The sequence below is a fragment of the Chelon labrosus genome, assembly GCF_963514085.1.
Source record: "Chelon labrosus genome assembly, chromosome: 20".
NCBI lineage: Eukaryota > Metazoa > Chordata > Actinopteri > Mugiliformes > Mugilidae > Chelon > Chelon labrosus.
In genome coordinates this window covers 10,411,597-10,483,685 of record NC_140353.1, presented here as the reverse complement: position 1 = coordinate 10,483,685, position 72,089 = coordinate 10,411,597, and the positions used below count along the sequence as shown (strand labels likewise).

Below are 72,089 nucleotides of genomic sequence, written 5' to 3'. Positions count from 1 at the left end.
GCCCGGAGGATGATCTGATGGGTTTAGCCTCGGGTCCGTGGGGGGTTGAATACAGGCTGTTGGCTCTTTGTTCGGCCACGGCGGTGTTGCAGATCTGGGTGAAATAGCCGGCCGGTACCGTGTGCATAGGCGGGCTGGACAGTCCGGAGCTGAAGAAGTCGGTCTTGACTGCCCCGGCAGGCAAAACCTTTAGCTTCTGCTGAGAGCAAGGCAGACCCACTGCGGGCCGACCCGAAGCCGGCGAGACGCCTTTAGGCAGCCGCATCATTTTCCCTGAGTAAACTAAAATTAACCGGATCGGTCAAGCGAAGGGAGAAGTGTGCTGTTAGCTGGAAGCACACTTATAATCGCTGTCTTACTGACAAGCTGCTGCTGCTGCTGCTGCAGCCCCTCTATGAAAATACAGACTTTACTATAACAAAAAACAAATGATCAATATATATATTGATATAAGTTAACCTATTAAATCCAAGATGAACTCGTTGCACGAGCAAAAAAAGCGTATTTTCTAATAATATTTGTTAACACATTCAGCAGATTGCTCCGTGTCGTTACCCTTTGTCTGGTAACAAAGTGCAGAGGAAACTTGTCTTACCAGTTATAAAGAATGACTTCCTAAATAAAATTCAAACATCCAGCTTTTTTTTTTTAAAGTCCAACACTAGAAGGCTTCCAGGTCTGATTGAGATCAGGCTCCCCCCGTCTGGAGATTTACAACTTATTGTGAGTCCCCCTCTGATGCGGAATCCGACCCGGTCTGCGACTCCTGTCCGTCCACCTCAGAGCTCCTCTCTCCATACAAGAGGACAAGAGCTGGAGAAGAACAGTCTTTTTAGCGCCAAACTCGGTCCCGCGAAATTTAGATCTCCCGCGGTTAGAACCCGCGTCTGATTGGCCCGCGGCACGTTCGGCTTGTCATATTTGCATAAAGCAGTTGTCCGGGAACGGGGCTGGGTTTCTTAAAGGGACAGTAGCACCATTTCTGAACATAATGTTCTTTTATTTGCAGGCTGAAGCTGGGGACAATGGCCAGTCCAGGCCTTATGATCACAAGCATATATTACACAAGTGTAACGTTGCTGTTACCAAACTTTTTCTGGATATTTTAGGGCATGATAAGGAGACGTTTTAACCTTGCATCATACAGTAAATTCAGTTCCTTGCATGTCAACTAATACAAAATTCTTTGTTTGGGCATGTTGTTCAATTTAAGAGATCTTTACTAAAAGTTACACGAGTGCTGGAGAATGTTAAATATAATCTTTCTTTTTTTATTATAAAAGAACATGAAACATAATATTCACTTAAATTATTGTATTAATAATGGACTAGATATAGTTTCAGATAGAAAGTGGAAGTATCAGGCAGAAGTTAAACATTAAAAATACAAGTTGGGGGAAATAGTGCTTTAGTAGTTAAATAAATATAAATATTGTAATATCTCGTCATCCAGCTTGGGCAGCTCTACTCACAAAGAAAGTGAGGTGTTTTATTGTCTACTTGGGAATCCATATCCCATGTAATGAAAGTGTACTGGGGCCTGTTACAAGGTGTTGCTGGGCATATAGTTTGTAGATGATAATTGGATTCACTCAGTACCACTCTTGCTTATTGGCTCAGAGGAGATATTGAATGAAAACAGCCCCTCCCCCATCCGCAGCAACCAAACCCAAGCCATATGACTTGACCCCCATTGGCCAAGACAAAGTAGATCACCAGCCTATTGTCTTGCCTCGATTTGAACTACATTTCAAGTGAAATTGTCGATTTTAAGTATGTACTGAATGCATGAATCATACTTAACTTAAGACTGTGGTTGTGAATTCAAAATAAAGTGAAGGACTTGGGTTGAGGGGGAAAGCTGACACAGCGGTTTGCTTATTACAGTAGAACCAAGACAGTAAGTTAAGAAATTTGATACCATATAGCACATAGTGCAACTTAAATTTTTCCCACCCTCTATTTCTTCCTCTTTCATGCTAAACTGCAAAATGCTGTTTACATTATGTGAACCATTCTTGTAGTTTCCCAGGTTGCGTCACTGATGAAAGTTAGCCAAATTAAGAAAAAAACATGAGTTAACTCACCATTTTCTTTATGTGTTAATGTTTAACTTATCTTCACCCGTAGAGGGCATGTGCTCGGTCAGGAACCAGCCCTGATACCAACAGTGAAAGCCAGATATTATACTGGGTTATAAAAATGAAACTGACCTGATTCAAAATTATGAAACCTTGAATACAAAATACTGTATCAGTAAATTAATAGAGCTACGAATGTGATCATTATATATATCATGTAATATTTTATTCAACACTATTTTTGAAACTGAAATTTTTTGGACATAAGCGAATAAAAAGGGTCTTGTACTCAGGTCAGTTAACTTCAGACAAACAAATATTAGCAACGGGAAAAGGAACGGATGTTTTGGCTCTTTATTGTTCAATACATGCACACTTTATTTTTATAACCACCTTACTGAATATAATGCGAGTTTAAAATTCTTGCAATGAGTGTGAAATGTCACTGGCTTAACTCTGGCGCCAGACAAACACAAAACACTGTCACGCTATAATCCTCATGTAATAATGTGGTTTTCTTTGGCATATGCTAAAACATGTTCACGATCTTCAACTCTGATTGTTTGGTGCAACTCACGTGAAAAAAGAAAACACTGGATTATATCCTGGCTTGAGTTTTCTCACTTTATACACAGTATTCTCTGTCTTATATTTACACCGATCAGACATAACATAATGGTCTATTATTGTGTAGCTCTCCCTTGTGCCTCCAAAACAGTTGTGACTCATCAGAGAATAGACATGGGCCTTCTGAGAGTGTCCTGTGGTGTCTAGCAACAGAATATTGTTAGTGGGGGCCTTTGTGTCCTATGGGTTGAGGGGAGGGGCCTCTGTGGATCAGGCTTGTTCCAGTTCATCCCACAGATGCTTGATCAGTTACAGGAACTAGGGAAATTGAAGACCATGTCAACACCTTGTGCTGTTCTTCATGTTTTTGTGTGTGTGTCTGTGTCAGGCTGCATCCTGCTGGGGATGGCTGCTGCCATCAAGGAGTGTCATTGCTATGGGGTGGGGGAGCCTGGTCTGGTGTGGTCCAGGTGGGTGCTACATGTCTAAGTAACATCCACATGACTGCCAGGTCCAAACATTTCACAGTAAAACATTGTATTGTCACAAGATGGTCAATGTTATTTACTTCACCTGTCATAATGTTGTGGCTGATCGGTGTATTTAAAAACACTATGTATTGATTTCAAGGGCCACATATTCCACTGTACTTCCCCTGCAGAAGACCTTTTGACCTTTAAGAAATTAGGTTATTTTGTGATTCCTTTCCTGGGACGTCAAGAGGCCTGCCAATTTGCTGCATCCTTATCCAACACCCCCATCTAGTGGTGTGGACTGGTACTTTACTTAGGCCTTCAGTAAAGGCCTAAGTAATTATCCTCAACAAATACATATGAAGCAAATACAGTATCGTGTTTAATACAGTCTAATATTGTAATGTTGCAAGAAGTTATTCTGTCAGTGATGGGGATTCTGCTCTGTGCTAATTTCCAAGTCACTGTATCACTGTAATGTTACGCATAAGGTGTTGATGGTGTACCGTTCCCTCAATTATATACAGCACTTGACATCTACAAATGACAACAATGGCTTACAATATAAAGTATAAACCTTATATAGTAGTACAACATGTGTGGAATTTTCAGTCTTAACATTACAGAGAACAAATGTAAAGTTATGCTGTATATAATGAAAAATAAAAATGAGTTCACAAATGTAGTTTTTATTGCAAATTAATATAGTCGGTACAGACTCACTCATTATTTCAGCCTTGTTTTACAATTACTGTTACAAATATAGTTTTATTTTTCTGGGCTATTAAGATTAATCGCAACAAAAACCTATGAGGTAAATCCTATATGAATCTAATACAGTAACACCACAACAAATGCTGTTAGTGAGGTGCTGATTTTACTGTATGCTAATTTCGAGACCGTTGCTTGCACTTTTAATACGCACTGAGGTGTTGATGGCTACCTCATTGCAGATTTCACGTAGGGCAATAAATGACAGCAATGCCTCACAGCACACTAAAACCTAACATAACGACATCCTTGAAATTTCAAGTTCAACACTAATTTCTCAAGTCTCAATGTCAAAATATGTCAATTTACAGACATATATTAAGACAAATATGAAGTTTGCAAACACAGTTCACTAATACAGTACATCAATAATTCCTTCTGGCCACTAGATGGAGCTGCACTCACATTATTTGCACCGGGCTGAACTTCAGAACTAGGTCAACTTGTTCAGGTCTTCAACATACTACTGTACTGCAGGGTAAAGTTTTTGTTTGCTGTAGCTGTTTCGGTTTTGTAGGCCTATAAATAAAAAAAATAAAAAATAAATAAAAAATGACGAGCAGTCATGACCACAGAGCCTCTTTTTAGGGTTTCATGAACAGTCCAGATGAAGAATTGGAAGTTTGTGCCAACTTCTGATTCCTGAAATTCCATGTGAATCCGCAAAGCAGTGGGGTTTGCTCAGATTTGAGAACTAGAAATATGTTCTCTTGAATGCTGTACCTGAGAGACAAGGCTCTTCAGCTTCCAAAGTCAAGACAATTACTTTCTACGCGGATCTTGCGTCATGAATGGTGATGATAATAATAGGCGAGAAGACTCATGAATGATCAGATGCTTTGGTTTCTGATCACGCAACATCCTCTCTTCTACACCATTTAGGAAGTTCAGCTGCTTTAAACTGGTGGTAACTACTCCTTCTCTGGAAAAATAGAAGCACTTGCAGGAAACTCCCTTCGTTTGATTTCCAACCACTCAACCTCAAGATTCATCAGAAAACATCCTGTTGTATCAGCACTTCATTGTCATCCAAAGCCAGAAAGTCACGTCAGTGTTGCTCGAGCCCTGTGAAGAGTCACTCTCATTCATTATTTCACACCAAACACAGCAGGCCGTTTTAAGTGTTTCACATCCATTTTTTTTTTATTTCATTACATAAGAACATACATACAAAGCAAACTTTATAATAAAGAGTTTATGAAACTCACGGCACATTGTCTGTAGAAATAACACAATCCCTACAAACATTTACAATTAACTCTAGTATAGAGTTCTGATTATACCTAAGAAAACCCAAACTCCCATTCAAAGAAACATCCAAGTTGACACATACCCACAGCAGATATGTACACATTCTCAAGAAGCTTTATCAGTCTGGAGATCATTAGATAATTATTTTTTTTGTTTGTTTGTTTGTTTTTGGAAGGGTGATAATTACATTATGTGAGGTGATACTTGGTGTAGATAGGGTTCAGGTGGAGCGCGGAGCCCACAAAAAGTTTGTTTGGAATGTGATACAAAAATTAAAAAAAAAAAAAAGGAAATAAAAGGACAATATTTCTACTTCTATCTATAAGGAATCCCAGGTTTGAGAGGAAGGCATACAACGCTGGTCGCTTTCAGTTTCCAATCCTGGCTTCTGCTTTGGTGTGCTGATTTGTCTGTCCAGGGGCCAAAGAATGAGTCTCTGTTTTCTTGCTCATGCACTACTGTTGATCCCCGCTCATCTAGGAAACAGTCCACTTTTTTCTCTCTCTTTCTTTAAAACCCTCCGCCTCCTCCTCCTCCTTCTTCTTCTCCTTCTATCCCAAATACCTATCCCACCCTTTCTGCCCCTCTTGTCCTCTTGCCCGGAGTGAAGTGGAGACATGTGTTTCCCTGCACCTGCATGGAGAGAAAGGAAGAAAAGTGAAGTCAGATCTCTCCCTCTCACCCCCCCTCCCTCCCTCCCTGCAGAGGGGAGCAGACAGACTGGCGCCTAGCATGGAACTTTCATTAACCCCAGGCAGATAGCAATGAATCCGCTACACAATCACTGGCCTGTCTAATTGGCAACCGTGGTGAATGTGGAGGGCTGAGAGACCTTCATATCCAGGCACATCAATGCTCACACTATCTTCTCTGGCATTTTAAGTTTCATTTTAGCTTTTATTTCATTTTTGAAAAGTCAAAACAACACGCTGGCGCAGCTTTCGAGAAAACGATCCGGCATTTAATACGTTTCTAAGCGCATTTGTCTTGGAGTTTTATGCAGTAGAGAAGATTGACTGGAGAATAAATACGTACCATTATCTGCCGTGCACATCCTAATGGCACAACCGCCCTTCTTCTTTGGAGAAATTGCGAGTAAGATCCGCAGTCTGAATGAGGAGCAGAAAAAAAAAACAGAGAAGCACTTTTAGACGCTTGCAATGACAGGATTATAATAACTATAAGAATGAGTGTGTCATTTTAAGAAAGAATCATGTTTTGCTGCAACATAGATTAATACAGGGTATACCGGAGCCATGCATGTAAGAGCAGATGTAATGTAGTGGCTATGTTGTTTTCGGAAGCGTAAGAACCTAAAGTACTTTTAAGAAGAGTGCGGTTTTGTGTTGTGCAGAGAGCCAGAGACAAATCGGTCAAAATCAATGTCTGAGGATGTTACATGGGTCCAATCCTGCAGCCCGCATCTCCCCTCACCTTTATTGACAAGACCATCTCCGGCGCGGCTGAGTCCTCCGCTTCCAGAGCGATCTGCAAGTCGAAGATGTAGTCAATAACGTGTTGCAGGATCTCCACCTGGCTGACCGACTTGTTCTGCGGGATGCTGGGAACCAGCTCCTTCAGCTTGGAGTAGCAGTCGTTCATGTCGCACAGCGCGCCCACCGGCTCGTCCAGACACGAGTGTTTATTCCGGCTGATGGCGAGGCTCTGCTCCGAGATGCAGCACACGGCCTTGTAGCAGCTCCTCACCGAGCGGACGGGACTGATGGCTTTCATGACGAAATCGCGACCGAAACCGTTAAAAAAAAAAAGCAAAAACGAGAACGGATGTTTGAATGTAAGCTGAACGGTAGTCGTCTCCCCGTTGAGGTGTCCCGATCACTGTCCTGAATAGCTACAGTGCTGTGACAGCGGCGTACAGTTAGGTTTTTATACACTACGCGCCCGCTGACGCCCCCTTCCTCGCATCGCGTTCTGATTGGCCAGTGTAGAAGCACAAGCCCGATCTGATTGGCTGACATCTCCCTGGGAAGAATGAGGAAATCAGGCTGGGATGCCTGAAGGGGATTGTCACTCAATTAGCTGTCTTTTTCAGGTGGTGGTATTTATTTGAAATAGATAAAGTAGCAGGACACTTAAGAACTGAAGATTGAAGCCTGCTTTTAGATTTAAACTGTTATTTACTGGGGGAGCACATGAATGAGAATGGCTGTTATTCATTTCATTTGTTTCTATCCCACTTTGGCTTTAGCTAATCACAGTATATCCCCCGGACGGTTTTATATATATATATTTCTTAATTCTTATGGGTTTCTTAAGGGTGGGACACACAGTCTCAAATCTTACAGTATATCATAGCCTACACAAATAAAATGTTGAATATATAGGTAAAAGGTCAGTGGAAACCGGGTTATCTCTACACATATCAGTTCCCAAGATCATGAATTACAGTGGTCAGGCTCATTATTTGGATTCTTTGACATTTGCAAGCTTATATACCTTAGTCTCATTATATGGCTGGAGTAATTAAAATGTCTCTCATATAACCTAATGGGCTGCCGAGGCTGCCTGCGCTTAAGCTGTCAAGTCGCTTTCTGCCAAAATCTAACCTCCTTCGCCTTAAACTGTTCCATAAAAGTTACTTTTTAACAATTCCAAATGTTTCTCCCTTTTAGTTTACATCAAAGCACGTCCCGTTCTGCTCCTATTTGGGTCTTATTTTCCCCTTTTCTCACAATCCTGTTTTGTGGAGGAATGCAGGCCTGAGCCAGCTGTGTGTCCTATCCCGGCCCAGCTGTGTTGATCTAACGCGCCAGTCCCAGACATGCTGGCGCCAGCCTCCCGACGTCATCCATTCACCCCGACGCGCACTCCCCTCTTTGGCAGACGGCCCGCCCTCCCCCGTGAACCATCGGAGGGGAGAGAAGCAGAGGCGCTCGGAGATCGGATTGGCTGAGAGGCTCTGTCTGTCACGGACAGAGCTCTACGCCCCCACGGTTCTCTACTTGGGTCTAAAGTTACAGAGAACTTAAGGACAAAATGTTTAACAATGATGAACGGTCCAACATGGCTCAACATGGGACGGGTCTGTACATAAAATGTGACACCACAATTCAGTCTCTTTGACGCGCAATTATTTGTAAAGCCAGGAAAAATCTAAATTTAACTTTAGGCCAACAGTTTGAGTGAAAAAAAGTTTCTATAGAGATCTTAGTGTGATTGCTCAATGGTGTCTTGGTGCCAGAATGGTAGCAGAACTGAGATATTTTTGAAAGTCTCACCAACAGAGGGTCTGAACTATTCATTTTTAACGATGTTCTAATTATAGCAGAGCTGGCAGACAATTTGACATTTTATTGCCTCATAGGTCACAAGAATGGATTAAATATGACACAATGTTAAAGCTGGATAAAGGGTGCAAGCACACCATATTCCCCTTATCTTCGCTCTGGACACATTTGTGCGTAAATGCACACTGGCTGGAGATATCCTCCCAATTACGCAGAAGTTTAACAGATGTTGGAGTCGCTGCCTTTTTCCGGGCATCCCTCCCTCCCTCCCTTATCCTCCGCCACCGCCGCAACATCTGACCCTGTATGACAAGTCACTCTGTTGACCTCACTTCAGAGCAAAACATAATATTGAACCGTGAGACAGGACTTCGATCCAGGGCTATTTTAAAGATATATTGTGTGAGTGGCTCCGAGTATCCAAACAAAACTTTGACCCTGAATATCTCTCTTAAATATGTCAGTGGGAGGAACAAAATTGCCTTTAATTTCCCAGGTCTGGTGGGAAAGTAACGCTGGCTGAACACTTGCGGGGCTGGGATTGGGTTGATATGTGGGATTATAGGCCTCCTTTCGGAGTCGAAGTAAGCAATCAGTAACGCATTTAAGCGAGATGATTTACAGAAAGCGCTGATTGCGAATCCATGGTCAACTTTAGGAACTATAAGCTACTGCTATAAGATGTCAAAAGTGTTTTTCCTCTGGTGCCCAGCGCCTGACTGCGGATTCCAGAGTCCTCAGTGCGAAAATCTGTGCGAAAATGCGCGCGCGCACACACACACACACACACACGCACACAAGCACGCACGAGTGGTCTGGGCAGGGATCAGGTGCTTGTCGGAAAGGCCCCGGACACAATCGGGTCTCTCTTTCAATGGATGGGAGAATTCCGAGCCCGGCGTCAGTGAGTCTGCCTCTCTCCCCGCCCTCCCTCTCCCTCTCCCTGCTCCTCAGTGCAGCTGGACGCAGACAATCAAGCCATCAACAATCGCCACGCATAATTAGCAGCACCCCACCCCTCCACCCCCCCACCTCTCTCTCCTTCTCTCTCTCTCTCAATTAAATATCCACTGTATTCTATTTACAGCCAGTTACCACAGCGGAAAAAAATACAACATTTTAATAATAATCCCGAACAGTACCACTCCTATGAATAAACGCGTTCGCATTTGAGTCAGAGCCTCACCTCCCCATTCATCTTTATCTCCCAAGCCAGCTTGCCTCGACAAAAACAAAGTGCCTCCTTTTACTTTTAACAACACTAAAGGGTAATGAGGGCCATCTTGTGACATGAGACAGGGGGAGGGAGCAAGACAGAAAGACAGAGGGGCTAAAAGCACCATACTGCTGTGTGAAGAGGCAGCGTTGTGTACAGAAGAGTATCTTTTTCCTCCACAAGTGTAGGGCCATCTGGGGGGGATAATGAAGTGGCAAGAAACACAGTGAAACTTAATTCCTTATATCCCCAGTGTCTGTGTGTGTGTATGCGTGTGTGTGCAGGATTCCTCCTCCTCTGCTCAGTGTTTTCACTCCGTCCTTCATCAAAGACGCTTCAGTCTTCCCCATCAGCTTTGAACAGCCTACAGATCCCGAGCGTTTGACCCGAGCAGTGACATGACATTTTATGCGAATTGTTGTTTCGTATCGGTCACTCGTCATTTATGTTAGGGTCTCTTGTTCCAGCTTGTACACAACGGCCGTGCTGGATCTGCAGATGAGAGGGTGTCCAGTGGACGAGGAAATAAACCAATGCGCTGATGTCTTCATTGTGCTCATTGGGGATTCTTGGCTAATACTTGCGTACACTGCATCTGGCTGTTACCAGCCGCCAGTGACTGCAACATAATTTGGACATATGGCAACTGGAAAGCTCCAGCAACAACCCACGGTGGCCAAAATCTAAATATAATAAACGCCTAAGTCTTGTAAAGGCTGGATATAGTCGAACATGAGTGCTGGACCACATCTGCATCTCTGTTTTGCAAGTGAACTGGAACCACTACAAGCAACACAATTGTTTAGGACAGCAGAATGCACTCTTATAAAGAAGAGATATATAATTACCCAGCAGTAATTTAAAAGTCAAAAATGTGGCTCTAACACCTTGTAAGTCATAATACTCGGCAGAAATCTGAAACATTGAGTTTAATGCTACTGGGCCTGCCCAGTCTGAGAACTGTTCGGCTGTTATTATCATGCAGTCAGGTGGCCCCGTCCATGTCCTTGGGCGTGAAGCTTTTACTGCTCTCGCCATGCAGGGATAAACCGAGGCGGTTGCACGGTACAGCAGACGGGGCACACGCCACAGAAGGCCGTAAAGCCCATGGCCACCACGTAGGGCCAAAACAAGCTGCAAGTTCACTGCGGGCGGAGAGGAGAGGAGGCCGCCAGGTGCCGGTCACACCATTGTTTTGTCGTTTTCATCAGCTGAATGGAACAGTTGGTTTATTCTGCAGCCATCCAGTGAGGATAAACATCTGGTTTCGTGTAAGCAAGGCCAGACTTGGTGGCTGTGGTTGTAGGCCTTTTGGTGTAGGCGAGTGTGATCTGATTAGTCACAACACCTTCAGTCATTCCTCTCATGCAAGTTGGAGCAGGCTTAGAATTTTATTATTAAAACATCTTTATCAATAAATTCAGTCATTAAGAAGATACACCCATGCATTCTTCAGCGTGCCCAGCACTCACTTTAGAGCTGACTTGTTGTTGATCACTAATCGAAACACTGCAGGTCCAACAATCTCCTTTAAAGCAAATCCTCTGTTTCAAAAAACACGATTGTCTGCAAAGAGACAAGCTGTCTGTGTCTGCTGGTTGTCTCCGCACGATTCCATTTGGTCTCACCCTTAATCTTTTACAAAAATCAAGACCCATTTTGTAGATTACTACCAGATGATGAACATATAATTATTTTTACAAAAGTGCTTGTGAAATTGCTGCTCCTGCTGCAGTTTTGCAAGGGGGGCATTTGTGGTAAATACACGTTAAACTCACTGGATCCGTGCTTTGTGAGATCCCACACAGTGTGGCCTGTGCACAAAAGAGACTTTAGCTGTTAAACTGCAGCCGAATCTTTTCGTGTAGACGCTCAAGCTGATTGGAGGAGAGGCCTGCAAGTAGGAGCGGCAGACTGAAATGGAACTGAACAAGTCCCAGCATTTTTGACCGGATACAATGGCGTATTAAGTGGCTGTGAAACGGGTCAGGTGAAGATTTCGTCAGAAAGCGCTTACTCACTGAGGTGATCAGGTATCGTTTTCTTCACAGACCCCCGCGCAAGTTCATGCACGTGTTTTTGCCAGGAGAGGACAAGGACTGGGGGAGCAAGATGGAGAGATACAAACAGGAAATTAGTTTGTGTGACCAGGAAACAAAGCCAATCGACGAGAACAAGCTGAGCTTGAAAATTAGCGTGGAAATTCACTGACGGACCGACTTGAGGGCGAGTAACAGAAAGGAGAAAGAAGAAGGGATTGACGGAAATGAAGAGGTAGAGGGGTCTGACTCCGGGGTGGATGCTGCAGGGGTTCAGCTGGTCAGGCTTCACAGAGCGACAGACAGAGGCCATTAGGTCCCTGGTGGGTATCTCTGCACCTGTGTGTGTGTGTGCCATGTGTTTCTAGGTCAAGTGGGTCCCTGAAATCTAAGATTGACCCCCCCCCCCCCCCCCAACACACACACACACACACAAATACACACACTTGCCACCCCTCCTTGTTTCTCTCATATGTTCCTTGAGCTGTTAATGAATTGAAACGGTGTGGACTGATACACAGCTGATCCCACCCCCCTACCCACCCACTCACACACACATACCCTCTTCCTAATCTGGGTCAGCAGTGCCCCTCTTGGTCACCCCTGGTGGAGCCCTCCAGACGGAGGGGGCAGAGTGGGAGCAGAGAGGTCTGGGATCTCAGTGACCTGATTAAAAGCTCTCTCACCGACTACCGAGCTCCGTAACCAATCAAACACAACACACACACCTCGGGTTTCTACTGGACTGTCTTTCACCCTGTCGGCCTGTCACACATTTATCTGCATACTGTATTTGCTTTTTCCATTTAGAGTGATTTATAGGTGACTGTGCGTTTTCTGCTTGCCCGCACCCCTCCCAAACGCTAACATATCATTTTCTTCCAGGGCAGCTTTAATCAGCGATGGGAACACCATCTTGAGGTGGACATCAGGGAAAATGGACACCCTGCCAGCTGGTCAGCATTGCCGCATTGCCATATTCAGGCATCTTGGAGCAAACGGGCTTTGTGTGTGAAACCATCATGAACACATCACTTTATAACGGCCCAGTGTGTTTTGCCACACTACCTACTGCTGTTATTGTGATGTCAGCGATCCATTTTAAACCCTGACCCAGAGATTGCGAGGCCAAGCTCCCGCTCTTTGACCCTTTGCGCCTCAGTTGCTGCCGTTGTTACAACCAACAAACAACACAAACCAAGATCTGCATCAAAATCTGCACAAAAGTCTTATTTCTGGGAATGGAGGCCAAAGCAACACAAGCGCAAGTCGCTCCCAGAGAGAGTAACACTACCAGGAAATTCCTATATCTGTTTAGCCATGTCTGGCCTGTGTGTATTGTATTATGCACACTTCCTGCTAACATTCTCTGGTTACTCTGTAATTACTGAAAATATCCTTGCACCACTAAGTTAAGAGTCTGGCCAAAGCGGAGGGTCAAAGCCACTCAAGATTTCTAAAAATGTTGCTTCCTCCAATCCTCCAGAATGTCCAAAAGAGGAATACAGCCTTTGGAAGCGAGTTCTCATAAACTTGATGCACTGGGGCTTAAAAAACACAGAGAAAAAGATAAAAAAACAACCCAAAAAAACCCACTCATACAATATAGGGATGTGTTGATAAAGAAAAAAAAACACATCGCCTCACTTACTTTATTTTATGGCATTTAGTCATGCAGACAGCGATAGCTCGCCCAGGGTTATAGCTCAGATATCTTCTTCCGCTCCAGGGAAGCTGAGATGAATGACATTTAATTTCAGTTGCTTGCAACAGTGTGTCTTTTCAGAAACAGCATTAGCTCAAGATAATTCACACTTCAAGCCTTACAGAGTCTATGACCGATAAATACTTTACTTTACACAACAGGGCCTGTGGATTATCCACAGTAATCTGGACGCTGCCTGGAGACAGACACCGTGCTGTTGATTTTTAAAAAAAAAGAAAGAAAGTGCAATGTATCACTGTTTCGTGTGTTTTCATTGTGAAATAATAATAAAAAAGATTTGAAACGAAAAAAAGAAAGAAAGAAAAAAAAAACCCTCTGACTTTTTGCCTCCGTGACGGTTGAGTGATCCAAGATTAAGAGTGAAAGTTCTGCTAAAAAAATACAGTCACATCATTAATTTCAATATACCACAGTGTTACTTAACCAGCAGAAAAAAAACTTAAAGAAAGGGAGAGCCGCAGTTTCGTCACAGCACACTGCCAGTCAACTCTAAGTACATATTCCTGATATTTTTTTTAACTGTGTAATTTGATGTTGTTTTTCGTGTGTTTGTCAAAGCTGAGAATTAAATCAACTTGGAAGTTAAAAGGGTGATAATCCTACGTCACTGTATTACTGCATTGCATCTAATAAGTCTTTAAACCTATTTATTCAAACTGGGCGTCCTGAATTATCGTCCATATTCTCATGGATGTTCTTTGTGAGCAACACACCCACATCAGTGCAGCTACTTGGATTTTTATCTGTTTATTTTGCTGTGTTATTTTCAGTCTGAACGCCGCCTTGAACACCTACAACTTTCATAGTTGGGCACGAGAACACCTACGCCGTTCTAAGTTAGGTTTGAGGCAGGAAACTTTGTCACACGTCATCTCTGTCTCTCTACGTATACTGGCTTACTACCAAAATAAAGGCAAAACTACCATAGAAACCCCAGAGTTGAGTGTAAATCGGACGAACCGACATTTTTGAAGCAGAAGGGGCAGATGCACAGTCCGGCACATGACCTCAACATAGTGATCTCAGATAAAGACCAAGACTTCAAACACCACGGATAAGCTTCGCTGCGAAGGACACTGAGCAGCTTCTTAGGTCAAAACAATAGGTCTGACACGGCCCAGTTAGGTGAATGTTAAACTAGCCACGTCTCTGCATTGTATTCACAAACGGCAAATGGTGCAGTGCCTCCTCTTCTATGTGGGTTTTATGCTGAATGTCAGCTGAGGATAAAGGTGTCAATGTTTCCGACAGATGGGGCGTCCCCTTTATCTCATCAGTGTCAATACAGTCAACAGTGGCATCTTGAAACTGAATAGGCCCCGGCCTAACGTGACAGACAAACTGTGACAAAGTTAGCTGGTCAATCAGATTTGTGTGCGTGTGTGTGTTCATTCGCACCACAACAGCCTTATAATGACTGTTTAACTACTCGAGCAGTGCTCACCTGTGTCAACGCGCTGAGTGACTTGAGTTAATTATTACCCTCCAGACGTCTGCAAGGCCTCAGAAAGACAGAGAGATTACAGAAGACAAACTGGAGATAAGATAAACAGAGAAGCTACCTTTCTTTTCAGCCCCGGGACAAATCGATCGCAAGATTACAGTGGCGTGTTACTGGTGAAGTATCACAGATAAGCAGGGGCATCGGTGCGGCGACTCATGCTCGCTTAAGATAATGCTCACAAATTCGTTTTCTGTTCACGCCAGATGTGTGCCCCTCTTGTTAGGGAGGCAGATGATTCCACCCTCCCCGACCAACAACAACACTCCAGTGTTAAGCTAACCTCCTGGTGACTTAACCGCAGCATCTGGCAAACGTTAGGCTTCACCTGAACCCACCGTTTATGCTGTAACCTGAGCAGCACTCTTACAGATGCGGCTTCAGAAGGCAAAGCTTGTGTGTGTGTGTGTGTGTTATCTTATGTGTACTCTTGCATCTGCGCGCTCTCTAGACGAAGCTCCGCTCGGAGGGTTTTAAAAAGACAATTGCTCGGTTCAGGATGGGAACCAAAGAACCCGGAGCAGGCACAGCAGGAAAGCCCTTTTCACACAGTGCACAATAACCACCCAGCCCCAGAGAACACAGTGCCTGGCTTGCTTAGTGAACGCACAGCATTGACAGTGTGTCGCACACGTGGTCGAGACGGGTCTATGTGTCCTTTTGTTAGCAGCGACTGATAAATGAGGGAAAAAAAAAAAAAAAAAAGCAAAAACAGACAAGACCTACAAGACAATAATACCACACTCCCTGCACAGCTGGCATATTTTCTGAGAAGCTATTTCCTGTTAAAATTCTGACACGGGAATAATGATGGCTTTGATTGGGCCCCAGTTAACGGGAGGCACTTCCTGTTCCTTTGTATTGGTTTCATTGTGAGGCGATGGGGTGGGAGGGGGAGGAGCGGGCGAGGCAGGGTTTGAGGGAAACAGCTGCTGGAGATGACACAGTCAAGAACATCCCTGTGACCTCCCACCCCTGTACACCAACACCAACACACACACACGATTTTTGCAACTGCTCACCAAGCTGTATCTCATCTAAACTACCAGTATGATTTGTGACCAATTAGTGATGATGGTAACTGTTGTCGACGGAAATACCAAGATGCATTGTGCACAAATATCTGAAGAGAGCAATCCTGAAAATCTGCCCGGTGAGCGTTTTCAAACCAATTGTTACCACTACAGACCACCCTTGCCTGTTGCGTGTACTTTCCTCTTGCTAGGCTAATGCAGCTGCAGCCTCATCCTCTCTCTGCTGGGTCGCTTCGTCCACTCTCTGCTGCATAAAATAAAAACATCGGCTGTCCAGCTGAGTCAGGCAAATGCACTGTAGAAAGTATCCTCGTCCGTGACACCCTCTGTACTAATTTCAGTTCAGAGGTTAGATGTCAGTAGTAGTAGAGAATAGAAACCCCAGCTGGGGCAGCTTGTAGTTCGTCCGAAAACCAATGACATTACTGGTTCCAGGAAAGGCAGCAGATTGCTCTTCCAGAGGCTGATCCCGAGGGAAATGGAATATTTAAAGAAGTGTTGTTGTTGTTGTTCAAACTGCAGTACAAGCCTTGCCTAATTTGGATGAACAGATATGGGTTGAAAACCAGCGAAGTGGTCTTTTAAGGCTTGTTACAAAGTTAAGTGAAGACTGTGAATCATTTTTTTACAATTGCACTCTCATGAGAAATGTTACTCAGAAAAAACTTCCAGGCCATCGAGGCATGGAAAGATCAAACACAAGACACTCAGATCAGTCACTGGTGCCTGTCATCTCTGGTCCAGCCAGTGAGAATATCAAGATTAGTAGATTGGCGTGGCTTTGTTCTAACAACAGAGGGATAATACCTTTTGCAGGCAATTTACAAGAAACTGATCAAAGTGAAATTTCAAATCGGCATTTCTTTTAAACTGCCAAAATGGATGGGCGAATATGGTTTCGTGCTGTTGGCGTATTTCTCTTTACTTATATTGTCTCATGTCACCAAATTGCCCCCAAAGAACTGCATGAATACCCATATTTGAATTAACTTTCACCACAATGACAGAATGGAGAACAACAAAAAAGGGGTTTCAACAGCTGTGATGATTTCCTATCTTATATAGAATCGATAAAATCAGCAATAGCTCAACTGTTGAAAACAGGGCGGTATTTTTTTTCTTTGTTGTTGTTAAAAAAAGCTGCTGTTCAATGATATTTAAAGGTTAGGGTTTGTGATCATGTCTGTTTTGTATCTAAGGGAAGTGTCGATTGTTATCTGTAAAGGAAAGTTAATCGCTGCAAAAGCAACCTTAGCGTCACATCTGTTCTTCCTTTAGAAAACACAGCACTGGTTTGTGTAGTATTGTGATTAATTATAACTTTTAAAAAACTGCAAGGCATCCCCCACTCACACGCAGACGGCACACACATCAACACACATCTGTGCTTGTATGCAGTCACACCGACGTTCTCTATCTGAGTGAGGTTTTCCATTAGTGTTTTTGCAGAGATCACAGGCTGTTCTGCTTCCTGCCGCACTGAGTGTTTCGCCACAGAAGCTAACCAGTGTTCATGTGCTCTCTGCTCTGCATTGAAGATGATCACTGGAAAATCATCAGCACAACACACTCACACCTGCCACAGACACAGATGCATGAACACAAACACAGTCACTGCTCAGCCCTTATTTGGGTATTAGACTACAATAGGAAAGCACCAACAAAACCCTGAAAATGAAGTTTCTCACACACCACTTTGTTGCTCCAATTTCTTTTGTTGACATTGCCGCTTTCCTATCTGACCTTTTATTGGTACAACAACTGTTTGTCTCTGCTCTTTCCTTTCCCTGCTCTCATCCTTTTTTTTTTTTTTTTTTGCAGCAGCAGCAGCAGCAGCAGCAGCAGCAGCAGCAGCAGCAGCAGCAGTACCAGTCTCTGCAGAGGGCTGATGTGAGCTCCAGATGTTGAAGCTGGTTCTTTTCTTCAAATTGTTGCCTGTTAATTTGCATCATTGTAGGAGGATACATACATTGGCATTTTGAAAAGAGTGTATGTGTGTCCAGGTTCTCACATCTGTACGCTGGATACAGAGCTAAACCGAGAGGTAGAATAGCGTAGTCTGAACAAAGCCAGTCGTATTCGTCTGCAGTTTTTAAGCTACATTTTCCCATTTCATTCATTTGAAATTGGTTCTTCTACACTGTGGTCTTCATGAGTCCAAAGACAAATACGATTTCCATTACAAAAAATACATCTATTAACTCATCAAAAACTTGCTGTAGAGATATCAAACTCCTCTTCTTCTTCTTCTTTTAGTTAAAAAAAAAGGTTGCACCAGTTCAAAAAAAAAAAAAGCTTAATCTAATATTCTAAAGTATCAACAGCATCGTAGAGATTCTGTTGCAGCGCCATTGCGACAAAGGCAAGAACTTAAGTACATAGGAGGAAAAAAAAGGACAAGGAGAGGAAGGAGTGGAGGGTTGAGGGCTCTCTTTCTTAGTTCCAAAACAACAAAAGAGGCTGTCGTCTTTACGTGAGGCTTTATTGGCTCGGGTAAGAGGTCATTTAGCCTCAAAAGATACTATCTCTGTATGTGAACATCCATCCATCACAGTGAATGCAACGTCACCTTCCTCACCTCTCTTCCCATACTGCACCGCTCCTCCTCCTCCTCCTCCTCCTCCTCCTTGCCCCGCTATCATCTATTTGGGTCCTGCAATTGCTCAGCCCTCCTTTGCTGGTGCCTCCTTCAAAGGACACATTGATCACCGGTTGAACACAGAGAGACAATTTAAGGGAGTTGCACTCGTTTCTCTGTGTGAGTGTGTCCGTGCAGCAGCAGGGGTCACACTGTGAAATTAGGCTGCATGCCAGGGCTAATTGAACTCAGGGGTCACTAACTCGCATCGCTGACCATGCACGTTAGTTAGCATATCTTAACGTACTGATAAGACTGCGTGCGTTGCAGATAATTTGAGGTAAGGTAAACTGAGGCGCAAGGCAGCGATTGGACCGCGAGAATCAAGTGTCACCGCTTCGCATTTGCGGGGAGCGGCAATTATTCGCAGGCTTTCTGAGGCGTTTTCACAGTTTGCTGCCGTCAAAATCAGTGAAACACGTTGATTTGATTTGAGCACAACAAAACCACAATTGTCTGGCTGCTGTTCGAGACAGAAACAGGATGCGTGAAATTGGATGCAGCTCGTCATTAGGCAAACCCTGCACACATGTCGCATGTGCAACGTACACAGATGCAAATACGTCCCCCGTCCACGTGACCCCGTCGGAGAAGGCGGCGAGGTCAAACTGCAAAATTGCACACAGATCTTAAAGCGGCTCTCAAGCACCTTTCCTCCTTCATGTCTTAGATGTCGAGTGAGATATGAAAGAGGAGTAATCCTCTGTAACTCAATTTAATATCCTCCCAGAAATAGACTGCCCACATTATCTTTAGAGGCACATGAAGAAACACCAATAAGTCACACATACAAATGTCTGGCTACTCAAAGGTCACATTATGCGGCGATTGGGTGATTTGGAGACAGCTTCTAAATCCACTTAGCTCTAATTAGAGCTCTTACTAGAGCATCAATTTGTAACGCATTAGTCCGGTCACCTCTATGTAATTAGGACAGTTCATTTCACCTGCTGTGACCCGGCTTCTCATGAATATTATTAAGAAGGAGCTATTTTTTTTCTTAGTCCTGCGAGAATTGGAAAAAAAAAATGACACAGTTAGTATTTAATTATCAAGAACTTGCACTAGATGATTCTTGCCGAACGGCGGCCAGTTACTCGTAAAAGATAGGTATAGCCGTATCACTGGCCTTATGTTGCCTTCAAATGGGGTCGTGTTTACTGTGCTAACGAGAATCCACGTGAACTCTAACGCTAAACACAAACTCATGAGTCTGCTGATGGTTTCAGATGTTAATATATTGTAATTTAGCCGTACAGTTATGCCACATGAGGTCATCCCGTCGTCAGCTTCCTACACTCTTGTGGCCTGACGCCAGCAGCCGCCTAGCGCCGTTGCCCTTTTGACTCAATGCCACGCATTTTGCGTACACGGCTCCTCATGTCATCTCATGTCATAACCACAAGCCCGCGAGTTCCAGCATCATTGTCAGCAAGCCAATTTAAGCAAGCCTGTAGCAGCAAAACAGTGGAGAATAACAGTGGTTACCTATTAGAATCTACTATGTTTTAAAGGAATAAAACCACAGATTTTACATATTAAAGAGACAACAACTAGATATGTGTTCACTTGTTTGAAACAGAAGAAAATCTAGGGGTGAGATTATAAACTCAAACACTGCAGCCTTAAAATTTCCGAAGATGTTTGATATTTTATGGCGAAACTGCAGTTTCGAGAGGAGAATAAAGTAAACCTCATCAGAGACTCATCTGCTCAGACACTGCTTTGATGTTGACCCACGCTGTCCTGCTTGGCTTCTCACCAAATCACCTCAACCCTGACCAACATACTGACAGAGGGGCGGAGGGGCAGAGTGTGTTAGTGTGAGCGTGTTTTCAGACTAACTGCAGACAGAAATCCTCTGCCTCCTTTGCCCATCTGGACCAAATGGTCAAGAGTTACAACAGTGGTGATGATGACTTTAATAAATGTCTGTGTGTGTGTGTGTGTGTGGAACCGAGTCACGTCTCAATGTGAGGCGTGCTCTGTTGCAGTTCTCTGCGGCTTGACCTTTGGCCCGGTCATTTGACCTTTCCAGTGCTGACTGCTCCTTGGTCGTCCAGCTGTGAAATCGACTCTGAGCACATCTGCACTCTTGTTACATCCTGAAAAAGATCTGTGTGCTTTGAATGAGAAAGCCTGGCAAAGACACTTGTTTCCTTAGAGTGCGGATTGTTAGATGGTTTCCTATCACTGGCCTATTTGCTCACACTCTGCTCCTAGCTATGGTCATCCTCACTTTTTCCCCGAGATTCCTTGCCCCCTCTGCAGAGGACCAGAGGAACTGCATTCTGGAAGAGGCTGACACAATTTCCAGTTATGCGTTTGGGACTGGGGAATAAAAAGGAGGAGACATAAGCGTTTAAACCCCAATACAATTAAGTTGTACACGCTCAATATTTTGAGATGCCAAACAACTAGATGAAGAACTGTGAAGGTAAGACTTGGTCTTTTGCTCTAGTTGCTTTTCATTTTCCTCCTTGTATGAGAGAAATAATGACATTTGGGAAGATCTTATTTATAAGACTCTTAAATATACACAGGAACAACGTCTTAGACTAAGTGGATTGTTTTAAGATGATTGTCAAACCTTTACCGGAGAGAAGAAACAGAGCACACTGATTTCCGTCCCGATCTCACGTGCCTGATGCAGAAAATTTAACAGACCGGTTCTCATAAACAGAATATCTCATCCTAAAGGGCCGTTCCAGAAAGTTTGAAGATTGTGACTACATCGTAAGCCTCGGTATATGCCTTAAGCCTTGAAAACATTTTTTTTAAATCCCTTTATTTCTCCCCACATCTTTCTATTTGAACTCGTCGGGTCCCCAGTACAGCACACAGGGCCTCCTTTTCGTCTCCTCCCATCCAACTCTCTCTCTCTTTCTCCCCTTCCTCTATCTCTCTTTTTCTCTGTCTCCCCCCTGCTAGGATCCCCACAGCTGCGCGGACCAGGTGCGTTCCGCCCCGACACACACACGCACACTGTCACACACACACACACACACTCTTACACCCGCCAACGGACGCAGCAGGAAATGCCTAATACCAGTTTTAGAATGATGCCACTATGCCAGCTTGACAGGGAGGCTGCAGGATCTGTCACAAGAAAAGGCAACAGAGGCCGAGGGAGAAAGTGACACAGAGGGAGAGAGTAGTATGTTGCAGAGAAGCGAGGAAACTCAAAGGATGAAACTGCTTTGTTTGTGAATGCCACTTTCTGCTTCAAAACCCTTGACAAAACTTTAAACCACGACACCTCATAGCATCTACACATATCCGGTTTGACTCCCCGTGGAGGTCCGTGTCCAGAACATCACTACCCATGTGGCCAAAATGTATCCAGAGACAACTCTCTCCAGGTATTTTCAAACAAAAGGGACCTCTGTGCATGTGTGTGTGTGCGTGTGCGTGAGTGTGTGCGGGACAGTGCACGCATGTGTGACTTTATGTGTGGGTGGATGCACATGTGTTTTTATAAAAAAAAAAGAAAAAGTACCAGTTTATTTTGGTCTGTGGCTCACCACAGCTCACACTCTCCCCTGTCTTGTACTCATCTCGCATAGCCCCAAGAGAAGAAGAGGCGAAAGCGTTTGACAGACGGAGAAGACAGCCGGCAAGAGAAAGACAGACAGACTAGAAAATGATGGAGAGCTTGAGGAGGAAGGAGGCATATTCGTCTTCAAAGGGTTTTGCAAAAATAACCAGATAATTCTGAATTCACCGCTAGATTCTGCATTTACTGGTCAACCCGTTTGTTTTCCATCTCTTCCTTTTGTGCTGGATTATTGAGCTTCTCTAATTGACTGCAACTTTGCACAAAAGATGAGCTGATTCCCGGAGAAAGCAGCTAATGCATAATGTTTCGTATAAATAGCTATAACGCAGCAAAAATCACATAATATGTTGAAAATAATGCAAATATGTACATGCCGATGAATAGTTTCAACAAGTGCTCGATTTGTTACGGTGTCAATTTAACATTTTCTTGGATTGTTCCGTCAGGAAATGGTTAAAAATGCCAGCCACTATACCCTAAAACCCAAACTGATGTCTTCAAGCAATTTGCTAGTGTGACCAACAGCTTAAAGCCCCCTAATATACTGTTTATTATCACATACAGGAAAATGAACCGCACATTCTCACAACTGGAAGAAAGTGATGTTGGGATAAAATCATTAATTTTACTTTATGAACTAGGATTACAATAAAACCATAATATTTACATACATACATAACTGAAAAGTAGATTTTACTTTCGGAAACTAACCACACACTGTGCAACTTAAATCCAAAAATTTGGTGGAAATTCGGTTCTATAATTTCCCCAAACTCTTGACTTCCTTGAGTAATAGCCAGTTGGAACTGGCACGTGCTGTATCCCCCCCATCATTACGGAGCGTGAAGCAGATGTACTATACCCTGCTCAGTGCCCAGCGTCAGCAGCATGTGAGGGAAAATACAAAGGACAAGCCTCCCATCATCACACTATCCCGATCCAATTAAATATCTCAATTGCTGGGCAGCTATTGATCGGATGACAAGCAAGGCCACGCTCGATGTATTTGGACACCAACAGCTGCACTGCACTGTTGTCTTCGCGACAGCATGCGTGTCGAGTAAAATGTGTGTCTCCTTTTAAGAGCCTGGCCTTTTGACTTCACTAATAAAACTTCTACGTTGAAGGGCGCCTCTTTCGCTCACCTGGTCAAGCAGGCGCCCCATTAACTTCCATTGAAAAATAAAAGTAGATTATAATTTAATACTGGTAGCATGCGTGTCGAGTTAAATATGCGTCTCCATTTGGAGCCTGGCCTTCTGACTTCACTAATAAAACTTCTACATTGAGGGGCGCCTCTTTCGCTCACCTGGTCAAACAGGTGCCCCGTTAACTTCCATTGAAAAATAAAAGTAGATTTTAATTTGATATTGGTAGCATGCGTGTCGAGTTAAATATGCGTCTCCATTTGGAGCCTGGCCTTCTGACCTCACTAATAAAACTTCTACATTGAGGGGCGCCTCTTTCGCTCACCTGGTCAAACAGGTGTCCCGTTAACTTCCATTGAAAAATAAAAGTAGATTTTAATTTGATATTGGTAGCATGCATGTTGAGTTAAATATGCGTCTCCATTTGGAGCCTGGCCTTCTGACTTCACTAATAAAACTTCTACGTTGAGGGACGCCTCTTTCACTCACCTGGTCGAGCAGGTTCCCCATTAACTTCCATTGAAAAATAAAAGTAGATTATAATTCCATATTGGTTAATATTATTAAATTACATGTGCAAAATATGTCGTTAAGAATCTGTAACATAGTTTATCTTATTACGCTTATGCTCTTACATGTACAACATTTTCTCACATTGTATTATTAACCAGTAGTTATCAATCAAATATGTCGTATCCGATACTAAACAGAACTCATTCTAAAAAAAAAAAAAAATAGGGTTCTGTGTAAGTTAGAGGTCAGTGTGAACAAAGGTGCATTCAACCCATCTGTTACTTACAACAGTAATGTGGTTGATGAAAAAGCTACTTGCATTTCATTGTATTGGAAACTTCGACCGCCACTCGACTACATTCACACATACACAATTGCACACCCTGCTGACACCTCAATGTGGCCACACTCTCACCTCAAACCTTTCCATTCACTGACAGACAGGCCAGTGTTTCCACCACCGGATGTTTTTTGAGGCCAATGTTTCTTTGAAAAGACACCGAGAGCCTCAGCCAGGCGGGAGAAACCTGCGTCTTCTGTAGGATACATGACGTTTTCATGGGTTTTCGAGCCACGCCGCTGAAGCCTTCGTTTAATTTTAGCCTATTTGTGTAGATCACACATGACTGATGTGCCTTTTCTGGGTGATATTTTAATTTGCATCTCTATAAAAGTACAATCACTGTCATAATATGGTGTAAAATGTTTATATAGGACTCCTTATTAAGTATTACGACTTTGTTATTAATTAGGTTATCGGACCTGAAGAGCATCTAAGCTGGAGCAGTACAGGTTGTCTCGTGTGGAAGTAAGACTAAATGTATACAAAAAAAGCGAACACACACACACACACACACACACACCCGCACACACACTCCAACAGGAAGAGTGTGGGTGTCTGGGAGCAGCTGCATGGAGAGGCATCAGACCCAGCTTCCTCCTGGTGTACCATCTCTCCTCCCTTTTCTTTTTCTCTCCCTCCATCAACTCATTTCCTTCACACTTATTTCTTCTAGTTCCTTTTTATTTTTTTTCCCCTTCGCTCTCGCACAGTGACAGAAATCCACTCAGAAACTGAGACAATATCTTGCCGCCATCTTGCACGCTGGCTTTTATCAGAAAGCCGAACGTGAGATTCAATCTGCGCCCTTTAGCAGAAATTAGCTGCAGGCACAAAGGAGACACAGTCTGTGCGTGTTGCAATGCAAACACTGCAAGTGTGTCCCTGTTCTGTCCTCCTCCCTCAGAATGGGTGCGACGCGAGCACATCATCACCTGAAAGCCCGAATGTTGCACAACACTTTCCTGCACTGAGCTCTAATCGAGGGCTTGCTGGCAACGTCAAAACTTTGCTCCACTCGCGCAGCTGTGTGAGGTGAGGCTGAGATGACTCGAGCTGCAGATGGACAGAGCAGATAATGTGAGAAAGTGAACATATGAGAGAGAGACAAATGTGTTGGAAATTCGACTGTTACATCAGAGCCTCAGCTGTCAAATGTCAAAACTTTGATTGTTGCACAATTTTCTTTGAAGCGGCTCGATTATAAAAATGACACGATAAACAGGATATGCGCCATATGTATATTGAACACTGTGTCTCAAAAAAAGGCCGTTGGAATCTTCCTCCGACACAAGGCTGCACAGGTGCAAGTGCATCTTGGTGTTTCACTTTCCTTTCCAGTTTTCTATTCTTACTCCTTGTAGTTATCGCCCAGTCTCATCCCAGCCAGTATTCCTCTGCCGTAGACTTTCCTTTAACCCCTCTCCTCAACCACTTTCTGTCAGCAGCACACCCCCAGTACGTGGTAAGACACTCAGCAGTTATTTCTGTGTTTCCTGTGTGTCATGTGGTGGTAGTTCGCGCTAGCTAGCATGGCTGACAACACACAGGCTCCCAGGTGCAGAGTGTCACAGAGTGGGCCGTCAGCCAGAAAGCCTGTGGGCCAGTTAGCAGCCAACAGGGCCCTGCAGCACGTGCTGCCCTGCTTCCTCACTCTTAACCCAATGTTATTCCCAGAGGAATGGAGGAACACGCTTGTGACATTTTCTCTTTGGGAAAGAATGCACACTATTTCAAATACTAAGCCTGCCTTACTGTCAACTCTGCCAGCACATACAGAGGATAAATATAAATATAAAAACTAAGGCACAATACGGGTTGAAGTGAGGCCGATGTTGCATAAAGTGGTTGGTGCAGCCTGCGAGTTTGGCAGGAAATATGATATATAAGACGTCAATAAAAATAATAAATAAATGTCACAGATTGAACACTACATGCATGAGCTTGCCTTTGTTGTTTTATTTTGTGATGAGAGCAGTGCCGCACCAAACTAACCTGTTAGGAAATTGGTATCTTCGAAAAGTCTTAAAACAGTGTCAACCTGTGCGTGAGCAGCTTCTCTGGCTGTGATACTGTATTTGCTAATATGCTTCTCTCACTCGGAGCTAAAGGGTCAGGCCGCGCCATCAGAGCAGACCTCAAGTGAAGGCGGCATGCAGGGGCACCAGGGTTTGCCCTCTTCCCCCGGCTCGCCCCCAGGCCGCAGATGCACCGACCCAGACAAGGCTGCGCTTCTCTGGGCAGCACAGAGAGACTGCTGTGCTCTGGTTCCTGGAGCCCTGATGCTCTGATTGAGACCCTGCGCCCATGCAGGAACCAGAGGGAGGGGAAGGGAGAGCAAGGGAGGGGATGCATACACATCTGGCATCTGCAAAAAAAACCCTGCACACAACCTCTCATATCACCAGGAGTGAAATGTATAGGCTATATAGAAAAGCAATGCTCTGTTTTCCCGTTTGCTACCACACATGCAGAGGAGGGTGCACACACCCACACACACACACAAACACACCAGAGGCAATGTGTGCCTACCAGCTCTACAATCTCGAAAAGTAATTATGTGAGGAGCAGGACAAGAAGGCACAACAATTCTCCAGCTGGTGAGATAGCACCAGAATACACCACTCTGTGCCATTGTTCTATTTATATAGCTCACCAAACAATGCCACGATGGTGTCTGAAACAACAAATTATATCGCAGCATAGCATCTAAAGAGGAAAGTGTATGAAACAATGTTCCTCTTCAGTGATGTATACATACAAGGTACTGTATATAAATATGGTAAGATCTATTGAAGCTGTCAAGGGGAAGATAAATGAAAAGCTGTGAAAGGAGGACACAATAGAGAGAGTGCAAGAAATTTGTGTGGGTGCACGTTTCTGCAAGATGTCTTTTTGGTGTGTTCTTCTCTTTTGCGTGGGCGCTTGCCTTTTGCATTAGGCGGCAGTACAGGACGGAGTTAGAGGTGGTGGTTGGGACGCGTGTTTACGTGAATGTGTGTGTGTGTACAATGTGTGGGTAAGTGCAGAGTGCCACTGATAAACAACCAGTTTCAGCCCACTGCTCCACGGTGCAGCGCGTTCTCGAATATCAGGCGATCAGGTGACGACTGCTTAGAGGTGGGGAAACAACAGCAGGAAGAGAAAAATAATGGCTAAAAGATATCAAGTGAATGTCCACGGTGGTGTTCATGTGAGCTGCCTCCTCTCTTAGTGTAGGCCAGTGAGAGGCTTAGCAGCGAGCTAGAGCGGTATGCTCTTTGTGGCCAGCTGTGAGGCCATTAAAGGCCCATCTGCAGACAATAGGCTCTGTCTGAAGGGCACACACAGCCTGGTTCCTGTCCTGCCCTGCCTCACTGTGTTTGTGTATGGATGCGTATATGAGAGTACCATGCATTTCCATGCCCCATTTTAATCTATTACAAAGGAATACACAGAAAACACACACACACTTAGTCATGCAGCTACTTCTAAATGTCACTCGCTTTCACGTGTGAGCTCGGTAATTTTCCATAGAAAAATCTCTTCCTACATATTAGCAACTCATACCCTTGTGATAACGACCTCTCTGCTGCGCGGCAGAAATAAACAGAATCATCACTACACTGAGGCACCTCTTGTTCAAGTCAGACACCGTCGCAGATGGCGGAAAAACTGATTCCACCGCACGATTAAAGCCTTCACGCCATCCTCTCTTCACAACCCGAGGAAATGAAGATCACTTTATTAAAAGGTTATCTCCTCTCCGCACACTTGAGAGAACAAAACAGAATGCAAAAACGCAGGCAGGCACTGGAAAACTAGCTAGCTGGCCCGACCACATACCTCTCAGCGCGGTTCGATCAAGCAAGCCACAGCTTCACATGCCTCGGCACACACACACACACACACACACACACACACACACACACGCACGGCTGCTGCATGCAGACACATGCAAAAATATCTGTCCCAATACTAAAATAGGCCCTGAGAGGTTGCACCTGCACCTGTGCCCTGGTCCACACCTACACACAGGTGTCAGGATGTGACACATACACACACAGACAGAGAAAGAAAGATAGAAGAGAAGGAGGGGGAAAACAAGAGCGGGGTGAATCACACTACTGCGGTCGACCAAAAAAGCTTTTCTAGATATCATCTCTGTATTTTGGAGTGTAACCATGAGTGTGATTTTCATTTTTAAATAGACTTTCAGGTTGATATGTTTAATTATATAAGTACTGCGCACAAGGGTTCTGCAATTGCTAAATTCTCTTCTGTATGTAATTATATGATGTATAATAGGACTTTTATGTCTAATTATGGGTTTGCAAGGAGCGGTGTGAGGGTTTAAGCAAAGTGTGTATCATATTGCATACATGAGTGCCTCGAGTGTGTCATTCTGTGATCGAGAATGAGTGATCTTTCAAGGTGTATCTGTGTGACCCAGTGAGTCATAGCCCTTTGTCCGTCTGTGGCATGCCCCTTCTCAAATGGGGAAGATAATCTGTGCAGTGGCTTATATTTAATATGTATATATGGCTACACGGGGACACACGTGTTTACTCCTACACACATGCACACTAGACAAACAAAAGGCTACAGAACATCGTTTTTATTATTCCCAAAATTAGACATGTGTTCAATTCGTCTTTATGGAGAAACACGATTCACAATAAAAGCCAAAGAAAGAGCATTTCAGTAAAATCATGCCGGTAATGTACATTTACCTACTAATTCAACTACTACCATTATGTTACAGATTACAGGAAAATCTGCATTTAAGACATATGAAAATACCCCGAGCTCAGTCATAGTGTTGTCCTGGTTTTAAGAAGGCATGAAAAGAATATGAGATACAAAAACAACTGTGTTTTTACCTTTTGATATCTCATATCAGCTTAAAAATCTGATGTGGTTCAATTTGTGTTTTTTGAGAAATGTCGCCACCCTATGGTAACAAACCGTCACTACAATCCCCCAAAAAACATTAAGCGCTGCACCAACTGTTTTTTTAAACAGTTTTTTTTTTCCAATTACATTTTTTATTGCGACTAGGAGTTGTTTTAATGCTTTTTGTTTTAGGACTATGGAACTGTGCTATACAGAGAAGGGTAACTTTCTATATAATGCATAGCCGACTGAATATGTAGTGCTTAGCTGTGGATATATAGTTAACATGATTATTATGTTGCTAAAAATTACGAATACACCGTAATTGCACATATTTAACCCCAGTATTAAACCGTTTAAAAAATTAAAATATGAAGGACAGTCAACGGCGACTTTAAGTGCCTGTAAAAATACTTGATCGTCAACTGGCCTTTCTTTTTCTCACCACATACCCCTCACAGCTCATCCTTCCCAACTCCTATGGGGCAAGAGACCCCGGTGCCTTTGAGCCCACAATACCCCTTAGGTACCTTCTTCAGGTACTGCTGGTGATAGTCCTCGGCGTAGTAAAAATGCTGGCCCTCCAGAATCTCAGTTGTGATGGGACCATAGCCCTTCTTGTCCAGCTCCTGGGGACCAAACACAAACATGATCCATTGTAATTAAAAGTATAATCAGAATCAGCTTTATTTCATATATATATATATATATATATATATTGCATACAGGATACACACAATCAGCCACAACATTAAAACCACTGACAGGTGAAATAAAGAACACCGAGCATCTTGTGACAATACAACGTCCTGGACCTGGCATTTGTGTGGCTGTTACTAAGACATGTGTCAGCCACCTAGACCAGACCAGACCAGACCAGACCAGGGACCCCCATCCCACAGCAATGACAGTCCTTGATGGCAGCAGCCATCCCCAGCAGGATGCAGCTTGATGCAGGAACACACACACAAAAACAGCACAAGGTGTTGGCCTGGCCTCCAAATTCACTAGATCCCAAACTGATCAAGTATCTGTGGATGTACTGGAACAAGTCTGATCCACAGAGGCCCCCTCCCCTCGCATAAGACCCAAAGGCCCCCACTAACAACATCCTGTTGCCAGACACCACAGGACACCCTCAGAAGGCCCATGTCCATTCTCTGATGACTCACAACTGGGGAGACCTACACAATACTAGGAAGGTGGTCATAATGTTATGCCTGATCAGAGTATGTGTGGCAGTATTGAGAAAAGAGAAAAGAATTAAGTTGTGCATCTGGAATAAGGTGAAATCCAGGTCAGTGCATTTAAATTGCAATCATGAGTTAATGAATGGATAGTCTGTTGCAGGAGGACGTGATTTTCTGTTGGATGATTGTCCCTGTCTGACTGTTTATCAAAGTTATGGCCCGTGGGGAGACGCTGCTCCTGTGTTAAGAAGCTTATGATTCAGGTCAGGTTATTCAGCTGATCCTCCACACATTAACGCGGCCATAAATGAGTGTTTATAAATCTTCTCTGCTGAAAGCCCTACTTTTCCCGTGGACATTTCTCACAGTGAAATAACCATGATTGCTGGCTTTAGTTTTGGTAACGACGCAGAGCTAGGTTTAAAAAGAAAAAAACAGATCCAACCGAGAGGAAAATAATCAGACTCGGCACTACTTTCTCCGACTGCTGTAACTTCCTCAAAACGAACACAGCCCTTAAATGGCTTGTTTTATACCGCAGTGTACTGGATGTGAACTCCCAATACCTCTCACTAATACAGTAAAGAGTTTCTGCTCCTCCACTAGAAAGCAGGGTGATTGAGTGACAGAAGAAAGGAACATCTTTTTTCTTTTCTTTTCTTTTTGTACTGCAGCATGCCTCTGTGGCTCGCTCTGTGGGACAAAGCATCAAAGAGTATCCGCTCTCTTTGAGAACTCCTTAAGACACTTTCACACTTACCCTTTTCTAAACACCTTGAGAGGAGCCTTCGAACGCTCTAAAAACAGCGCGCTACTCGTTCACGTAGACACACACACACACACACACGCACACTAAACACCTCTGACAGATATATCAAAGGTGTACCTGCTGTGCTGAGTGGATTTCTCTGTCTAATAATACAAGCGCTCAGTCCTCTCTAGATCAACGCTCCTGAGAGCTGACAAAACAACAAGTCTGAGGTGCACTGGGACTGTCTGTGGGCAACAAGTAGCTTGCATGTAGCTCTCTACACCTCTGAACAGTTTGCAGCACTTGGGGAGCTTTGCTTTTGTGGGGGCGTCAATTGGGTTCAGCAAGCGCCATGAAGCAGGAGCAGAATGTATTCAATCCAGGCTCGACTTGTTCTTATCAGCTCCTGCATAAGTTCCGTCTCTCAGCACGGTGCTGTCGAGGATATGGGTTTTTTTTTTGAGTAACATTCGAGAAAAGGACTTTGTTCTTCTTAAATTGACGAAACTTGAAATTTGCCCGCCTTGCTCGTTTACTGAACACGTGGCCGGTTTGATTTCTTGGATGTTACGACGGATTCCACAGGGACACGTTTTCAAAGCTGGAACCTGTAACAAAATGTCCCGTTAAAGGTTCTTGTGCAGTATTAGATGTTTTTCATTTTAATTCTAATGCACGAGTCATTGAAGGCCTGCGAGCAGACACATATACCATGGAGTATTCACTTTAATGCTGCAGCTATAAATATTTTATATAAAAAAAGCCTTGATGTGTAGCATGAAATGACTCATTTATTACCCAACTTTGCATTTTTTTTTGAACAGCTTTTAGCTCTCAATTTAACTTCCGGCATCAGTGACATGGCAGATAAAGTTAAGAGACTGGCTTTTGAACACGTTTTCACCACCACGCTCTTAACACCTAGATAAAAAAAAGATACCAAAAAAAAAAAAAAACGAACCCACATGCATACTAGAAAGGTGAAACAGTTCACGCGTCTGACTGCATCCTTTGCTTCTGCAGTGACTGAGCAGAAGAGTTTGGACATCACTGTAGGCAGGCAGCAAGAATAAAAACTTTCAAAGAGGCAGGAGCACTTTGATCATTATGCAACGCAGCCTTTATTTCATAACCCGAGGCTTCGGCGCAAGAGTGCCTTCTTCAGAATTTAAACGTTAAACCGATCCACTATGCACTGTACATACAGATACTGAGGCGCCCAAATGTGCAAGACAGTCTGTGTTGCGAAAGCAGCCACAATTGATTAAATCTCACAGCATTCTATTTGCACTATAAAGAAATAATAGTTGATAATATACACAGGCATAACATTAAAACCACTGACAGGAGAAGTAAATAACAATGTTCTGCTGGGAAACTTTTGGACCTGGCATTCGTTTGCATGTTACTTAGACATGTAGCACCCACCTAGACTAGACCAGACACCCCCACCCAACACCAATGACACTCCTTGATGGCAGCAGCCATCCCCAGCAGGATGCAGCCTGACACAGGCACACACACAAAAACAGCTTAGGTACAACTCAAAAAAAGATGAAAAATAGCACAAGGTGTTGACCTGGCCTCCAAATTCTCTAGATCCGAAACTGATCAAGTATCTGTGGGATGATCCACAGAGGCCCTTCTATCCAACCCCTAGGACCCAAGTGCCCCCACTAACAATATTCTGTTGCCAGACACCACAGGACACCCTCAGAAGGCCCGTGTCCATTCTCTGGCAAGTCAGAACTGTATGGGAGGTACAAGGGAGACCTACACAATAGCAGGAGAGTGGTCATAATGGTTTGGTGTATTTTCACCCTGCACACATAACAACATGCATTAACATGTGAATATATCTATTCTCACTGTATTCATACAGTGGCAGCGTTTTTGTGCGTATTGTGCATTCATTCATGTATTTTTTTGTTTTGTTTGTTTAAAAGTGTCTTGTTTTCCATGTCATGCTGCGCACATGTGGCTTAAATTGCCCCCCACCCCGGAGACAAATACAATTTTCTGAATCTGAAAATTAAGAACAGTTTATCCAGCGAATTAAAGTCAAAGTGCTGCTTGTTTGCAGCCTGTGGTTATTTCAACAAATTCCACTTGATAGTGTTTGCTTATGTGGAACTGAAGAGAAGAGAGGAGAGAGGGAGACAATATATGCAAGAACAATCACTACTAATTTACAAGAGTGAATAATGTCGGTGAAGGGAGGAGTGGAGTGTGTGTCATACAGGGGTGTAGTGTGTCGTTTTGTCCACATGGAGGCAGTGTGGCACTAGCTGTGTGTGCCTGCGCGCTGGAGGTGATGCAGTGGAATCAGTAAATCAAAGCTCTGCGCCCCACAGAGAGGCTGAGGCAGCAGCTGACCTCTAAGTCCTCAGTGGCTGCCGCTACAATGTGAGGGCTCTAATCTCCCTGTAGGAAGGACCCAGTGTCCACAAACCAAGCTACGGCACAATGCAGCCCTCAACACTGAACACGAGCCTCGCAAGCGCCGATGTATTTACCTTTCATATGCAAACTGTGAGCGGTCTGACACAGGAGAGCCAATATTTCCTGCCTGTGTCCACCGTCACTGTGGTGAGACAGCCGGTGCAAGCGTGGAGCTTTGTACATCATGGCCTAATTAATCAGTCATCACCGCCAAACCACAGTAGTGGGAAACTCACCGGGGCAGAGGACGCGTAACGTCCAAGGAAAGGTCTGCTATTCTGAGCAAACGTACACCTCCACCCTGACACCCCCCACCCCCCGCACCACTCCCTTTCGCTCTACATCCAGCCCTCTACAGCAGTCACAACATGGCGGCCATTTTAGATCTATAAATCAGAATGCATGGCGTCATGCCACTGTGTATAACCTTATGTGGCTTTGCTTTCTCACTCTCGCTCGCTCTCTCTCTCTCTCTCACTGCAGAGGCAGAAATGGAATGGAGGGAAGAATATGGAGGATAAAAAATGGCAAAAATGGGGGTGGGGGGGTATTCTAGAGAGGAAAAAGTAAATCAGACATCCTCAAGCTGCAGCTGATGGTGTAGAAATGATGGCCGATGAGAGCGCGCATCTATACACTTGTTTGTACTGTATGACGTGTTAATAGTTCAGTGCATGTGTATATGGATTACTCAATTTGTGGAGACAGAAACGTGGAGACGTGCAACAATATATGTATTCGTATATTTAGATTAAAAAAAAAGCAATTCCCTCCAAAAAGTATGTCTGGATTGAGACTTGATTTTTCGTAAAAGTTAATATTATGACTGGGGTTAGACGTGTGCTGCTTATGGTTAATGTTGGGTTACATCTAAAGGTAGCGAATGTGGGTCCAAGCCTCGTCCGCCTAAGCGACAAAAACCTGTTTGTGTGTGTGTGTCCAGGGCTGAGCTCACTCAGCCCAGTCAGCCCTTCCTTTCTTCACGCCTGTCGGAAAGACTCCCATGTCAAAGACATGGCTGAATGGGTGCATATCTCTCTGTCCTCCTCCTTTCTGACTCTCTCTCTCTCTCCATCTCCCTCCACCGCTGATTCTCTTGCTCTCTCTCCCTCCCTCTCTCTCTCTCCCATGTGAGTGCAGACCACTGCTTCGTGCAACCAAGTCCTCCCCGCTTGCCAGCCAAGCGAGAGAGCCCCTTGCGCCATCACCATCGCCACAGCGGCGGCCCCGGGACACAAATAGGACGTGACACCCCGAGAGAGAGGGCTGAGGTGGAGGAGGAAGAAGAAGAGGAGGAGGAGGAGGAGGGGAAGGAAAATGTACTCTCCCCTCCTCTCTTCCTTTCCTCACTGTCTTGTCTCTCTCTGTGTCGTCTTCCCCCTCGTAAGGCCTACGGCTGCGGAGCGGTGGGGAAGAGACGCGCGCTGACATAGAGTTTGTGACACCCGATGACTCATGGTGAAGACATTTGAAGATATGACCTCAATTCTGTGATTTATGTAATCATCCTCGAGTCCAGTACCGACACTGGGATGTGGTTATTGGTATTTACCTCCGCTCTACCGTCTATTTTTCTCTGACGTCTCACCTCGGGCCTGATCTCATATTCACATTTACTTTATTGGCATTTGCATAATTAAGAGCAGCGTTGCCACAGCAGTTTCTACAAGGTTTACAATGATTATCTGCAAACAATTTAGCAATGGAGAAAGAAGTATTGAGACCACTGCTTAAGCAAAATAAAGAGCACATTACTAATATTATTATGTGCAATATTCAAATTTTATTTGAGCAGAAGAACTAATGTATTATTTAAAGTAAAGGTGTTATGTTACTGAAGTATTACAGATTATTATTGGTGATTAGTGCAGTATTATCTGTTCTTTTTAATTACTTTAACTATTACATTACAATAATGATGCATAAGTTGATCTTATATGTGGATGTAAATATATTTATTGCAAAAGTAACTTGTAGGAAAATACAAAGCACCAGCTAAAACGTAGTGGTGTACAGATATAAATGGAAATATGCAAGAAGGATCACGTCCAAGATGTGCTAGGATATTTTCTGCAACTGAGAATGCAAAATGAAAAAATATATATAAATATAAATATATGCGATTTGTGCGTTCCTACCTACTGTAAATCTGTTTGGCCCGGATTTCAAACAAATGCAGCGCTGACTGCAGCTGCTCACCTGAACTCTGGAGCACAAAAAGCCCTTCAACACCTTAAAAAAAAAAAAAAAATGTAAATACACGTCGAGTGCTGCAGACGGCAAAGCCGCTGCTTTGGTGAAACGCTGGTGAAACGGATAGACTGTGGCTCTGACTGAAAACACATGAAACAGCCTGACATGATACTTATCGACTGGTCCGCGGCACCGCGCTTGCCCTCGATGACCTCGGGGAGCGCGGCAGAGTGGGAGTGATGGAAAAGACGACGAAGGAGAAAAAACGCCAGCGAGGAAAAGAGAGATAGAGAGATGTGGAGGTGCTGAAGAGATGGGGTGAAGTAAAAGGAAGAAGAGAGCACATGGAGGCTGATGGAATGAAAACAGACCATAGTGTGGCGGTGAAAAAAAAAACAATGATGAAAGAGCTGTGCATGATCCTTCTCGCTTGTGTGAGGTTCTGTAAAATAACACGGGCAAATCACCCATGTACATACATCACTGTATCTGTATGTATGCCATACCAAAACAATGTACGGTCCCCCTTCGCACACAGAGGATTTTTTCGTGCCCTGTTCCTCTCTCTTCCTCTCCCTCAGCACGGGTCAGGCATCCATTTTAGCTGGGCTCTAATCTTCAGCGAGCGCTCCTACATTTTGTGAGCGAGGAAGCCAACACTCCTACATTTTGAGAGGGAGAGACGATGCACGCACTTCAGTTTTGGAGCGAGGCGGTGCATCGCTTTTTAGTTGTTGTTTTTTTTTTTTCGTTTCCAGAGCAGACAACAAGTATGTGGAAGACCAAACGCGCAGAAGATCAGCCCTACATTCCTGTGAAAAGCGGTCGCCTTTTAACGTCGCAGCTGCATTGCAATCCCTGGCGTACGGGCATTTCCCTTCTGACGACTCAAAAAAATAAGTTATTTCTGAACAATAAACCGCTGATAATTTTCCATTATTCTGTTCATCTAAACAGATAATACTTTATATGTACGAGTGACATGTTTTTTTACGTCTGCGCGCGGCAGCCTTTCATTTAAAGCACACACACGGAGCGTAGTCGGAAGGATAAACCTTACTTTTGAAGACAATCCAAAATAAGAAATGTCAGCTTGTGCGACTGGAAGCCCAAAACCTGCTGATGTGTGCCCTGTTTTAACAACCCTCGGGCTTCTCCTCAGGACTTCTAGCCCCAAATGATCTTCCCTTTTTTTTTTTTCTTTTTCCAAACCATCATCCGAACCCCTGTGCTCCCCTCCCTCTTCATCCCTCTTTCAAGCTCATTAAGTTAGGATGCTTTATCAGAGGGCACACTCACCCCTCCAAGGCCCTGCACACATGCATGTGCGTGCACACGCGACATTCAAGTTGGCTTGATAAAACCCATTGTTCATACATGCACACACATTTTTATATATATATATATATATATATATATATAGTTAGAGAGATAGAGAGAGAGAGAAAGAGAGATAGAGAGAGGGAAAGAGAGGCCCCCGTTCATCCATTTTTCTCTCCAAACCCCTAACCCATCTCTAAGCCACCCCACCCCCCACTCTCCTCCTAATCAACTCTTCCCATCCCTTCCCTCTCTCTCTCACCCTCCACTCACCCAGCTCTAGGGAGACACGTTTTAGCAGAGAGGGAGGGATAGAGAGAAAGAGAGAGAAGGGGAAAGAGAGATGGGGGAGACAGAGAGAGAGGAAGAGATGCACTCCTCCTCTCTGCTCTGCTGCCACAGCGGCTTGGCTACAGAAGCCTTTGATGTTCTGCAAATTTCAAATTTCATTATAGAGAACCCCCTTCTCTTCTCCCCGTTCCCTCCCCCCCGCCTCCCTGCTCTCGCGCTTAAACAAGCTTTTTTGCCTCACCCCCCCCCACCCCCACCCAACCCCCTTTCAATGCTGAAGTTAAGAAACTGAAAGCCCTGCAGAAGAGACTCTTCGTATGGGTTAATTATTCATTGGGCTGCGCCTGTATGTGCCAAATGTATGTCTGTGCGTGTCTGCGTGTACATGCGAGCGTGCGTCCTGGCAAGCGGGGTGGATTCTGGATTTTGCGAGGCCTTGTCTTATCTCTGGACGTCTTAGATCGCCTCCGCCCACTCACTCTTGTCATTCTAGTGAACATGCATTCGCTTCTCCTGATGCTCTTCCAAAGCGCATTGGCCTTTTAGGATAAAACACACACACACACACACACACACACACACACACACACACCCACACACACACACACACACACACACGCACGCACCGACCCATACGGCAAGCCCTTCCCCTGTAGAGATTCCACTTTCAAGCCAAGCGTTCTCAAGACTCAGCATCAATGCGGCAAGGCAACCATTTCAGGGCATGAAGCTGCCATTTTGGTTTGGAGTGTGTCAGCTGCTTTGAGAAGATGTGTGTCCCAGTGGCCCCTCAGATGAATCTGGGGTACCAGCGAGTGACAGATCCGTGGTGTCAGCAGCGTTGGTGGGGCGAGAATAGCGAGAGAGGGAGAGAAAGAAGGAAGGAAAGAAGGAAGGAAGAGTGCCGTTCCTCCTATAGATGTTTGTAAATGTGTGTGTTTGGTGAGCGTCTGCTGCGAACCGGAGGGTGAATTTGGAGTCTTTCCCTAGCAGGGAGGTGACAAGAGGATCATGCTCAATGTAACAGCTCTGTCTGCACTCTAATATGAACCCGCCGAACCCTAAGCTTCACATGTTCGTGGCACTGTGATTGCATGCAACATATTATGGTTTTAAGAATGAGCAAGATTAATCACATATATCCTAGATTTGCTCGCGTGGCTGAGTACATTTTCAAGTATCAAAAACCTTTTAGATATTATATGTGTTTTCAGATGTTACAGAATCATAAAGGTCCTTTTTTATTTATAAGGGATTTCAAATCCATTAAATATACTGGATTATTATTTAATCCAGTATAGTTAACTATTATTATATACATCATACATTATACATTATCAAATGAAACATTTACAAATAACATCACGTAATTAACCCCACCTAACTCTTGGATAATACAGCCGTACAGCTGTCTCGAATAGAGAAATCATGCAATACTTGTCTTTTGTAGCAGGTTGTAAACGTGTTTATTTCTGCTGTAAAGTTGGGCATTTTAACTTGGAGATTTATGAGGACGGATTCACTTTTGGAAGCAGAGTCAACTGATCATTTAAAGAACTGTAGGTTTTGACACTACAGCATTGGCTCCGTTTGTTACAACAAGAAAAACTCTGATCTGCTGACCTGATGAGCAGATCATCAGGTTGATGATCTAGAAGTGGTACCAGTCAGGTCCTAAAGATTAGATTGTAATCGTTTTAAAGGGGAACTACCATTTTTTTGTAAAAAAAATGGTTGTTCCCCTTCCGTCATTTGTAGTCCTGTCGCACCAGGTGCGCGCGACGCTCAGAGATGACATCATCCAGGTCAGAAGTTAGTAGGTCAATCTACAGATCCCAGGTGATGATAACAGGTAACTCTAGACTCAACGGGGAATAGCACTAGTGTATCATAACAAAATATTGGTGAAATGAACGAGTTTCGCGGCAGATAATGCGTTATTTAGAGGGTGCGTTTTGGTGCCCCATTCACTCCCACTATATGGATATATGTGGATCTAAATATCTTCCGAAGGACTACAAATGACACCAAAATTATATGTGTGAGTAAACGGTCATATTTTATGCCAGAAATAAGGTCCAGGTTGTAAAAAAACGGTAGTTCGCCTTTAAACTCCTACAATGATTGTCTTATACATATTCGAGGCCTGTGCTTTCCCCTCATTCTCTGTTTTCCGTTGAGTCTTACACTCCCCATCCCTCTGCCCCACAACGGTTGTTTTATATCTCTTGAAACGCTGTCAGGACGAACGGCTTGTAAACCAAGGTGGTATATGCGTTTGTTTGTGCGTGTGCAGTGGGGTCACGGACAGCTGGCCGCCAGAGGATGGGGTCACCGTCGGTTGATTGCCTGTCACCGACGTCCCTCTGATCTGATTGCAGCCCTCTTTTGCTTTTTGTGCTTTTCATACTCCACCTCCCCTTCCTCCTGGTCCCAGCTGCCACTCCTCTCTCACCTCTGACCCCAGCCCAAGGCCAAGGTTGGGAGGTTGTTGCCACAGCAACAAAACAACCCCCCCCTCCTACCATTCCCCAGCCCGTGACTGCTGACCCCGGGAGCCCCAAGTAACCGTGACAATTGTAATTTGCTCCCCTCTGCCCCCTGCCAGCTCTTCTATGAATACCAGTTAGAGGGGAGAGGAGGCAAACAATCCAAGGTGATGCAGGGATCAACGGATGGATGGACGGACGGACGGACATATGGACTGAACATAACAAAAGGGCGACGCGTGTGCCATTGAAAGGGAGAGCTTTAGAAATCAGTTAGGATGACCTATTGACCTTCTCCCCCGCTCTCACTTTAAGAAATGAATGGATGTCGATGACTATCATCTAAATGGAGCCGGTTTGGTTCAACTAAACAGCGTAAGAGGTCATCACTTGAGACTCTAGCTTGTATTTGTTATTCAAATAACGGGGACAGCACCAAACTGAAGCTGACCTCGCTAGCTGTGGCGTCGCTTCGCACATGGTCTGGTTATGCGAAACACAGTGGTTGCGTTCATGATTGAATAATACAATCTTCTGATGCGCGTGTTTGTGTATCATACCTGCTGGAAGGCCACTTTACTCTTCAGCGCCAGCTCCTTTTGAACGGGGTTGGACGCGTATATGACCGAGCGATACTGGGTGCCGATGTCATTGTGCTGCTTCATGCCTGCGTAAAACACACACACACACAAAAGGAAAATGAGACACCCCACAAACAAGCCATAAGTGCCATAATCACAGCAGACACAATGTCATTTGCATGTAAAAGATTTTCACAATTATGTCATCATCCCGCATCTTGGATTCACGAAGCCAAATTAATTCAAAGATCACAGCAGATTCTTGGGCTTTCATTAGGGAGGCCTGTGGTGTGTACGTAGGTGTACGGGCACGTGTAGGTGGGTGCCTTTTTGTTTGCCAAAATTTTCATCAGCTTTACATCAGTGTGTTTCTGGAGGAAGCCCAGGCCACCTTGATGACACCAAACAGCTGCCATCCCTTGCCTGCTTCTCAGAGGCTACAATCCTACAACAGCTCTGGCATCCATGGACAGATCAATGGCAAGCCTTTCTCTGTTATTATCTTTTTCTCTTTCTCCCACTCAGCATTTGTTTCCTCTCTTTACAGGAGAGGGTTATTCTTTTCGTCACTGAACCCTTGTGTTTCTCAGTCTTTGGCCTTCTGTTAAGGGCTGGAGCCAGTGGTACGGGAGTCTTCGTCTTTATGACCATATTTGACTTTAAGCGATTGCAACAGAAGCTTGGTTCAGATTTCAACAGACTCCCCCCTCTTACCAGTTGTCATTTCGGTGATTGTAAATCAATATAAAGTAGTAAAGATGAGTGTCTTGTTATCAAAGGAACTACCAATTGACACACTTGTCCTGCTTCCGTCAGCGATTTTAAAATCTTTTTGCCTCGAGTGTTTGGTCATGTAACACTTCTTTCTGCATTTGTTGCCGTGTCCATTTCCTCCCCGTTTTTTTTAAATTAATTTTCTCACTTCGGGGGCCGCCAAACAAGCTGTAAACACAACAACGCACATATTATCACCACAGAAAGCTGATAACGTGAACATGTTGGCAAAGACACTGAGCAACTTTGGCATTCATTTAGAGCCGCGTGTTACTTTTTGCTTTATACCAACTGCTGATGGAAATATCTGGCTTTCATGTAGATAATTGCTCAGTTACATTGTACTTCTCATATTTGGTGCTTGGCATTATCTGTACAATGTTTTTTTTTTATTATTAAGTGCCTAAACTTTTTGCTGGAAATTAAATAATTAAGTTGTGTGCTGTAAAACGAAATCAACGAGCTGAAAGATGAGCAGTGACACCTTTGACACGCACATGCACAACCTGATCTATTGTTAAAGCAACATCTGCAACTAACTGACATGCATTAGATAGATAGATTTAGAATAATAGATGTGTCACTGCACAAGCTTCTCTGCCTGACTATGGTGGACATCCCTCCCTTCTTTTTAGTGTTGCCTCCCCAGTACACCACAGCGTAGAAGAGGGCACTGGCAATGACAGTCTGGTAGAACATGTCCAGCAGCTTCCGGCCTTAGCCTCCTGAGGAAATGGAGACGGCTCTGACCTGTTTTGTATACTTAGTGTATGTCAGCTGACCAGTCCCGTTTGTGATCCAGCTGTAGACCAAGGTATTATAGGTCTGAACCACCTCTACACACTCCCCGTTGATGGTTACGGGCTGCAGGTGAGGCCTGGACCTCCGGAAATCCACTACCATCTCCTTGGTTTTAGTTGTATGCTAAACAGAAGGATGAAATGAGCCTCCAAAACCTTGACTGGCACTACGTAAGTTTGGCTGATCGAGTACAATCGTCTACGGAAAATGCATAAAGAACTACTTCACAGTACCAACTATCGGTCTTTCAGCAATCTAGAAGAAGCAGCTTGCTGTGTTAGCTGACTTGCTATGTCTCGTGTTGTTGCGCTTCCTTGTCAGACCATTTTGACAGAGGTCTAACCGCTAGCTAGACATCTTACCACATAGGTGTGAAAGTGATTCTGAAACTGAATACAATAAGTGCCCAGTTATAATAGGGCTTTGTATGGTAAGAGTTGTGCGCTTGAAGTCTCATGTGTGCCTTTGGGAGGACAATATAACATCCTTAGATAAGAATATATATTGTGTATGAAGTGATCAGATGTGTATACGTCCATAAAGAGGCATCCACACATACTTTTCAAGAGATAAGCTTTGTTGTGCAAAGACATTTAGACTGTTGTAATATCTCACGTGCTGGCTTTCTCTTTGTATTGCGAGAGAATAACAATTTCCAGCCACTGTCACAGACACACACACATCTCCCCGTTAACGGTGATCTGCATATCTTGTTCCCTTTAGATTAAATGTTTCCTTACATCATAAAGTGTCACAACCTATCGGCGACGCGGCCCTTTCAAACATAATGGCCGTAAGTATTCATCTGGCCTTCATTCAAATCGGAGCAGACAAGACGACAACGCCTGCGCTCAGACACACACTGAATAAACTCGCTACAACTAATGTCGCTGCCTCTGAGAATTTGCATCACTGAAAATTTCTCTGACGATATTAAATTCTTCCACCAACAATAAATGCTTAAACATGAGATGTGACACTTACGGTGTTCATTTTGAGCGCGATCACGCACATTGATTATTCGGTTAAAAATACACTTTCTTCCAGGTGAATTTTGTTGGCAAGAAAGAATGTTTTTATCAAATGTTGACCTATATTTGACCCAATTTTACCCGTGGCTGCTAAAGTAGATTTGAAATGTCACTTTTACATTGCAGGTTTATGAGCCGCTTTGCAAAACTGCAGACGTTTTTGTTCTCATTTCCCCTTATTCTAACCCCTCAGTCTGATTTTCTGCCACCACAACGAAATCTTAACGAGAATAAAAAAAACATCTGCACGGTTTAAAATTTCATATTATACTAACACCACTCAGTTCATTTGTTTCCCCGTGTTGCTGCATCCATCTCTAACCTCACCACCCCCCCTTCCTCTCCATCTCTGCAGTGCTGGATGTCGGCCATGTTGCCCCCAGCGCTCAGTGGTGATGAAGCTAATGGTTGTCCCTCCATCAAAAGGCCACCAAGTCACTCTGCCATTGGACGCCCACTAGAGCATTGACTCTGATTGGCTGGCTGGCTAGCTGGCTGGGGTCTTGTAGCTTTGCTGTTCTGCCTGACCTTCCCTGCTGACCTGTGGTGAGGACCGCCCCCCACACACGCTCGCATACGCATGTGCAACATCATATGGACAAAATATGCAAATTAATTAGGAGAGGAAACTCCTATGATCATATATCATTCGACTGCAGTCATTTAATTAAAGATATTTTATAGCAAAACTGATTTAATTTTCTACATTACAGCAAAGGTAGACCTTTGATATCACACATATAAAAGTGAAGATGTCATTCTTTCATCACAAAGAAACGGGTTGATGGATATCAAAGAAAAGTCAAGAGACTAACACCCTTGAGTGGTAATAGCTGCTTCCAACACAATTAAGATTCATGCCATCCAGCGAGCTTCATCCGCCATCGTTAGGCGAGGTACTCCCTCATCAAAATATTAACACCATCCCAAATATCAGCCGAGCTTTTGATTATACTAACTCCAGATCCATCCCCACAAGCATTCAGTTCCTCAAAGAAATACAACGGCAACAAATACCACCCAAAAAAAACAAAAAAAAGAAAAAACTCCCGTTCACCCCCTCCCAACTCCAGCATCTCTCTCTTGCTCTCTCCATTTTTAACAGCCCCCTTCGTTATTTTCTCCATCCATCAAAGGCGGCAGTAATTATTAATGAGAGCCTCCCTGTTCTCTCTGCATTATGCATGAGAGCCTTGCCTCTGAAAGCAGAGGGTAATGGGGGTGGACAGGAGAGGAGGGGCTTCGGGTCACACATGCGCACACACACACACACACAGAGGCGCGCACGGTGCCTCTTGGGGTCGCTGACCTATGCCCACCAAGCCAAAAATATTAATAAATTGGCCCCCACCGAAATTTTAAAGTAGCCCCTTTAAAACAAATGCGAGCGTGGGTATCTCAAGTCTCAACACGAGCAGCTACTACCTCCAGCACACATGCATACACAAAGCTGTGTACATAAATATACATGGGTATACTTTTTGGGCTTGTTGCGTTTAAAACCCAGCTGAGATTAAATGCATCTCTGCAAAATCTTTTCCAGTGTTTACTAAAGCACAAAAAAAAAAAAAAGGCTCCACTCAGCTTGTCCCTGCTGGCTGTTCGGGATAAAATCCTGCCATTTCTCCCGCTTCCAACTTCAACTTCCTGCTGCAATTTGCAAAGGTATACACGTTTCTTTTTCCAGCTCTTACCTTATTACCCATATATTTCCTTGCTCTCTTCGTCACATGCGTATAAGAATCGGTCTGTGCGCAGCCAGACTTGATATTCAATGTGAGGCCCAGTAGTCAGGTTAAAAGGGATGCTAGGGACTGATATGAAAAAGTGGTAAGGGGAGACAAAGGGAAGCAGAGATGCAAGTAGAAGTTAAAGACCAGGTCAGGCCAGGGAAGAGCGTACCAGCGCTTGACTGTGCTTTAAACACATCCCTTCTTAGGACACCTGTATGTAACTGGCGGCCTGACTCCAGCTTCTTCTCCGCGGCATCTTTTAACACCAACAATCCTTCCTTCATTAACTAAAAGCTGAGATTAACCTCAGCTCTCCACCGCTTTCTGTTCTTTCCGCCTTCCCCTCTGATGTTTTCAGCTCCCTCGCTGTCCATGCATCTCAGAAGGGCAGTCGCCGCTCACACAGACGTAAAACATGAAAAGGCCGCACACGACAATAATAATAATTAAAAAAAAATAAATAAATCACATAATTACAGTGAAGAGAGAATAACAAACATTTCTGCGGTCAATCTATTGTCAGCGGCCGCAATTAAGAAATGTTTCTGCATAATTGGTGACTTTTTGCAACTTCGGAGGAAATACATGAAATTAATTCTGAATTATTACACTTGTCCGTGCGTACCAATTAGACTGCAGCACAGTGAGCACTAACGAACAGTCTAATTCTTTTACCTCTTCACTCCATCTCAACAGAATATTTACCCAACTCAGGTCTAGAGGGAGCTTTAACCCTGCCCTGTCCCCATGGCTAAAGATCAACAGGGATTATTCAGTGTTATTGTTCAAAAAAATAAAAAGAAGAATAATGCCTGATAGCTGCAGTCTTCCCTGCATGTGTGTGTGTGTGTGTGTGTGTGTGAGTGAGTGTGTGTGGAAGTACTCAGGGTTGTGCCGTGCCCCGCGGTCCTGTTACGACTGTGTGCGTGCCAGCAGAGCTCTCTCCTCCTCTCCACTCTCAGCTGCTATTTTTGCCCTGTTCTTATGTAAGCTGCTCCTGACGCGCTGGAGACAGAGGCAGAGTACGGAGCTGGGATGGTGAGAGCATCCCCAGCGGACACACACACACACACACACACACTTGCCTGCACGTGCAAACACATGCATACACACATACATATATATATATACACACACACAAACACACTCTAGGGGGAATGAATATGTGACATACACATACAGGGAAGAAAAAAAAGGAAACCATGCTCTAGTGGCTGTCAGACGGTGACACAACACATATGGATGCAATCTTAAATCGGAGCAACGTGTGCTTCAGCAATACTACGTACTACTGCATGAGTGCATGACTCCGTGGTGCACATCATGTAGATTACTGCAGTCCTTATTAAATCCTTTTAACCTCCTTATTAGTTTCCATTTTATTGTCTCTATACTTGAGCAGTGCTCTCCAACATGATCTCTTCATGCTTTCAGGCACGCCGTCATGTCACTGCGACTCTGCGCCCGTAGCTGTGTATTTTTAGCTGCATCTAAATCTAACAAGTAGGGCTTGTTCTAGTGTATTACTCAAATCAGTCCGGACGAGAGCATGAATTGGATTCCTCGCACCACATCGCCTGCTACTTTAGACAGCGTTCAGGTCAGCAGTTTCGGCGAACACAAACACGTTTCGTACTCCTGCAACCAACACAGAGCGGTGGGATCAGATTTGCATATTATATAATAATCTCCGAATGAAGTAAACAGAAGTATTATTCAGTAATCACTGCACCACATTAGCAATAATAATAATACTATATGTTCTTCAATTTTCCTTCTTCAATTTTCTTTCCAGAATGAAGCAGAGGCAGTTTTACTTCCCTGGAGGCCAAAAAAAAAAAACAATATTGATTTTCCAAATGCAGCACATCTTATTTTCCAGCAAAAATCTTTTAATAGCCTACATTGCATCTGATTTTGTGTGCTGTCAAATCAAATCTACAACCTGCTGTCAACTCAAATGCTGTACATGTTTCACCTCTGTGTGCATTTCTGTTTTTTTTACCGTCTCATGCTGGAATCTAATAATGATTTTAAAAAGTTATAAACCTCAGTGTTTGTTGTTCTCCTTCTCCAATATGTTTCAACCTGGTTCTTATCTGTGAGTCTGTTCTTTTGCACATAAGGTGAACAAACACAAAAATACACAATTTATTTATTTTCTTTTTTAACAAACGCACAAAGACTTGCAAGTTAGAATACGTCTAACTTCAACGTAACCAAACGGACACGCAGAACTCAACCCCCACACTGGGCGCACACGTGCCGCAATCTCCATAAATTAAGGCCGTCAGCATGTGTGAGGGTGTAATAAGTGACACCTGGTAATGAGCACACCATTCTCCGCCAACCGCAGGAGAGAAACATGGTTGGCGTAGAAGTGCTGGGGGGACGGGGGTGGGGTGGCGGGGGTCACAGGTCAGAGGTCAAGGTCGCCTCCTGCGGGGTTTGGCTTTAGATGGCAGGGGCACCCCTAAATTTGAGGGATGAGGTGACACGGGGGGACCCCAGTAGGGAATTGGCGTGTGTCGCAGCCAGCTGGGGTGGAGATATTATATGAAGGAATATTCATGCTCATTTCAATTGTCAGAAAGTAACTGCCACCAGCATGACTCGGATGAAAGACGGCTTGATTTATGTCGATTTTGTGACCCTAGCAATGCCGAATGTGCGATATGTGATAAGCAGTTTTAATACTGCACGTGGCAAGCTGCAAAAACAGCTTATCACATAGCGTGCTAGGCAGCAACAACACAGCGCAGCTTATACCCGTGTTGTAAAATATATATATATTAAAAAAAAAATCTATCAAGCTCAAATGAATAAAAATGGCCACCATCACTGGTATTATACTCCAGGTGACTTAATAGATTTGAAAGACATCTCTTCTCTACTTTGTGACTCAACCAATGTCTACCTACAAGGGAGAGCGTGCGCGTACGTGCAGACATTATCAAATGAGGACAGCTGCGTCGGCCATTTTAGCTGTGCATTTGTGCATTTGTGTCTACCGGCATACGCCTGTGATGCCTGTTCACTGACGCAGCATCAGCGAGCCCGCGCCATAAATACTGCACGGCCTCGAAACATGCAGGGGATGGAAGGAACGAGGGAAGAGGAAGTAAAAGGACTGGAAAAGAGACGAGGAGGAAACAATGAAGAGGGAGGGGGGGGAAGCCTCGGCTGCTGAGACGAAGGGCGGCGGAGGGGTGAAGCCAAGGAACAACCAAGGAAGAGATGGGAGAGCAGGGAAGAGAGGGGGGAGGGAGGATGAGAAGCAGGGAGGAGAGAGTGACTAAGAGATAAAAGAGGAGTGAGTGGATGTGAGTGTGTTTTTTTTTTTGTGTGATGAGCGGATGGCCTCGGGGAGCGGTCGACTCACTGCGCTGCTCTGCGGATGTACTGATGGGCTCCGGGCCGCTCGCTCGCTCTCCCCTCTGCTCGGTTCACAGTGGAGAGGACAGGAGGGGGGGGGGGGGGGGGGGGTGCAGGTGAAAGGGGTGAGATTGGGGGTGATGGGATGAGACAGGAGGAGAGGGGTAAAGAATGCCCCTCTATAGAACTCTCTATCCAAATATGGATGGAGGAAAGAACTGGAGGACGGAAGAGAAAGGCAGAACAAGAAATCACAAAAAAAAAAAAAAAAAAGAGGGCAAAGGAGCAACTTTATGTAAGATTAGGTTTAGTAGTAAAGAAAAGGTAGGGGGGACGACTATAGGAAAAGTGGAGAAAAATAGAGGGATGACAGGTTATAAAGAAGTGCCCGGATAAGATGTCCCTATCATCCACTGCGAGCAAAAAGGGACTGGAAATGAGCAGGGATTGAAAAAGGGGCCTGCAGGCCTCTGGAACATGGAAGTATCCGATGATGAAACTGAAAAGCCACTCGTGCGGCTCTTTGCACTCTCTTTGGGTAAAATACGTGCGTGTCTGTTACGCCTATTCACAAATGTAAGCCGTGAAGCCATAAGTAGGCATAATGAGCACTCGTGCTTAATGTGGACAATAAGCCTGTGTATGGAAATGTGTGTATAAGTGATGTGCGGTGTGTGAAAGAACAGGAAGAGGTGTTTCCATCCTGATCACTCTGAATCAAATCATGTTTTCATCCGTAATGACGAAACGGAGCTGCTCTCGCCCTCTGACACGCAGATGTCACTTTCACTGTTGAGAGTTTGTCTGTTGCTCCAGTGTTTCCATGCGCTCGTCGTGTAAAGGTATGCCACTGAAGAGTTGTCTTAAAGATAGACGTAAGGAACTTATAATATGGGAGCATGTTGAATGGGGGGTGTGGGTGGGGGGTTTATGCAACATCCCAGGGAAGCCAGCAGATTGAGACTAGTGTTGCTGAATATGGAAAGAGGGCACACAGCAAAGGCTGCTGGGAGTTTCTGATTGGCTGCTAATGTTGCTATCCATGCCGGGATTGGTGGAGCTGACGCAGCCCGACATCACGTTGTCGGGACTAAACCCTTTTGAACTGAGGCAAAGCAGAGAGGCACAGATATCAAAACACATACACACATGTGTGCGCACGCACGTTTGCAGCTACACACACACACGCACTAAAAGGAAGCATTACATGCAACTGAATATGCACCTGTGCATAGTTCCATACATATGCCAACATAGGGAATATATAAGCCTGGGCTCCGAGTTGAAACGGAGAAAACAGAATTCCTAATGCACCCGGGCTTGTCTCCATATACGATCTCTAGTGAATCTGTGCAGTTAAAAGGGAAAAGAGTGAACTTCCTTAATTTCTCCATTCTCTTTTAAGCCCAGCTCTAAGGTGGACAGAATAAATTGGAGCTTAAGCATGCGTGAAGGCACAGCCAGCGGGCCCCTTTCCACCACTCCACGCTACATTTGTCAAATCAGAGGAATTTCTGCTACACGTGAACCCGGAATCTGAGAAGGGAGAAACGGCAGGGATTCACATTTAAGTCACGCGCAAGGTGCAGCACTCCAAGGAAAAAAAACAAACCATAAAAGAAAAAAAAAAAATACATTTGAGTTTGTGGTTTATTTGGAAATATGTCACCTCTTCTTAACTGTGACAAAAAAATAAAAAATAGTGCATAGAAAATATGCAACGTGCTATTAATAAAACATGAGATGAGACAAGGCAGTGAGTCAGGGGAAATGCATGACTACTCTTTTGGCCTCACTGCCTTCACCCCGTGGCGCGTTGGCTCGGCTCTGCCTGTGCCTTTGCCCGTAGTAAGACGTGCCTCTGCCCTTAGCTACGGCGAACGGGGCGAAGAATCTCTTCTGATGACAAACCTAAACACTTCATAGTTTCGCTTGCCTCGCTGAGTTAAGCCACCTCTGAGTGAAAACTGTATAAAAAAAAAAAACAGTTTAGTCAGCTTGTTCACGTATCCATCTGGGTAGCTGTGGTAGATGGCACAAACATGGCTGACATTTAAGTGTATTTAGGTCACGCATTGTATGAGGGTGCAGTCATGACAGACGCAAAAGGGATGACAGAACTGTCATGGGCAACGTCACTGTGTGTGTGTCGTGTGTGCGTGCACAAGCCTGTTTTAAGGCGGAAGGTCGGGCCTATGAATCTTTGATTCATCTTCCCCACTTGCCCCTCCCTATATTCAATATGAGTGAGCAGAGTACCTCTTTGCCTGTCCTTCTTCTCTCTCTCTCTCTCTCTCTCTCTCTCTCTCTCTCACACACACACACACACACATACAAGCGCACACACACCTTCCATGTGTGCTCCTGGTGCATTAATGTTCTTACATCACCTCCTCCAGTGAGCACAGAACAAGAGAGCTAAAGACTTCATGAGGTGGAGGGATGGGGAGCCGGGTGTGGGGCTCTTGTCGACGCAGTGCGTGGACGGATGGCACGCTATTTCGAGTATATAGTGTGGAAATATGGCCCAATAATTTGATTTGCTTACTCGAAATGATGCACCGTCCAAGTTTTACGAAATTCACCGGCTCTGTGCGATTGAAAAGTTCAAAACAGACGTCAAGGGATTCAACGCAACCAATCGAATGCACCGAGCGCAATGCTACCTGGAAAAGGACAAATTTAGTATCATCATCGCACCGAGTCAGAAGCCCCTCATGTGGAATGAATGACAAAATCCCGGTTTATACTGGATAAAGTACATGTCACGCACATGCTCGGAGAAAGTCTTTTGCGGTTGGGGATAGAACGCGCGCCACACTGGTGTGTCTCTCCATGGATGGCTGGATCTCAGACACATTAACACTGTCTGGCGTTGACTTGCACCCATGAGACCTCCCCCCACCACAAACGCATACGCAGGCACACGTCTGGGCATCATCCTTCTGCTCTAATACACCCAGTGCCCCTTGGGACAGGTCTTATTTGAGGGCGACTTTGGGGTTTATGTGCGAGTGTTATCCGTGTGCTCCTACCTTGTGTGGGATCGTGGCCTTCCCAAAAGTGTTTGAGAAGTTGCTCAACGCTCATGTCTTTAGGGGAGAAGACCACCCTCACCACTTCGGTGTGGCCCGTCAGACCTAAAAGGAGAATCATAAACATGCATTAATGAAAATAAAGCGGTGTGACGCGTTTCTTTTTTTTGTGGCGTCTGCTTGACTCATCGATCCGTCACCCTCCCCAGTCCGCCCAGCACTTCTTCGCAAACACATGTGCAGAACACGAGCAGCGTACTATGTGTTGGGCGTACGTGTCACAGAGTGCACGTGCCACAGGTAGAAGGCATTCAGGTCGAATCCACGTACAGCTACGTTATCACTCGTGGCACAATAGGAGAGAAAGAGAGCGAGCAACAGCCAGATGTGAAGGTAGAGAGAGCAAGAGCGAAGGCACGGTAAAGTTTGGAGCTTATGGTGGAGGTTGCCAAAAGCACACAGACACTTGCTCCTGTCTGCAGCTGCCAGGACCCCAAAGCTTCAACAAGCTGCCTGCAGGCATTCTCAAACTGGGGGCTGTTTTGGGTCTCACGTGTAGGTGCGTCTGCAGGTGCTGCACATGTTAATGGAAAAAAAATAAATTTGTATTCTCACACAACTCGCTGCAAACATAGGCATTCTCAAAACAGAGACAGAGATGCATTTGCTCGGTATTGCATCATTAGAATGCGTGGACGGGTGTGTGCTAACATGCAGTATGTACTGTACACGCACACAAACATGCCCACACACGTGCACTGCAGATAACAGGAGAATGGCTGCCAAATTCATGCACCTGGCCTGAGATCCACTTTCAGTCTCTAAATGACAGATGGACATGCAGGACGACACTTGTTTAAACAGTTCAAGCAAGAACAGGACATCTTTCTGTTGGTTTTAGCAGTCATGGGTATTAAAAAAAAAAAAAAAAACAGTACCAGTTTTTGCTTGTCCACAATTTTTAGACCAAAAACAAATAAAAAATAAATAAATAAATCAACATATAACCACATATTATACATTATCACGTACGTGCAAAGACTCTCACCCTCTGGGGCTGATTATACAGTAATTTCACAAAAAGCGGAGAGTTAGGTCGTAGGCTGGCAGTCGTGGTGCCGCAAAAGTCAACAAGAACAGTAGAAAGCAGAAAATTAGATTGCAGCACAAGTAAAAGATGTCAAGACCTGTTAAAAAAAATAAAAAATAAATGTGACTATGTGCTATGATTTTCCAGGCCTGTCCCATCTGAAGGGGGTGAAAGGCTGAGATGTGACGAAGACCAGCGCCACTAAAGCTGCTAGAAATTCAGTGTTTGGCTGAAGAGTCCTTCAGCAGAGAGACGAGGGCGATTGCTAACAACACAAATCAACATGCAACACTGTTGCCCGTTGTCTGGTTTGATTATTCCGAGCTGCTGAAAACAGCAACGAGTGACACCTATCGAAATACTTAAAATTACTTTCAGGAGCACTTTTCTAAGAAGCAACGTCCATTAGTATTTATAATATAATCTCCAAAGCTACATTTTTGTGTAAGGGGTTATAACGTTCCAACAGTGGGTGCATGCTATACTTTAGCTGCAACATGCATCCTCAGAACTGGGGCTCCATTAATACTACATGGGACCACGTAAATTTGATATTTCTCTTACAAGTTCCTGATCCCAGCACCATCGATCAGAGTGAAAACATGGTAAGGAATTAAAAAGGCAAAGCCATTTTCAGTTTAAACTTTGTGTTTAGCACCAAGACTGCTCTTCGTCCCAGTGAAGAATGAAGCAACATAAACACAACGGACCCATGTTCAATAAATTGACAGTTCTTAGTGATGAAAGACTAAAAAGTATTATCATCATTTAAGCATTATAGAGCCAAATCATCTGATTTCAGTAATATATCGCTGGAATACGATCTAAAATTTAAGCCGTACCCGTCTACAGCACACTCCATTAACCCAGGCTCCCAAAAGTAATTTGCCTAAACCTTGCCAGAGTCCAAAACAATCATATGACTCATTTTTAGGAAGAGAATTTAGATTTTTTTTTTTCTAGAGTACACTGACAACATCAGCTCCCCGTTTTGTTTTTTTTGTGCTTTGAAGAATGCCTTTAACTTCAAGCAGCACCAGTCAGCTCTTTAAAAGGTTACAGCATCAGCTTGTCGTTTGTGTACAGCAAAGACCTTGCAAAGCGGTCTGTACTGTGAATTTGATGAGAGATACATAAAAAAAAAAAAAAAAAACGCTGATCGATGATGACATCTCCTCTTCACTCTCAGCCGTCTGCATGCGTCTGTTCTCCCACAACAAATTTGACTGCGCCTCAACCTCTCGTTTTTCTGTCTGTCAACTCATCCACCTATCTGCCTGTCCTTCTATCCTTCCCTGGCCCTCCTGACAGGTCCATCAACCCATTTCCCTTTCTGTCTGTCCGTCCTGCCTTGGCTGTGTTGACAGCTCCTGGGTCTCATGCCGTCGCAGTGTTCTGCTCCGTCATGGCCACTGGAGCGACGCCTGCACTCTCTCAGCCGATGGACAGGTAACCGTTCTTTCTCACACAGATTTTCTCAAAACTTTATTTTACCCATTCCCTCGCTTGCCGCAGCACCCGGCCTCTGTTTTTCTCTCATCTCCCTCCACTTCCATCCTCGTCCATAGCTGACCATCTTGTTGCCGGGGAGCTGACGGAAAGAGGGACTAGGCAACAGACAGATACAAACATAGAAATCTTGTGAAGCGCTGTGCTCAGAAAATCTGCCAGCAGCAGCCCCGAGCATCTTTCCCCTCCTCTCCATGTCCCCCATGCTGTGTCTGCACCTACACTCCATGCCCGCCTGCAATGATGTGCCCCGGAAAAATGGAGAAGCCCCAAACTAACAGCTTACGAATCCTAAAAAAAAAACAAGGGAGGAACACACAGTAATGCACAGCCTAGACATCTTCCTTTGAATTATACATCAGCTCCCTACATAAATCTATTTGATTTTCCAGATGAGGAAAATTAAACAAGGCGTATTCAAAGACCAAAACAGGTAGTCAAACATTATTTAACGTCTTAGATAGGAAATACACAGAATTCACACATGGGTCTCCGGCTTCATGTTTCGTCAAATCATATTCTCAGGGAAAGAAGCCCTTTTACGGCCCTTCGTACACAGTAACCTCTGTTGGCAAAAACGCCGCAGTACAGCAGAGTACAGAGCCCAATCCTTACAAGTAGGTCATGGGGAGGTGGGGACGGGGGGTGCAGCCCATCTGGAGCAGTGCATTCTGAGTAGTTGACTGCAGATGAAGGGAAGGAGCTCGAGGATGAGAGAGCTTTACTTAAAACAACCTTTCCAACTTGGTATCTTTTTCTGCGTCGTCTCGCACCTTGACATGATCTCACGGTCAAATGTCCTGCCAACCCACTTCACCTCCTGGGCTAGATGTTAGCACGATTGGTTTATTAAAAACAAAGAAAGTGAGGGAGGCATAAGTATGCAAAAATGTGCAAAGTGCAGTACCTGTGCAGACCTCCTCGTAATTGGGGTTGGGTGTAAAGCCACCGGCGTAGCCCACCTGTGTGGAGAAGACTCCTGGAAGGCCCCAGAAAAGCTTCTCGACTCCCCAGAAACAGCCCATTCCTAGTCATGAGACAGAATCACACACACACACACACATAATCAGGGCTTCTGTGCTCTGATGCCGTCTTCTGAAAATGCAGCATTTCACCAGAACGTGTCAGTAACCACAGACTGGTAGTAGAGGATTCCATATTGGGTTGCTTCTGGTTTTTTAAAAAAGTGTGACTGTGCAGTCTCACCAAACATAATGGTCTCCATGCCTTCTGGAAAAGGCTCCACAGTGGGATTCCCATTGACTGCATGCTTGTCTGTGAAGGGAAAACAGTGTGTAAATATGGTATCAGATCACAACACACTGTGTTACACTATGCGAGTAAAGAGGCCCATTATCAGCTTCACGTCGGCCTCGTAGGTCTTCACTTCGTTAGAGGCTGACCCGGGCCAGCGGATCAGAGCCAGAGGCTTCTGTGCTGGAAGACATTTAAGGGATTACGCAGCCTCGACCGCCATTCAGTCCCCGCTGTCCTCTCCTCAATACACACAAGTAAACACAACAAAGCAGTTATTTTTATTTTTTTTCCTTTTCTCGATCTCTTTCAGTCCACTTTAGATTCAGTGTGAGTGTATTTGGCGTTTGGCTGGACACAAAGAAAACAGGCGGCTACGCTCGGCTCACGTGCGCGGGAGAGTCTCGCAAGTAAGCCCCGCTAATCTTTGTCATGTTAAAAATACCCAATAAGTAAAACAAACTGGAGAGCTGAGAGGTGGCACTCTGCTGCCAACTGTGCTGCGTGGAATTAGAGCGCTAAAAAGGAAGTGTGTGTGTGCGCGAGTGTGTAGCCCGCAGATGTGTGAGGCGGATTAGGGTTTAAGAAGACTGAGGTGACTTAGCGAGCAAATCTCCACTAAGCAAGGCTGGTTTGTACTGCAACCACTAATATTAGTCTACAGATAAACAGGCCACAGGGTACACCAAGAGCTTAAGGAACACACCAATAACGGATGCTTGCTCCGAGTTGAATGTGTGATCACGTTCTGGTTGCTCTGAGATGTTTTATGTGACATTGACCTGAATACAAACAATCTCTAATCTGATACAGACATAATAGTTCATTTCCTAGATAGGCCCGGGATGATCTCTAACCACGACAAAAGGCCAAAGACCGGCAGGTACCTGCAGTTTATTTCAGAGTTAAAGAGATTACTACAAAGCCAGGCAGCACCGAAGCACTGAAATGAAACAGTTCTGTCATGCTTGGACCCTAAAGATTGAGTGTTTTGAAGAATGCGGCGAGCAGAAGAAGCGCCAGAGCAGCGGAGCTGATAATGCCCGTCTTGGCGAATAAGGTCGCTTTTTGATATTTGACAAAACTGTTTGGTTTTTCTGTACAGTAACAGATTGCAGAAGCATAAAGGACTAAAATGTCACAGAGGCCCGGCTGCCCTCAGGCTGTCTCTTCCTGCCCTCCCGTCGCGCGACAGTTCTGTCTTTTAGCAGCAGGTTGTTTGGCAGTGCCAGGTCACGGTCACAGGGCGCAGTCAGCCCGCACTCAAAAGTATATATCTGTGTCAGGGACTGCACTGGCTAAATATTCTCAGCCCACAGAGTGGACTTGAGGTGGTGGGAGTACAGGAGAAGGCTTCATCCATCTTGCGGGGATTTTTATATATTTTTTTTTTATTGTCTCTGTCCTCCGCTCAGTCTCACCCGCTTGTCCTCCGTTTCTGGCCACAGCGATAAACAGCGCCGAAGTTGCCAAATGACTGCGAGAGAGAGAGAGAAAACGAGAGAGTGAGAGGGAGACAAGCGTGCGATGGAGGGGGAGGAGGAGAAGTGGGAGGAGGCGCGATCGGCCTGCCAAAACAATAAAAGGAGTAAATAGCCAGTGAGAAGCAACAGATGAGGGTAGCAGAGAGGCAGTGAAGGATTCTTTTGGCTTTCGGACCGCCATGCCTTCGGGCGCTATATAAAAAAAAAAAAAAAGACCAAGCACTTCATCCAAGAGAGAACACGGAGAAAACAAACAAGCAAACAAATAAACAAAGAGAAAAAAAAAAGAGAAGTAGAAATGAAGTTAGCCAAGAACATGCCGACACAGCACTGCCCGGAGAAGCCAACTCCGAGCCAAACCTCCCCGCCCTCTCGTCTCTCTCTCCCTCTCTCTCTCTCTCTCTGCTTCCCTCCATCTTCACTTCGCACTCCCTTCCTCACACCACCTTCCCATCATCCCTCACTCCCGTCTCGCAAACACGTGCGCGGCTGTCCGCATGCACACAATCAGCCACACAATCGCTTGCGCACCAACCTCTGCAGTGGGTATTTCTCCCATGGAGCATTTGGCAGAGGTCCAGACGGTGCCAAGCTGGCTCCTTTCACTGTGCCTAGTCCAGCAACCCCCCCCCCCCCCCCCCCCCTCCTCTCCTGCCAGACCAGCGCCCACACCCCTTTCTGCCAGAATTACCCCATCTAACACACACAGGCACCGAAAAAGAACTGGCTGAATACCCTCACTACGCTGCCTCACTACGCCAGCAAAAGAAAGAATAGAGGACGACAAAAAACAAGCAGGGAGGGTGACTGACTGAGCCTACAAAGGAAGAAAACACGCTGAATATAGGGGAAGGATTCATGAAAAGGATTTTTTCCAACTTGGATGAGATATGGGCGTAATTTCTTTTGTGCGCTTTTGTTTTCAAGGATATCTGAAAAGCGCTGTGAACGCCATACAGTACAGCGGGAATGAAGCGGAATACTTTGGCCGCCTTTTGTTGCTTTTAGCATGGCGTTTGTAGGCGGCTGGACCAGAACCAAAAACCGGACCCGACTCCCTACCACTGTGCTTGAATCAAGGTTACCACCTTTCAAGGGCACGACAATCTATCTGTTGATTCGCGGATAATAGCGCCCAGTTTGACTTATTTCGGCGGGTATTTAGTCTTTGTTTCCCTCCGGTTCTACCCGTGGTCCCATGTTTCTCACCCGTAAAACTGAAGTCCAAGCGCTGCTGCCTCCTCACAAAGAGACACGGGAGAGGTACTATCGCTGGATGCCAAAACTGGCGATGGAAGGTCGATTTCCAGGCTGCTGTTTATTTCCTTCCAAAATCCATTCTCTCTCTTTCCCTCTCTCTTCCCCTTCCCTCCCTCTTGCTACTCCTCTTTCTAGCTTCACACAGGTTGGCAGGGAGTCAGGCACGAGTCGTCGGAGGAGGCTGATGCTTTATACTAGTGCCAACTACCCTCTGCTGTATGGGAGGATGGGTAGGGGCGAGGAAGAGTGGGGCAAAGGAGGGGAGGGGAGGAAAGGCTGGTGGGAGGTGGTCCATTTTTAAAAAACAGTAAGAGGTAAGTAAAGAGCTGCTTGTGGCCTTTAAACAATCAACCCGACTTGGCACTGTGACACTGACCGGGGTGGGAAAAGTGCCCGAAGAGCACAACTTTCAAACCAGTCATGCATTCCATACATCCTGTATCCTAGCAACGGAAACAGTTGCTAGGGAGAAGATTAACTACTATAGCATCAGCTCCATTATCTGTTTCCAGCAAGATGGAGGCACATCCTGTTGGGGCCTAGCTCAGAAATGTATCTTGAAACTGATGGGAAAAAGAGGTGGGCAGCTTCCAACTGGCACGCGGGAATGAATAAACCCACCTTGTTTTTAAATAGGAAAATTAGACTGTTGTGTTCTCCCTCTGCTGATACACCAAAGTATATCCATCCAAGGGGCTAATGTCTATCCCATAGCTCACTGGACAAGAGGCTTGTATAGCTATTGGGCCTCCAATTCACCTAAATGGCAAAGGGATGGAAACCAGATCACCTGAGGAAACTTCACACAAACACTGAGAGAACAAGATATTTTTCAGTTTGCGCTACCACATCACTAGTAATCTGTGAGCCACAGCGCTGCCCATGAGCAAATTCATCTCATTTAATTATCCCAATTCTGTATACTTAATTTGCACGCTTCCTCACACGCTTATATACTTTTTCCTCCCTCTCTGAATCCGTTCCAAAACCACGAAGCAAGAGGGTTTGGAGAAACAACAGAGAAGGAAAGCGCCAGAAATATATCTTCGCCATGAACCTGCTTTAAAGAGTTATAGTGAAACATGTAACAGAGATTGATTTTGGTCAGCTGACCTCCCCCATCGTGCTTAGAAGAAATATTGGCAGTCCATCCTGCACTGACTCAAAATAATAGCTACTGTGCCCCTACCATGTAGCAATCTGCCACTGGATCATTCGCGCCAAGGTCACAGAGTACATTATACAGACTGGAGCGAGGGAGGGAACGCAGGACAACAGGACGTCTGAACAAGGAACAAGGAGCATCTTTAAAGAGGCTGGAGGGCTCGGAGCAACTTTCAAATTTTAATGTAGAGAGAGGACAAGCGTGTGCACACACAGACACACACAAGCACACAAGGCTGGGACTGCACAGGGCATATGTGGAGACAGTCCTTGCGATCCTTAAATTACTCATGGTTAGTGGGCCCACACCGACAAACACAGAGGCACACATACACACATTAGAACAACCCTGTCCCTCATCTAAACTGCTCCCCCATGGTGAAAGGGGAGGAACAGATTTCTGCCATGCGGTGTCTCCGAGCTGCTCCGACAGACGGAGAAGGAACTTACGACGGGGCGGGGCCTTCATGCGCATAATGCCCAGATGGGCCCCTGGACGCTGCGGCACCGCTTCCTCCTATGCACTCACACCCAACTCCCACAATGCACTTCGCGGAGCCTACTGCCCCGAGTAGGTGCAGAGTGGGAGCACCTGGTTAGTATCTCCCCAAGTTTCTCCTTCGTGGCACGCTTCCTGACCCAAAACAGTGAGATGAAAAGCTGAATGAAAGGATAAGGCAGCCAGAGATGAGAGGGAGGCGTCTGACTTGACGGGAATCAGTAAAATTACAAATAGCTGCATCTTTAAACTGGCAAAAAATAAAAATAGTAACTCAGATGTCATGTTTTCTGTGTGTACCACTATGTCTCAAGTGGCACTGAGAACTTGATCCACACCGATTTGTTTTATCCTGATTTAATCAACTACTATTTGTAATACAATCCCACCGTAGATCCCAACAGGCTTATGTGGTTTTCCTTACTGTCCAACGACTAAATCACACACACACACACAGGGACATAAGAAAAAGACAAACAGAGGGTTAAAAAGTATTATAGCAAATGTACCCTGGGCAGACTTAAATTGACAAAACTCAAAGGGGGAAACGGCTTTAGATAATGGATGTAAATTGTGTGAAAACTTTCAGCTGAGAATCCCAAGTACTGCTCCAGAATCTGGTCACACTATTGACTTTTATCGTATTTTAAAAACAGTAAACCCAAACCCAACAGAGTGCTGCTGCATGACCCTTAAGAGCCAACTCATTGTTGCTTTGTAGTAGATAGAGTCTTTATTGTCCTATAAAGGATATTCTTCTTCACACATCAATTCATTCCATAAAAGAAAGACAGCAGCATTTGATGTTAACATCACAGTCTCATACAAAAAAATCACACATTACATATAACATATAACATATAATATGACACACCATTCCCCCCCCCCCCCCCCCCCCCCCTTCTAGAAGAATATTTGAAGCTCAGCATAGTGTTTATGGCTGTCGCCATCTTGGCAATGCCTGACTCTGTCTAACTCCTGGCTACCGTATAGATGGGCAGGCGGAGGCGGAGCATGAGTGGAGCTGGGAGCAGACTACACACTTCTAGACGGCAGCCACCTGTCACTTAAAACGACGAACTCTAAATTATTACTTAAAATCTTGATCGAATTTAAACATGTTTAAATCCGCTGTCAAGTTGGACACGGAGGTCCACGGGGATTGCTTTTGGAGTCAACTGCAGGTTTAGGCACTTCTGCATTTGCTTTATTTTTCAGCTCCAAAGGTTACGTATTTGGCGAGAGCTGGGGTGAAGATCTGAAGATCTAGAAAAGCCACCAAGAAATCTGACCTAATGCGTCAACTGCCACTTTACTGAAAAAGTATATTGATATGGTTATACAGGTGGGAGTTCTTGTTTTTTTCCACCAATGCTGCCACCTGGTATTCATCCAAGAGGTTTGCTCTTTGGACCAGACTTCCAACTCAGTTGTGTCAACATGATGTGAAGGACACCCACGTTTAATATAAAGTCCATCTTTCTGAAAGCTGTGTTATCTGCAGAATGCACTTGTTAACACTTTAAAAGCCGACGTGTGATCGCATGGGACAACTGTATTTAATACCGCAAGCTGCAACAAGAACTTAAAAGTGGTTTGGCTGACAGAGCAGTACGGCTTCCGGCCATGATGCCATGAAGGATCTGTTAAAGGCCTCAAAGCCAACAGCTGTTAGGATGATTTGTCTCTGAGTGCAGCTGTCACTTTAATCCTTGCATATGCATCCACTCACTCAAGATTTGTTTTCTAACTCAATAAGAAATAAACGTGTGGTTTCATACTACTTCCTGAACGCTGAAGGCTGTTTACTGTAACTGTTTTACTGTCTATGGTTTTATTAAGACGGGGCTGCGCCTATTAAATTCCGGACCACGCACGGTTCAGTTGGTCTGGTGCCAACTCGTCGCAAAACTTGTGCCCGCGTGGTATTTACCTGCCACGACCATTTTCTCGTCCCTTCCTTTCAAGGCGCGGTCTTTGGTTGGCATCTGGGTCTTATCTGCCATTGTGTCAGCGGCTGCAGCAGCGAGCGACGCGTAAACTAGAAGGAGTCACACGGTGCGTGTTTGTATTTGGGGGATAAACAGAGAGGGTGGTGGAGTCTTCCGGGATGCCTTCATAGCGCCGCGCAGCTACGTTTCACAGCGGGAGGAGGCGGGAGGAGGGAGGGAGGGAGGGAGGGGAGGTGGTGGGGAGGAAGGGGAGGGGAGGGGAGGGGAGACGGCGGCGAAAACGCCATCGTTATGAATATTCATCGTGCGTGGGCAACGCCGTGCACTGCATATTAACTAGTCAAGGGGTTAATATGACTTTGGCACAAAAGCCCGCAGAGCACCGTGTGCGGGAACGAAATTAAATTTAAATAAATATCCACGGCGTTCAGCATGCAAATGAGCACCCGCCAATTATCAGCTCTCATTCTGTGGGAGGTGTCTCTGGTAGACCAGGTTGGCAGTATGGATGTATAGATGCTTAGGTTTTCCCCTTTGTGGTTCGTTTTTTTTTTCTTCCCCCCACATCAAGGAATGCGTGCGTGGGGTTAATGCGGACGGGGAACAGCTTGAAGAGTCCACTGCTAATATCCTGCAAGATTGCCGTGTATTAAAAATCATAAAAGCACTGCAAAAGCATTGGTGCTAATAGGCATAACCTCAACTTCGCCCAGTTAAACTCATATTAAAATATTCTGGCAGCCACGCCACCGAGGTCCACGCTTATCAACGTTGGGTCTCTTTCTCTTTAAAACCCAACAACTGCATTTTTCTCCACAAAACTGGACGCTGTGGCGTGATATGCCGCTACGCCGCGGAAGGGTGAGGTATTTATCATGCCCGGAGGTGTCCTGCGTGGCATTTAGATGTGCAGAAAGTAGCAAATTCCAGTCAGAAGACTTCAAGCCTGTCACATCAGTCATCTGACGACTGTACAACACATGAATGTTGATGTCTCGGGTCAAATCTGAACATGATTTCTGTTCCGACATATGGTAATACGGACTGAAGACGGAGACAGTGATATTAGACAAACAAGAGCAGAGCTGATTTTGACAAATCGGTTACTTTTGGTTTCTGCATTTCCACACCAAGATACTTCTCTTTTATCACGTGAGCTGAGTCGTTTTCTCTTGGTCCGGGATTGCAGGCCGGAGGAGACGCAGCATTTTGGGATGAGGCTGTGGAAACTTTGATGGATCTATCTCACTGTTTTCTAGTGTTTTTTAAAAATGTATTGATAACAGAATGAATCATTTAGTCGTCTTAGGTGAGAGTCAGTGGGAGACACGAAGTACAGCAGCTGCAGCATCCTGAGTTAGCCGGATGGAATTCGTCTTTCTCGGATGCCTTTTCCGCTTTGCTTTTACAATTCCTACGCTGTTCCTCGCTACTGTAACTTATTAAATGAATGCAAATCCCACAAAACTATTAAGGCAATCACTCTAAAAAGAAAAAGTCACTCCTAGTCACAGGCCCACACAAGTCAGAGAGCCAACTTTACTGCACTCTGATACTTCTTCAACTGGGGCCAGGCCAAGTGATTTGATAGTAATGACGCTGACTATTATCGTGTGGGAACTTAAAACAATCTTGTGAGCGCTGTGAACCAGACAACGAGAGTAACAAAAAAAATCCAGGGTATTGTTCCTGTATCCTGCAAGCCGGAATAACATCACACCCCGCCGCAATCCCCCCTTTTTCCTCTCTCTTTCTCTTTCTCTTCCTCTCTCTTCCTCTTTCTCTCTCTCTTATCTGCTGGGGAAATGAAGCTCAATCACCTGCGGAGGAGCTGAGGGCGGCACAGGGGACTTTGCAATGCAAATGCCAGGTAATTACCCGAAAGCTAGGAGAGTGGAAGCACACAGATGAAAATAGAGCAGGCAGAGAGTGAGGGAGTGAGGGAGAGGGAGCGATAGAAAGAGATGAACCGAACACCGGGTTCACATGCCTGTTGATGCAGGATGATTGGGGTGTTTTGGGCGTGTGAGTGTGGGGGGGGATGGAAACTACATACATAAAGAAAGCCCACGTTGTGTGTTAATTTCCTCACTGTGCGCGTACCTGCAACTGTGAATGTGCATTCCTAGCAAATGATCAATAAACGTTCTATTTATGCGGCTGAATGCCGCGAGGGTTTGAGGAATCTAGTTTTAATTTAGAAGAATATCTGTAATGTACAAAACTGTTTTTACACAAGTGCACTAGCAGTTTGTGCAGGAGTTGGATTTGTTTGTGCCGGCTGTGTATATGAGCTTGTGCGAGCCAGTGTGTGCATGCTCTCTAATGGGCACTTGTGTATGTAGTCTGTGTGTGTGCATGGATGATTGTGTATGTTTGTGTGTGTGTGTGGTTTGTAGCGGAGGATTTAGTGAGTGTGCCAGCTTGCAGCTGTTTGATTGTCAGCGAGTGAGAGCGAAGAGATGTGCAGATGTGAGCGAGTATCAAACAGATTATGAAATGACCTGGAATTAAACATTGCAGTAGATTTTTAACCGGGTATCACCGCATGTTAAGCCCTCCGACTGGGAGATGGTTAGAAACCTGTGTTACATACCTCGCTTTGACGGTTCAACGCAGTTTCACTTAACAAGCCAAAATGCTTATTTGTAATTCAACACAGGACTCCGGGAATTTGTTTGTTTGATTGTTTGTGGAAGATATTACCAAGCAGTAGTGTGACTCACAAGCAGTTTGCACCTCGACTCAATAGCTGCCTCTGATTAACATCTGAACAGAACAGGAGCCAGCCAACCAGAAAACTGTTTTGGCGATTTAGTGTAATTGTGGCTTTGCTAAAGTCTCACTTCGCCTAATTAGAATAATAAATCATGCCGCCTCGTTGTTTTCAAAGGGCCCTCCATCGTCTCGCCGAAGCAGGTGGGATTGTGGGATGGTGTGAAAAAACAAAGGGTTTGATTGCTCTGCTGAAGCTACAGTCAGTTAAAAGCAACGTGGCGCTCTCCGGGGATTCATATTCAAAAAGTAAGCCGCATCAATTCATGAGAACGGAGCGGGAAAAGCGAACTCGACAAATTTTGATTCATATGCCGGCCCATGCTTGACTTCACTTGACATAAATCACTTGGCTCATTGGAAAATGGAGAGAAGAGATGTGGAGGGGGGGTGTTGTTTGAATGACATGGAAGTATGAGGGGAGACTGCGTGGTGGTCCCTCTCCAAGATGGTCGTTGTGTATTCCAGTTGCCTGGGCATTCAGTGGTCATATTACGTGACCTTGCAATGTAGCATTCACTTTCTCTGACACAAAGTACAAAGTTAATAGCGGCAAACACAACCATAAATGATGAAAAATAATGTGTACTACAAATTATAAAAGCAGCTACTCACATTTGAAAGGCTCAAACCAATCAATGTTCGGCCTTTTTGCTTAAACTAACCTTAAAGTGTTTCTCCTGACTAATCGAGTTGCTCGAAAATTTCAGCTCAAGAAACAACATCTTTCAATATTTTAAGAGTACACCAGATGGAGGCAGGACAACAAATTCTAAAAGTAAAGAAGCGTTGCTGATGAATAATATATACCTCTATTTTATACGTAGATATTCTCAGTTGCGGCAGACGAATGTGAATTTCTAAGTGTCTCAGCTCAGAGAGCAACTGTGGCAATTTTCCGCTGCGTAAGAGGAAGTGCATCTCTGTCTCAAGCTTTCCCGTTCGACAGTGATTACAAACTGTACGCGCGTCGCATTTTTTTTAATTTTATTTTTTTGTGATTCCTTCACATTCGACAGTCTGCACGGCGTACGCTCGCCCGGGATGTGTCTGTGCCGTTGCGATAGTCTGCCAATTTGTCGGCCCTCTTTAGAGCCGTGTAACATGTCGTTTCATTGTGAGTTCTGAATGAGTATTTTCACTTGCACACATAATAATTAGATCTGATTTGTTCAGGGATTTTTGGTTTATTGTGAAACATTTGTAGAGGAATCGTGTGTTATTAATTTTAAGAGCCCTTGTAACCAAATATAGTATTACAGGGATTGTTAAGGGATAGAGTTTAAGTTTTACACCTCCTTTTGAATTATATAATGACTGAAAAGATCTCTTACAGTACGTTTCTCTAAAACCCACGTGCACACTTCAGGTTATTTAGGGAATATTAGATCTCTGTTTGTCCATTTTTCATATAGTAAGTTAATATCCAGGGAAGAGTACATGCTCTTAATTGTACTGCAGATATTTGCATTACCGATGTCCTACATGCATCGTGAGAAACATTTGCTTAATTTTCAAGAAATCTGCAGGTCAGTAATGAAGTAATGAAGAATAATAATACATTTGATTTTTATGGCGCCTTTCAGGTCACCCAAGGTCGCCAAAGTGAGTTTTATTCTCTGTATGTATTTGTCATGTCAGAATAATCAGAAATATGAGTTGTCCGTATGGCAAACTCCCAAAGTTGGCAAGAAAAATGCAGGTGGAAGTAGAGTATGGGTACTTCCACCTGCATTTTCATTCTAGCGTAGCGTGCGTGTGTGCAAAACAACCGCGCCTCTGAGCATTTAGAAAGGTTTTTATTACTGACAGGAACACGTGTGACATTTGTCATATGCCACGGCCTCCCTGATCTGTTTCCTTTGCGCCTTGTCGTCGTGCAGAAATAGTCGGTGTGCTTTTTTGAAGCAAATAATGCCACACGTCTTATTTGCAGCAGCATTATGTTTCATTATGCACTCAGGGACACCAAAGAAAAAAAACAGTCAAGTCACGTCGATGAGCTATTATTATTATTATTATTCACACTTTTTTACCCCCTAAATTTGCAGTGATTAATGTGAATTTTCTCGTTTTGTTCTGCCATATCATTTTCTCCTTCACTCATTTGCTGTTGCATTTAAATTTATTTATTTATTAGTGGGAAATCAAATTTCGATCACTGGATATTATACAGAGATGCAAACAGAGGGAGAGGAAATAAGCAGATAAACACAGAGAAAGCAAGAGGTGATTTGAGTAAGCTGAGTGCAGCTATGTAACACCAGTCCACTTCCTCTCCCTCTCTCGCTCCGGCGCTCCACCCGTGCTAAGAGTGGCTGGGCTAAGCTACTCTTGCCCTACATACAGCCTAAACAGCAGATTACTGACTGTCCCTCTAATCCCATGCACCAGGGCATGTGCCACTGTCACCATGCACCAACCACCCAATCACCCTGCAGCCACTGTCACAGTCCCTGCCGTTCTGTTAGATGTGCGACCCTCCCCCACCGCCGCCCGCCCCCCCAATCCAATCCTTAACATCTCTGTTTTTGGTCGGTCATTTCGGATTTTTGGATTTAATTTGATCCGAATGCGCGGCGATATCGAAACATTCGCCTTTCCTCGCCTCGAGTCTTCCCTAGCAACACCCTGTCCCATCCTCATGCTCCCGGTGACCCCCCCGCCCACCCGCCCTCTCCCAGTTTTAACCTCCTCATGACCACCTGGCATGGGATAGCTGCCTTCAGTCTCTCAGCCTCACCTAAACCACCAGGCCTGAGATTAGGGTTAATCTGGACCTTGTGTCATCCTGTATCTATCCACCACCCCCACAGCCCCATTCTTTCCTCCCTCCCTCCCTCCCTCCCTCCTCCCCTCCCTTCCTCCTCTTCAACCAAAGAGGCTTTGGTTTAAAATCCTTTATTGTGAACCCCCGCTCCCTTTGCAGTGTCTTTCTGCCTGCTGCCAACTGCAACTTTTCCTCCCGCACCATATCCTCAGCCAATCCTTGAACAGATACCGGTAGAACCTGTCCCCAAGCTATGCTGGTTAAGAGATGCAAGCAAAGGATTTTTTTCTTCCATTGTCTCTCCCTTCAGTATAAATTTTGAATTAGGCAAGAAACTGTCAAGTTTTGCACACACGCTACGCTAGAATGAAACGCTTGCTCGTATTTAAAGTGTCTATGAACGCGCAGTCGTACACGGCTATACATGAACGGGGTGTGCGTTGTATAAAGACTTCCTGTGTGTGTGTGTGTGCGTGTGTGAGGGTGCTTATTCAATTCATGCGCACGAGGGACTCAGATGAGAGTCTAGAGAACTCATCCTCCACTCACTGTCCCAATCATCCACCCCCTAGTACATTTAGCAAGGCATGCTCTTCTGGTCCTCTCTCCCCCCTGAGGACAGAGCGAAGACATGGAGGCCTGAGTTGGATGAAGAGACGCTACAATGGCGCAGAGAGAGCAGAGATGCGTAGAGAAAGAAGACAAAAAGGGGGAAAGATACAAAGCGTTAAAGCCCCTCTCCATTTTTTCTTTCCCTTTTTTTTTTGTCTCTGGAAATAAATGGCAAATTCTCCCTCTAGCAAAGTCTTGTGTCTCGAGTTGAAAGGCCAGGGGAAAGCATTTGCAAGACGGATAGTGGTAGAAAAGGAGAGTGAGAGGTAGGGAAGCAGCGACAGATGTAGGCCAGAAATAAAAGGCCTTAATGTAAGGGGAAAAGAGACGAAGACCCTTGAGCATGAAAACCTGCAGGAGTTGGATGCTTACGCGATAAAAAGGGCACGGAGGACACACTGAAATCATCAAAAGATGCCGAGCTCGTAACGTTAATGTCAAATTCCTGGTTTAATCATAATCAGCCAATTTGTTGAGCACTGTTTAATTTGTTCCGATTATACACCGTTCGTGTGTTCGTTTATTAATAAGAGCGAGTGCAATGTGAGATAATGATTATTTATAGGGATTACTCACATGATGCAGCAAACCTCATCAATCCTTCGAGAGGCACACACTGCATTGAACACAAACACTCGTAATATGAACTTGATGGCATTATCATTTACGTGGCAATCCTTAATGCGGGGAGGTAAGACGGGACGCTAAAGGTCCACTAAATGGATTAGGAACATGGAATCCCAGCGCACGAGCAGGAGGAAGCAGGAGTGACTGGTGGAGCGAGAGTGACTGATTAAAGAGGAGAGAACATGCTGAGAGAGGAAAAAGTCTGCGAGTGAGGGGAGAAACGGAGAACGTTCAAACTGATTGTGCGAGAGTGCAAAATGTCCACAGAGAGCAAGAAAGAGGGAGCGGGCGATGTAGTTAATGGATGTAAATTAATTGCTGTCATGTGGATTCTGATCCCAATAAATCAGGGTCAGTGTGGTCTGCGGTGCCATCTCTCCAAGGCTGGGAAAAAGGCAAGAGGGAGCCTTGATCGGATGCACGGAGACACACACGTTGGCGCGCACACATGCAAAGTCACAAAGACACACATGCACACGGCGCGATTCGAACGTGAGACTCAAAAATGCTGAAGAAGAAATCGATCAAATGAGATAATCTTCAGGAAGATTCAAGCAAAAAGAAAAAAGTTGTGCAGTAAATGAAATAATATGCAAATGCAAATATATTACACCTAAAGCTGAGTGCATGCGTCATGCCATACGATCCCCTTAACGTGGAGGAGCTTTTAAACATGCACCTTGAGTCCAAACTGAACATAGGATGCCAACTAGTGCAGACCTAACTGGGTTATAAATGCAACGTGGCCCGATGAATTAGCCACGCTTATTACGGGAAATTGCCACTGTGCTTTCTGCTTAACTAGGCCGCAAAATTGATTTACCTTATTTCCCCAGCCTATGACCATCACAAAGACATCCTGTTATTATGGGGGCTATAAGCATTATTGTATGTGTTGATCAGAAAATACGCGAACCATGCGTTTTAATTGCAAATCATACAAGGGCAATTTAAATAATAATAATAATAAAAAAAACCTTGCACAAAATGTGTTGCCCACACATTGGAAGAAGAAGCCGCCATGCTGCGCCACAAACCAAAAAAAAAAAAAAAGATCTGTCCGTGCTGATGTTAACGTCTAAATAAGAAATAAAAAATAAAAATAATCCATTCATTACCCTCCATACCGCAGTATGGTATGTCCCATATTATATACTGTACACTGTGTTTTCTTTGATACTGTATGCCCCAAAGCAAATCACTCATGTTCAAACAATAATATCTGAACATGAGAGAAATGGTGCAAAATGGGAAGTAGGTCACGTAGCAATTTATTTGACAAAAAGGGGTGGGGGTGGGGAACTGGGGCATGGTGTGTGCAGAGGCAGAGGCAGCAGCGAAAGAGGGAAGGGTTTTTTTTTTTTTTTTTTTTTTTGGGAGCACAGATCAGATAGTGTGATGTTGTGTGAGAGCGATTGTACACATGGTTGACCTGGAAGTAAAGCTACGAGCAGTTAGGATTCGTTGAAGAACTGTTTGTGGGATTGAAAGAAAAGGGCGCTTCTTGATGCCATGATAGCGTACGTTTTTTTTTTTTTTGGTACATGTAGTAAATATTACAAACCACACACACACACAAATCAAAGAAAACACACTCATCAGAGGCTCCAGTGTCTTCTGTAGTGAAATTGAAACTGATATCGCAGTCACCGGACCGTATCAGCACAGCTGACGCGGAGAGTGTCAGCAGCATTGATCAGCCATCAATGAACTGCCCCCCCAGCCCCAGCCCTGACACAGCTACAGCTGAGCTATATACGCTGATATTTACAGAGTAAACACCCAAAATCCACATAACCTACAGTAAACACATGTATTCCCCTGCACGGACACCCACGCGTTCATAAGCTCCCTGGCTTCTTCCTGATCCCGCTTAAATCCCGTCATCACCGATCATCACGTTTGTGCGATTCAAGTGCATGACGCCCATACACCTCCGTGTCCCCCGCTGACCAACAAGCGCTAAACTCTACATCTTACGTAGCAAAATAAACTTGAAGACAGTGAGCATGCTTTTTGCTCAGAGACTTCGGTTTGTGCATACCTCCAGGTCGGACGCGTGCGGCTGCTGAAAACAGGGGCGATCATATTTGTCGTTGTCATTTCATCATTTTGCAGGAATAAAAAACTTTTAAAGGAATGTTCTGTTGTTGCTGCATAAAAAAAACCCCCACCAATTTTAATTTTTTTTGGTGACAAATTTTGAGATTAATTTAAAACAGCGCTTCGCTTGCAAAAACAAAAATTGGATTAGTTTCGCTGACATTTCTTTTTGATACACTTGCAGTGACCCCGGTGTTGTGCCACCTGCACAACCCGAATATACACAGCAGTAAAATCCTCTTTGTTAAATTTGAAAAAAACACAAATAAAATAAAATAAAATACTCCAACATCTGTCGGAAAGATTATGGCATGAATGTTGTGGTACGGAATTAACAAACATTTACATACAACAAATCAATCCGTGGGGGTATTAGGTTTATGAGGCCCTATTTGCATATTGAAAGACTGTGCACTGATATACTCTCAGCAACAATCTAGACAATCTGCGCAGACTGCGCTGAGGACCTGTAAAGCCACATTAACACATGAGAGAGGCTCTGGAGCACCAGTCTTTTCTAATGACTCGATAATCCGACCCAAATGCTGCCTGCTTGCTAATCTCTCCATCAGATTACCAAACTCGGGACGAGCACTGCCTATTTGTCCCGTCCTGTCTCTCTGCCTTCCTGCCTGTCTCTCTCTCTCTTTCTCTCTCTCTCCCAGCTTGTCTCTTTGTATAATCGCTTGCTTCTTATTTCTCTGTATGATATATATAAAAAAAAAAATCTTCTCTTGCCTCCCTGTGATCTTCCTAGCTGTCTGCTAGCAGGGTTGCATGCCTGTTCGCCCGCTCTCATCCTCTCATGTAGAAGCTTTTAAAATGGAGGGGCGAGGCGGTAGGACATCAAAATGCAGCTACAAATCTCCTTTCTATCGTCATGCCAAAATGCACAAGGGTAAACATGCGTATATGCACATACAGGACAGTATGCATGAAATCCATGGCATGTTATTAATGCCCATAAATCATAAAGTTCAACCTTTCACCATGAGATAAATGCTAGTAAAAAAAAAATAATAATAATTTGCCACAAAAACACATAAAGCAAAAGGAACTTCTCTTTTGCTCATGCTCTACTTTGAACCGTCGCCATTCACACTCACCCGTAAAAGCCGTCTCTCACAAATGGAAGGCCAAGCTCTCTCTGTCGTTCCAGCACAGAGCTCTGCTGTAACGTTACTGTGCATTTTTGTGTAAACAGATATAAACTAATGCTGCATTTGTCACACATCAAGCATGTCTGATTCTATATATGAATATACTGTATATAAATACATATATACTATAAAACACTGGTGCTGTTGTCTGCCCGCAAGGCCCTGAAAATGTCTGTCTGATTTCACATGAATCCTCCCATGCTTTTTTCTGCGCGTTCATCTGTTTGTATGCGTGAGTTTGAGCGTGTCTGGACTGATGTGCGTCTCTGTCTCGAGCACTGCAGCTCAACCCGCCGCTGACAGTCTGCAAAAACTTTTGACATTTAGCTTTTCACAAAATAACACTCGACGCAACTAATACCAACCGAACGGGTCTCAGAGTTATTCCCGTGCATCTGGCACTTTTTGCAGATTTCGGTGACAGGCTCGAGACGGATCGTATTTTCCACGAAGAAATAACACATCAGATTATTATTTTTTGGGGGGGAAAATTTTATTCCATCAAGGTGTGTAATTCTGAACGGTATTTTAAAAACAGATATTTTACGCTTTTGGCTAAAATTGAGATCAAAGGGAAGGAGGCAAAAGCGCGTCAAATTGCTGCCGTCGAGACGTGCACCCCCTCCGTTTATCCTGCGCAATTTTGGACGAATATCACATTCAAACTTAAACACTGTTACAGATAACTGAACATAAATGATCATAATCAACGTGTAATAAACCTAAAGTAGGATTGTCAAATGTATTTGATATACACATGAAAATAATCTATTTTCATGTGCATATAAATCTACAATCTTTGGAGATAAAATATGATACCATTCTGACATACGTAGGTCTAAAA

At 44.5% G+C, this 72,089-nt stretch overlaps 3 protein-coding genes across 3 annotated transcripts in view; all 3 read right to left on the bottom strand.

The window, feature by feature from the left end:
• e2f2 (E2F transcription factor 2) overlaps window positions 1-268 on the bottom strand; it is a gene marked incomplete at both ends in the record, with an annotated part of 9,481 nt that extends 9,213 nt beyond the window's left edge. Inside the window, one exon of the mRNA XM_084569056.1 lies at window positions 1-268. This exon is cut by the window's left edge and continues 8 nt beyond it. Coding sequence (XP_084425182.1) covers window positions 1-268 — 268 coding nt within the window.
• Window positions 269-4,989: 4,721 nt separating this feature from the next.
• id3 (inhibitor of DNA binding 3) lies at window positions 4,990-7,251 on the bottom strand. Its single transcript, XM_084569060.1, has 3 exons — window positions 6,578-7,251; window positions 6,179-6,252; window positions 4,990-5,776 (listed from the first exon to the last, which is right to left on the bottom strand). The coding sequence occupies exons 1-2, from the start codon at window positions 6,875-6,877 to the stop codon at window positions 6,199-6,201; spliced, it is 354 nt and encodes a 117-aa protein (XP_084425186.1). The 5' UTR covers window positions 6,878-7,251; the 3' UTR covers window positions 4,990-5,776; window positions 6,179-6,198.
• A 21,145-nt stretch (window positions 7,252-28,396) lies between these two features.
• On the bottom strand, window positions 28,397-61,341 carry msrab (methionine sulfoxide reductase Ab). Its single transcript, XM_084569058.1, has 6 exons — window positions 61,180-61,341; window positions 54,792-54,860; window positions 54,493-54,612; window positions 50,987-51,091; window positions 40,217-40,323; window positions 28,397-29,609 (listed from the first exon to the last, which is right to left on the bottom strand). The coding sequence occupies exons 1-6, from the start codon at window positions 61,250-61,252 to the stop codon at window positions 29,436-29,438; spliced, it is 648 nt and encodes a 215-aa protein (XP_084425184.1). The 5' UTR covers window positions 61,253-61,341; the 3' UTR covers window positions 28,397-29,435.
• Window positions 61,342-72,089: the final 10,748 nt, after the last annotated feature.

Bases quoted from the DNA above. Each gene is read 5' to 3' on its own strand.
- id3 (XM_084569060.1), bottom strand. From the start codon at position 6,877: ATGAAAGCCATCAGTCCCGTCCGCTCGGTGAGGAGCTGCTACAAGGCC. The intron at 6,253-6,577 runs GTGAGGGGAGAT...CTCCTCATTCAG, and splicing joins AGATGGTCTTGTCAATAAAG to ACTGCGGATCTTACTCGCAA.
- msrab (XM_084569058.1), bottom strand. From the start codon at position 61,252: ATGGCAGATAAGACCCAGATGCCAACCAAAGACCGCGCCTTGAAAGGA. The intron at 40,324-50,986 runs GTAGGAGCACAC...TGTTTTACGCAG, and splicing joins AGGCCACGATCCCACACAAG to GCATGAAGCAGCACAATGAC. The intron at 29,610-40,216 runs GTATGATACACA...TTTGGTCCCCAG, and splicing joins GTAAAGTGGCCTTCCAGCAG to GAGCTGGACAAGAAGGGCTA.